At 36.3% G+C, this 72,089-nt stretch overlaps 2 protein-coding genes and 3 long non-coding RNA genes across 5 annotated transcripts; all 5 read left to right on the forward strand.

The window, feature by feature from the left end:
* Window positions 1-11,655: 11,655 nt before the first annotated feature.
* On the forward strand, window positions 11,656-12,514 carry LOC140759488 (uncharacterized). Its single transcript, XR_012104238.1, has 2 exons — window positions 11,656-11,960; window positions 12,289-12,514. It is a non-coding gene; the product is annotated as an uncharacterized lncRNA (long non-coding RNA).
* A 13,269-nt stretch (window positions 12,515-25,783) lies between these two features.
* LOC140759553 (uncharacterized) lies at window positions 25,784-26,929 on the forward strand. Its single transcript, XR_012104246.1, has 2 exons — window positions 25,784-26,167; window positions 26,761-26,929. It is a non-coding gene; the product is annotated as an uncharacterized lncRNA (long non-coding RNA).
* Window positions 26,930-29,199: 2,270 nt separating this feature from the next.
* On the forward strand, window positions 29,200-29,889 carry LOC140759139 (uncharacterized). The gene has a single exon (XM_073095624.1). The coding sequence runs from the start codon at window positions 29,200-29,202 to the stop codon at window positions 29,887-29,889; it is 690 nt and encodes a 229-aa protein (XP_072951725.1).
* A 978-nt stretch (window positions 29,890-30,867) lies between these two features.
* LOC140759140 (uncharacterized) lies at window positions 30,868-31,398 on the forward strand. Its single transcript, XM_073095625.1, has one exon. The coding sequence runs from the start codon at window positions 30,868-30,870 to the stop codon at window positions 31,396-31,398; it is 531 nt and encodes a 176-aa protein (XP_072951726.1).
* A 15,604-nt stretch (window positions 31,399-47,002) lies between these two features.
* Window positions 47,003-48,033, forward strand: LOC140759550 (uncharacterized). The gene is made up of 2 exons (XR_012104245.1): window positions 47,003-47,325; window positions 47,782-48,033. It is a non-coding gene; the product is annotated as an uncharacterized lncRNA (long non-coding RNA).
* Window positions 48,034-72,089: the final 24,056 nt, after the last annotated feature.

Genomic DNA, 72,089 nt, shown 5'->3' on the forward strand with positions numbered 1-72,089 from the left:
TTAGGGTTTGGAGAATGGAAGATGAAACACTTGGGTTCGGACGCAATATTTAAAGAACCCACGCGTGCGTTCGAACGCACCAGTCCGCGCGTGCGTTCCACATAAACATCTTCATTCAGGATACCATTTAAGAAAGCACTTTTAACATCCATTTGAAACAATTTAAATTTTAAATGACAAGTAATGACAAGCAGTATACGAATAGACTCTAATCTAGCAACAGGAGCAAATGTCTCATCAAAATCTATACCCTCAACCTGAGTGTATCCCTGTGCTACTAGTCTGGCTTTATTTCGAACTATATTGCCATGTTCATCACTTTTATTTTTGTAAATCCATTTTGTTCCAATAACGTTCACATTCTTAGGTCTAAGAACTAAATACCAAACATTATTCCTAGAAAATTGCTCTAATTCCTCATGCATAGCATTTACCCAAGAATCGTCTAACAATGCTTCCTTCACATTTTTAGGTTCAAAAGAAGATGTATAACAAGTAAATGATACCTCACTTTGGATTTGTCGTCTTGTCTTAATTGGTCCATTCACGTCTCCGATCACTTGTGACAGTGGATGATTTGATTTCACTCTAGCAGATGGTTCCGGTACGTTGCAGTCATTTTTGTTCATTTCAACTTTGTCATCGTCCTGATTCTCAATTTCCAGATCAAGCTCCTTTCCTATTTCTTCATAATATGTATCTGCAGAAACAGAAATAGAAGTAGCTTTAGTTAAGTCAGTCGAGGATTCATCTATCATAACATTAGCAAATTCCATAACAGTAGAAGTTTCAAGATTAAATACTCTGTAGGCTCTACTATTATTAGAGTACCCCAAGAAGATGCCTTCGCTACTTCTAGTGTCAAATTTAGTCAAATATTCTCGATCACGCAAGGTATAACATTTACTGCCAAAAACTCGAAAATATTTAACACTAGGTTTCTTACCTTTCCAGATTTCATAAGCAGTCATATTTGTACCTGGTCTTAGATAAACACGATTTATTACATGTACCGCTGTATTGACCGCCTCTGCCCAAAACCTTTGAGTAACCTTTTTAGCATGAAGCATAACCCTAGCCATTTCCTTCACAACTCGATTATTTCTTTCAACAATCCCGTTCTGTTGTGGAGTTATAGGAGCTGAAAACTCATGTTGAATACCAAGAGAATCGCAAAATATAGAAAAATTTTCATTTTCAAATTCTCTACCATGATCAGAACGAATCCTAACTAGGGTTGTAGATTTTTCATTCTGCAATTTTAAGCATAGTGATTTAAAAACTTCAAAGGTTTCAGACTTCTCACGTAAAAAGGCAACCCAGGTATATCTGGAGTAATCATCGACCATTAAGAATATATAGCGTTTACCTCCAAGACTTTCAGTTTTTGTTAGACCCATCAAGTCCATGTGAACTAATTGTAGCACACGGTCAGTGGTAGCTGTATTTACCTTCTTGTGTGAGATACGAATTTGTTTTCCAATTTGATACGAACCGCACACTCTTTTTGACATTTCTTTTATCTTAGGTATTCCTCTTACCACTTCATGTTTGGACAGAGTAAATAATTCCTTGTGATTCACATGTCCAAGACGTTGATGCCAAAGATCTGCAATGTCGAAAGACGCACTGTTACATTTCAGTTTATGTGAAGTTCCAACGACATAGCAATTATCAGATGTTCTAGATCCATAACATATAACATTACCATCATGATCTAGAACAGTACAATCATTTTTGGAGAATTTTACCTCATAATCTTCATCACAAAATTGACTGATGCTTAGTAGATTTGCTTTCAAGCCCTTAACATAAAGAACATTTTCGAGACTAGGAATCCCTAGAGTACTTACCTTTCCTTTACCTATTACCTTTGATGAATTACCATCTCCGAATGTCACAACTCCCCTTTCATGTTTTTCAAGATTAGAAAATAACGACTTGTCACCCGACATATGTCTTGAACAGCCACTGTCTAAATACCATAAATCAGAATTTAAAGCTTTCAAGGCTGTATGCACAACATAACATTTCAAATCACTTTTCTTGACCCATATGGTTTTTGTTTTCATCCCATAAATGAAAACAGTTCTAGGTTTTTGCAAAAATTTACAATGAGGTCGAATATGCCCTAGAATGCCGCAATGATAGCATGTCGGAACAAACCCTTTTCTACTCACCTTTTGTCGAGTGTGACTAAAGTTTACCTTTGGTGCCGTCAAAGATTCACCAGTTTGTAGATTCAACTTCAATTTTGAAGGATTCATCAAGGATTGCTTTGAAAATACGATTGATGGCTTCAGGTATTCTTTCTTTTGTATACCTGCAGAAACAAAAACAGTTTTATTATTATTTGAATTACCAGTATATCCAACACCATACCTGTCTTTTCCAGAGATCTGAGCTTTTAGAATCTCGTCCAGTTTGTTCTTCCCTTTTAGAAATGTAATTTCCTTATGCAATCGCTCTAGTTCAATTTCATCAGCCTTCATTTTATTTTTCGCATTGTCAAGTTGTTCAGAAAGGTCTTTGACACGTTCAAGCTCCAATTTGTACTTCTCCTCAAATTGAATTCTTTCTGGTTCAATTTCCTTGAGTCGTTGAAGTAGTCTAAGATTGCTTTTCTTGAGTTTAAACGACTCCAGGTACAAATCATTATATGTCTTTTGAATTTCAGATTCATCTTCCTCAGCCGGTAGCATATCAAGATCATTTGTACTATCAGTATCAACAATAGAGTCAGTATTAAACAGAGAAGAGGCAAAGGCTACAAAGTTTTCTTCGTCTTTTTCAGAATCATCATTAGATTCATCTGAATCATCCCAAGTAACTTTCATAGCTTTGCCCTTTCTCTTAAGACGATTAGGGCATTCTTGTGCGATTTGTCCAAAACCAGAACATTCAAAACATTGAACTTTATTTTCAGAACTCTTATTTTTCTATTTGACATTGTTGTTACTACCACCTGTATTCGAAGTCACAGTATTCTTCTTTTTCACAAAAGTTTGTTTTTTTCAAACTTTTCAATATTAAACTTGTTTGGCTTCCGAAAGAATTTATTGAACTTTTTGACAAACATAATTAACATCTCAACATCTAAATCAACTTCATCTTCAGACTTCTCTAAATTTTGTTCAACAGTAGATAGAGCTATCCTTTTGGACTTGCTCGGTTTCGAAAGACTGGACTCAAATGTTTGTAGATTTCCTACCAATTGTTCAACTTTTATAGAGTCAATGTCCTTACTTTCCTCAATAGCTGTAACTTTCGTCTGAAACCTTTCTGGAAGAGACCTAAGAATCTTACGGACAATTCTATTTTCAGGAATTTTCTCTCCTAGGTTGAAACTGGAGTTGACTATATCACTTAACTTTGCATAGAACTCATCAAATGTTTCATTCTCCTCCATACGTAGGGTTTCAAAATTAGTAGTCAACCTTTGAAGTTTCGAAAGTTTTACAGCCATAGTACCTTCATGAGTTGTTTCTAAGATCATCCAGGCTTGTTTTGCTATTTCACAAGTAGATATTCTTCTAAATTCTTCCGAGGAAACACAACTAAAAATTACATTTATTGCTTTGCTATTCCAGCCAACTTTTTCATAATCTGTTTTATCCCATGACTCAATCGATTTCTCAACTAACTCATCATTCACCATGTACATTGGTGGACTCCAACCATTCACAATGGCCATCCATACTCGCTCATCTATAGACTTCAAATAAGCTCTCATCCTAGCTTTCCAATATCCATAATTTGATCAATCTAGAATAGGAGGTCTAATAGATGAGGGTCCATCTCTATGAAAATCCATGCCTATTTGATCTCTCTCAAAGGGTGAAAGAATCCGCTCTGATACCAATTGAAAAACCCTTAGACACACGTATGTATCTAACCTCTAGGCAATGATATTTCTCGTTCGCTTAAGTAAAAGTCGGAAGAAATATTAAAAAATAAAAGTAGAGATGAACGCCAAGATTTTAACATGGAAAACCCAAACGGGAAAAAAACCACGGATCCAAACTCAGATCAAAACTAATCACTATGATAGTAGCAGTTACAAGACTGACTCACAAAACAACTCGTCGATCCAAACGACTTTGTTCCTCTCAGTCTTGATCGCTAGAACCCACGATTCACTCCTTCTTGTGATTGAAGTCCAATCTCAATAGCCCTCGAGATTGATCTTTCGTCTAGATAGCCCATAAGACGAAAGATTAAGATTTGTAGATGCGAAGGGCCTTGTTTGTTGAAGAACCGATGTAGCCTCCAAAAAGTCTCCTTGAATAATCTTCTTCCACTCCCCTAGGTTAGGGCAACACTATCTTTATATATGATCTCCAAGATAGAGCCAAATCCAAGTCATAATCGTACTCATGAAAATCCAATAAATTGCAAACTTCATAGGTGCGTTCGAACGCGGCCCGAGTGCGTTCGAACGGCCTAACTTAATCTCAGGTGCGTTCGAACGGGCCCAAGTGCGTTCGAACGCGACAGCTTGAATTCTTCAGGTTGCGTTCGAACGCGTTTGTGAATGCTGCTCTCGGTCTGTGTGAACGTAGTACCCGCGTTCGAACGCGTTTGTGAACGCGGCTCTCTGTCTGTGTGAACGCAGTGCCCGCGTTCGAACGCACTTGTGAACGCGGCTCTTTGTCTGTGTGAACGCAGTGCCCGCATTCGAACGCGTTTGTGAACGCGGTGAGAACGCGACGGCTTTTCTCCAATGATCTTGCAATTCTTCACACTAGTGATATTCTAGACTTGTGTAAAGCTCAAATACATGAAAAAAATACACTTAGAATATTTTGTACAAAATTACCAACAAATAAAAAACCTAACATTTGTTCCTCTCAGTCTTGATCGCTAGAACTTACGATTCACTGCTTCTCGTGATTAAAGTCCAATCTCAGTAGCCCTCGAGATTGATCTTTCGTCTAGATAGCCCTTAAGACGAAAGATTAAATTCTTATAGATGAGTGGAACCTTGTTCGTTGAAGAGCCGATGTAGCCTCCTGAAATCTCCTTCAATAATATTTCTTCAGCTCCCCTAAATATAGGGTTTCACAATCCTTATATATGATCTTCAAGACAGAACCAAATCCGAGTCTTATCCATACTCATGAAAGTCTAATATTTTCAAACTTTGTTGGTGCGTTCGAATGGCATGACTTGATCTCATTAACTTTTCTCTAATAATTTTCGTAATTCTTCAAATCAGAGATTTTCTAGACTTATGTAAAGCTCATATACATGTAAAAAATACACTTAGAATATTTTATACACAATTGCCAACAATTAAAAACCTAACATAAATATAACATGTGATCACATGAATAGAAATTTAAAAACTTTGGTATTCTAGAGTATAATTGAGACAAACCCTGGGGGCCAATAGGGGCAGGCCCTATTAGTGGGGCAAATTCAATGATACTCTAGTATTCTGGAGTAAAAAATGGAATAGTCTATCCTTGGTTTCTTAATTTTTATGTTATCTGAGTTGAAATATATATAACTGAGATGTTAAACATATTTGAGTTACATGATATGGGATGTGGTTTTAATATGCTACATGCATTTGGATTTGACATTGAAGCTTCATTTGCTATTGCAATTATTTACATACTCATATTTTTGCTATATTATGTTCGGCTTTTAAAACAATTTTACTCATTGAGCTGGACTGTGAGCTCATTTCAGATCTCTCAGCTAAATCATTCTGGGTAGCACATTAGTAGTTATCTCATTTTTGACTAGTGTATTATTTTGTATACGGCACTGTCAAATCTATTGGCATATGGCTTGTATTTGTATGTTAAAATCTGTACCAATGACATTATATAAAAGTAATGCCATTGTATTTGAAAAAATACAATGATCTACCAAAGTATAGCAGCGGCCTTGTTAATGATTTTATATTTAAAAAAATAATTTAGCTCTTCCACCATGCTCAACTCAAATTCAGGTTGTATTCAATTTGCAAATTCTTTGCACAAGCTTCTCTCAGTAGTATCAAATATAATATCATCAACATAAATTTAGACAATAAACATGTCATAAGTTTTTAATTTTATAAAAAAAGTAATATCTATTTTGTCTCTTATAAAATAATTATTAATAAGAAATTTACTTAATTTTATATACTACGCTTTGGTCTCTAGGTTTTTAATTTAAAAACATAATTTGAAAATCTAATAACCTAAAAAAACTGCTTTATACTCGAGAAAATATGTCTTATAATCCAAATAACTTAAATAAATTTGAATAATTTATGCCACCCAATAATCAATATATAACTCATGTAATATGTTTAATAAAAGAGTTATATTAGTGTTTAGAAAGTCTAACTCGTTTAAAAATTAGATCGTGTTCTTGTTTATATTATTCTGACCCAATCTAACCGGAACCGACTAACCTAACACATTTACTATCCGTTCGGGTCCCAAGTCACTAATTGTCTAGTAATACCTATAAGCTAACAACCTAGAGATGTCTACTAATTATTGTGACTGGTTGAACTTGGACAACTTCCAAGTCTTGGCTGCGGTCAATTGGTGCGCACACACTCGACCGTATCCAAACATAGATTTGATAGTAGAAAAAATGAGTGCTTTTATAGAAACTTGGGTTTGTGCTGTCTTGTTACGGTCATCGAAAATGACAAGCAAGAATATTTCTTTCAAGTCTTCACAGAAGAAAATCCATAAGCTAGCACTTATATATAAGATGAGGTTTTTAGACTAGTGTTGACCATTTATGAATGCTGACTGTCAGTATTTTCTTCTTTTCTTCTCTTGATCTGATGTGGATGTCCAGCTTCTTACTTGGGTTTTTAGACAAGCAATAGTATTTCTTTCAAGTCTCACACACTCCACCGTATCCAACCATAGATTTGATAGTAGTAAAAATTGACGTGCTTTCGTAGAAACTTGGGTTTGTGCTGCATATCGATCTTCTTAACAGCCATCGGAAATGACAAGCAATAATAGTTCTCTCAAAGTCTTCACAAAACAAAGTCTAGATAAGCTAGCACTTATAGCCATTCATGAACGCTGACTGTCAGTATTTTCTTCCTTTCTTCTATCTCTTTTCTCTTCTGATGTGGATGTGCAATCTCATTTACTACATAATGCTGCAATGCAGAAGTGCTATCAATAGGTGGTCTACGAGATAGAAGCAGAGGCTCTTGGTCTAATTCAAACAAACGTATATGTATATAGAAACGACAACTTATTGACTTGTGGTAGAAATCATTTGTGATCTCATTTGGCCACCCATCAAATGAATAAATATTGATTTCTTTTAGAAAATATTACAAAGGAGTCCTACCATTGCTGAAAATATTGCCAGTTAACGACGATCCCACTGAGTCAGTGGAGTCAGGACTTTAGGTAGAGAATTTTCTCACGACGACTATTCCTACGTAATTCTCCAGTGATATCACTGCAAGAGGTCAATTCTCCCTTGAAACAACTGGTGCAATTTTTGACAAAATCTTGCTAAATCGTATGTATAGAGAAAGAAAGTTAGTATCATAGTATATTTAAGTAAGTAGAGGTATTTCCTTCTGAGTTTTTTATACTGATACCTATTGCTTAGTTTTTACATAGACATCCTCGTCTAAGTTTTCGTTAAGAAAGAAGAAGTAGAATGGTTATTTGAAGTTTTCGTTAATGGGTAAGAAGTATTAGATACTTTAGATGTTGAAATAGCATAAAAATAAGTAAATAAATTAGCCTATGTGAAATGAGCTATGCTAATTCAGGTGTAATTAATCCCTTCCTTTTCACTATATTTACTTTAAAAAGTATTGCTATAGGTCCTTTATAAGGCCCTTTTGTAATGTTGCAATGCGGACGTGTAATGCATGGGTTGATGTTGGCTTTTATTATAATAAAGTTGTAGTATATGGGAATATGATAATTACTAATTATGTCCTTTTTTATAATTTCAATCTTACTAAGCTATTATAATAAAGTAACAGAAAAATATGAGAAAAATATCTTATCTTTTATGAAATTACAATAAATATTTTTTAATATATTGGATATAAAGTAAACTGATTAGATAGATATTAAGAGTAAATTAGTAATTTTATTAGTGTGTGATATAAAATATAATTTTAATTAATAGTATTTGTATTCTAAGATATTATGATATTTAATTGTTATTTTAAAATAAAAAATTGTATTCCAGCATAAGGACAAAGTTATTCTTGAAGTGAATAGAAGGTTGATAATTTTATTGGGATTTTTACAAATCACACCCTACATTTTGCCTATTTTATGATTCGCACCCCGTCTTTGGGGATTTTATAATGCGACCCCTCATTTTTCCTGTAATATTCATTTAACACCCTAACGTTACTTTAGCTAACTGACATTAACCATGTTATATGGTTTATATGACTCTAGTTCAAAAATTACTAAAATACCCTTAAGAAATCATCTTTAAACCCTAAAATCCCAAAATGGGGTTGAGTTGTCTTTAAACCCTAAAACCCCAAAATGGCATTCAACCAAAAATGATTACAGAAACTAACCCCAAAATCCCAACTTAGGAGGAGTGATGTAGGCTTGGAGAAGCTCTTGTCGTTTGGGCAACTTCGGAAGGCAACCTCTTTCAACCTTCGACTGCTTGGTGTTTTGGTGATGTAGGCTTTGGGAAGCTCTAATTCCAAACTGCAACCTTCCGACTACAAGCTCCTTCAACTCCGATGGCTTAGTGTTTGGGGAGCTACTGCTTGGGGTTTAGAAGCTTTGAGGTCAGCTTGGCATTTAGGGATGTTCTTCATAGTTTGGGGAGCTATGAGATAATAAATTATAGAGGTTTAAGTTATGAATAAAATTAGAGATGAGTACAAAGGTAATTTAGGAATATTATAAATTATATAATAGATTATAATAGAATATTCTCTTTCTGGTATCGTTCTGTTTGATTATAGTTAGGTTAAGTTAACTCAGGGTGTTAAATGAACATTACTATAAAAAAGAAGGGTCGCGTTATAAAATCCCCAAAGACGGGGTGCGAAACATAAAATAGACAAAATGTAGGGTGTGATTTATAAAAATCCCAATTTTATTTAGACCCTCCAAACTATAAACGCATGTCCTATCAACTTTTTTTTATCAACATAGACCAATTAAATTTTTTTACTCCAATAGGTCTAAGTATCATTAACGATTATGTTTATTGCAACTCAAAAATACCTTGAGCTAACTTTAACCTAACAATAACTAATAGAATAAAGAATATTATTCTATTATTTTAAATATAAATAATAATATAATATAATTTACTCTTCCTTTGACTGCCTTGTTCAGTTTTGGGATAATGTCTATTCTAGAACAATTATTCTAATTTATAATACTAGAAGAATAGAGCTAATACTAGTATAAGCTATTCTAATGTTTAGTTCAATTCTAGTATAAAAAGTAATAATTATATTTAATGTGATATAAAGTTGATACTGAAACACAAAAGATCATAGATTTGTATTGAGAATTAGTATGATTTATACGAAATAACAAAAATACTATTGATTAGATGTAAAGTAGTTTGTAGTAATTTATGTTTATCTAAAATTATAATATTTTTTATTACAACTATAGACTTAAAATACTTTATATACATGCACTATGAGAAAATAACAATGCGTTATACTAGTATTAGCTCAATACTACAATAAAACATAAAGCTAGATGAGGGGGAGAAAGGGGATCATAGGACGAGAGGGGACAATTTGACGTAAGGGAAGGGCGGTGATGACATTAACCACAGCCGAGGATGAAGCTCAGCGAGAGAGAGATGTCGCATAAGAGGGAGAGCGAGGAAGAAGAGTGTTTCGACAAATCCAAGGTTTCAATATTCATTCCATAATAAAAAATGTGGTGAGCACCTAAATATTTATAGGTGGCCACCGTACATTCGATTAAGCTAGTCCGACCGCTTAGACTTAACCCGAGTTAAAGAACTGAAAGCATATGCGCCTAACATCCTTCTATGTGCACCACAAGTTGGTGGCTACCTAACTCGACTACTAGCTAGCTTAAAGACCTCGACCCGACTAACTTGACTCAAGACTAAATTGCAAAAAAAGTATCTATATATATATATATATATATATATATATATATATATATATATAAAATTAAACTAAGGGGTTTCAGCCTTTATCTAATTAACTCGAGACGACTGGTTTCCCTTATTCTTATTCTTTCTTACTTTTTATATTTTAAAAATTATTACAAGTGCAATATTTTTGTAACGGCATATTCGTGAACAAAATCACATGTCATTGGGTTTTAAAAACTAGATTTAAGTATATGGTCTAAGAAAGTGATAGTAATTTAACGATTATGATTAAAAGATAAAGACAAGATAACAATAATAAAGATATGGAGTTTTGCCTTAAGTTAGCTTACAGTTCTATCATGATTCAACAGTCTTCAGACTAAAATTTGAAAAATCCAAGATCACTATCCTAACGGATGAGAACAAAAAATAAGAAGTTAAAACCATTAACGCTAAATAGTATAGACTCTGTGTAGTCGTATATACGTTACAACTTTCTTCTTCAGAATATCATTATCATCATCACTAGTAATAGTACATGCAACCATAAGTTAATAGCCTAGTTTCAGATTCCAACTCACTAGTAATAACCATAGAAAAAGATGTGAGACAAATTGGATCAAGATTTGGTAGTACAAAAAACGATGTGCTTTTGAAGAAACTTGTGTTTGTATGCAGAACGATCTTCTAACGGTCATGGAAAATGACAAATAATAATATTACTCTCAGGATTCACAAAAGAAGAGACGAGCACTTATAAGGATGAGATTCTTAGAGTAGTCCTGGCCATTCATGAATGGAGACTGTCAGTAAAATCTCTTAATTTCTTCTCTTTTGATGTGGATGTGCAATCTTTTATATATATATATATAGAGAGAGAGAGAGAGAGAAAGAGAGAGAGAGTTTGGATGAAGAATAGCGGAAAAATAAACAAAAGAGAGAGTAGAACGGTGAAGGCAGAGAAAAGGTTTACCGGGGAGCACAGAATTTGATTACTACAGTATGTTTTACTCTTGTGGACTGAATTTAAATTATCTAACTCCAGAGTAATATATAAAACTGGATTTATTTGCAAAGTTGATCATTGAAAAATAAGGTTTTAAGGATACCCACATAAAAACCGAAATGATTTGAGAATTTGAGGGTATACACGTAATTAAGGGATTTTGTAAGGGTATTTGAGTAGGTGGTGTTCTAATTATTTTTTTGACGATTGTATGTTAAAATCTGAACCATTTAATGCTTGACAAGACATATTTAGTAATGCAAACATTAATATGTAACTAAACAAAGATAAGAGTTTTAATTTTAATGAGATAAAATCCAAAGTGTTTTAATTGAGGGAATGATAATATACACGTAAATAAGAGATTTGAGAAGGGCATGAACGGGGAAAAAGACTAAAAAATAATGAGAACATTGAAGGCCTTAGTGTCCAAGTTCTTCGTGTGGATATTTTTCCACGAGCAAAGCAAGAGTCAACATTGATAAAGACATAGAACCTCTACTTAGTGTCCAAGTTCTTGATGTTCAATAAGCCTCATGTGCTTATAAATAGTAGTGATGCACTCAAGCATGCTATTTATCACCATCGCCTCTCTCTCTCCCCAATAGAACTAATATAATGGCTCCCAAAAATATCCTTTTTGCTTTTACAATCTTTCTCCTTTTCATCACTGGAGATCTCATCCTTCCTGTGAGAGCTGCAAGTGCTATTAATTCTCCTGGAGCCTTGAACCCAAATAGGCCAGCCTGCGGATCCAAGTGCCCACTCGGAGGACATCCGTACACTCGTCCTGGAGGCCCATACCGCTCTTCTCCTCCTTCTCCTCCCGTTAAGAAGACTCCTACTGCAACAACCAAGGAAAAGAAGAAAAGCTCTACGATCGGTTAGTCATAATAGCTAGATTAGAGGTTTTGTGTTTATATTCTTCTAAAATTTCTCTATTAAATTAAAGGTAAAACAGGCAAATATAAAGTCTAGAAGGGTATGCACCAAGTAAAAAACTTTTAAAATTATTTACACACAAAAAACCAAATATTTAAGTAGGCCCAATTTAATGATTTTAATTTGCTGGACAAAGGTTTTTAGATGACCTAACATTAATTAAAACCTAGGACCTACTGATTTAAATAATATTAGTTTAATAGCTCAGTTCTTGATCTTTAAAATGTTCTAATATTTATGATCATATTCTTTATAATTCTAATTTTCAGGTAGCACTCCATAGTGGTCAAGATCGAAAGTCCGTTGCGCATCTGCATCCAATTGTTGTCCTTGTTGTTCTCATGTGCTAGCCTTTCGTAGAATAAAAGAGCATATTTTGGAGGAATATGTCTGCCTCCTAGTTATAGTAATACCTTTATAATTAGATTGCTCTTTGTGGTGTTCTTCTTACGTGTGTTATATTGTGCCCTAATAAATATTTATTCTGGATCTTAAGTTGTCTCTCATAATTTACTCCCATTGATATTCTTTTGATTTAACATCGTAAAAGTCGCTTTTACTACGTAAAACCTATAATCAGCAATGTATTATTTCGTTTTCCTCCTCTCCCACTACTATAAAACATGTAATCTTTACATTCGCCATAAATCCCTTCTTATTATGCACATTTATTAATTTTTTGAGAGAAATTTTATGCACTAGTATTAATTACTATATTTGTCAAAGTTTAATTCCTTTTGAGAGGCTCTTTCTACGATTGAAACATTTATATATACTTATATATATATAGAGAGAGAGAGAGAGAAGATAATTGTGCAGTTATTTGTCTAGTCAAATTAGGTAGGCCGAACAAAAGTAATATGAAGACATAAAATTTTTGTTCTCTAGTGGTTTAAAGTCTTAAGTCTTAAAGACAATTAAAAAAACCATGAACAGAAAAAAAAATTCATTAAATTTAAATGCATTTGACATGCAGTGTGGACATAAAAAAGTTATCAAAAAATGAGGACATGCAATAAAAAATTCTAGGGCAAACTCTAATCTCAACTATATGACCTTTAATGAGTAGACTTGACGATAAATAATGAAAGCTAAACAATAAGTAGCGTAAACACGCATGATTTATGTGGAAAACTCCAAATTAGGATAAAAGCAATAGATCATTTTCGTCGGGATCAAATTTACCACTAATCAAAAGCAAGTATAAGAGCCGCTTACAGATTACTCGCTGAAACCCATAGCTATATCTTAAGATCTCTTGTTCACTAGACTCTACAATGAGTTACTTCTAGTGGTTAATTGCACCGATCTCTTTGTCCCTTGAGATCGAAATGAATCTTGTCTCAATAATGCTCAAGACAAGTTGCACAACGCTGCAACAATCAAGAACAATCTTCAAACGCTCAAAACCTGTAGCTTTTTGATCAATGAATAACTTCCACTCAAATCTTTTATGAAATTACAATAAATATTTTTTAATATATTGGATATAAAGTAAACTGATTAGATAGATATTAAAAGTAAATTAGTAATTTAATTAGTGTGTGATATAAAATATAATTTTAATTAATAGTATTTGTATTCTAAGATATTATGATGTTTAATTGTTATTTTAAAATAAAAGGTTGTATTCTAGTATAAGGACAAAGTTATTCTTGAAGTGAATAGAAGGTTGATAATTCTATTTAGAACCCTCCAAACTATAAACGCATGTCCTATCAACTTTTTTTTTATCAACATAGACCAATTAAATTTTCTTACTCCAATAGGTCTAAGTGTCATTAACGATTATGTTTATTGCGACTCAAAAATACCTTGAGCTAACTTTAACCTAACAATAACTAATAGAATAAAGAATATTATTCTATTATTTTAAATATAAATAATAATATAATATAATTTACTCTTCCTTTGACTGCATTGTTCAGTTGTGTGGGATAATATCTATTCTAGAACAATTATTTTAATTTATAATACTGAAAGAATAGAGCTAATACTAGTATAAGCTATTCTAATGTTTAGTTCAATTCTAGTATAAAAAGTAATAATTATATTTAATGTGATATAAAGTTGATACTGAAATACAAAAGATTATAGATTTGTATTGAGAATTAGTATGATTTATACCAAATAACAAAAATACTATTGATCGGATGTAGAGGAGTTTGTAGTAATTTATGTTTATCTAAAATTATAATATTTTTTATTATAATTATGGACTTAAAATACTTTATATACATACACTATAAGAAAATAACAATGCATTATAGAGTAATATAGAGTTATAAGTCTACATTGTAGAAAAATAACTCCGCACTCTATATAAAATAATTATATAATGGGAGGGTTATAATTTAGTTTATATCATAATAATGAGGTTTATTCTAAAATAAGATTATTTCTATTCTAGAAGTAAACGGGAGGCTAAATTTCGCTCTCCTTCAATTTCTATCTTAACTTAAAACTTTTTTTCAATTTCCAAAAGAAGAAAATTACCTAAAGGTATGAAAGTTATTTTACATGTATAGTTAAATTAGCTAATAGATACGATAACTAACGGTTAAGAAAACCAACGATAATATATGGTGTGAATAGAAAGAAAAGCAAAATTAATGGTGTTTTTCATTAATTTTTCTAATAAAATATTATCAATTTATAGCACTGCTGTTTTCACAAAGTTGTTGGTGTATAAAATTTCTTACGGTAAAACATAAATCTAACTTCCTCTCGCCACCTTTTTGTATATTAATTTATAGTGCTTTTTCTAAATCACATCTTACATTTAATCTAAATTGTGATTCAAATCTCGTCTTTAAGGATTTTATAATCCGACCCTTAATTTTTTTCTATAATTCTCATTTAACACCCTGAGTTAACTTAGATGGTATTAGAAAAGAAATATTCATTTATAATATATAAAATAATTTATAAATATATAAATTATTCTTGTCTTCTTTATCCTTTTTCTTCTTCCCAAAAAAGAAGGAAAAAAAAAAGAAGAGAAGAAGAAAAGGAGAAAGGGGAGAAGGGGAGGAGAGAAGATGAGGAAAGGGGGCGCTAAGACTACGATAGCAACGGTGGAGGAGTAAGGTGGGAAATATGGTAGAGGGATATAGAAAATAAAAAGGAACGGTGGAAATATTTTAGTAACTTGGTTGATGTTAGTTTGTAAAAATAACGACAAAATGTTAAATGAGAATTATAAAGGAAATTGAAGGGTCGGATTGTAAATTTCTCAAAGGTCGGATATGAATTATAAAATAAGTAAATTGTAGGATGTGATTTGTAAAAATCCTAAGGACATATCTAAGTCAAGATGATTATCTTTTTAAATCTGATTAAGATGGATATGACCTTAAATGGTAACATTTTTTTGGTATTAATAATGGAGTACATATAGTACATATGATCTGGCATACCTAAATCCACATGTAGATGTACATGATTATGTAATCACGGCAAAATCTTCATTCAAAATAAGAAATATCTTTAATTCAGATTTGATCGGACTCAAATCTGAAATGATCACAAACTTAAATGCATATCAACTTTCCAATATGGTTCTAATTGCGAAGAAAATTAAACATATATATACTTAATTTCACTGCATATCTCAAACCCAATAATGGTAAGTCATTTTATAAAAAGGAGATGAAATATATTAGATAATTGAGGATATCAAAGGGTATTAAATTTGATGTTCAAGTTTTTTCCGATATGAGGTTTAGATTTTTCTATCCATTTTGATATCTAAATTTGTATCTGCATGATTGTATCCATATGGTCTGTAGATATCACAAGAGTTGGAAGAATAATATTCGAATCTAAGATTCACGTATTGTTAAGTTTGACATATTATGAAAATAGTGATATAAAGAGTTTTTTAATATTTTTATATAAATCTCTAATATAGTTTTCACATATACAGTAACTATATCACAGAAACTTATACATCCAGAAGATAAATACAAATATATCCAATATTTAACTGATATAATAATCAAGTGATACGATTTGGGTCTGATCGGATCGAATCACGAAGAAATTAGACTCAATAGATTGAGTCTATTTATCTTTTAATTAATTCATGCTTATGTAAGTTCTTAAAGCAAGTCTAGTTAAATCATGTAAGCCACGAAGATAAATCCAATTAAGTCATATAAGCTTTTAACAAGTCCTAGTTTGAGTTATATAAGCTTTTAAGGCTAGTCCGAGTAAGACTTATTATACTCAATCTCTATATATAGACGGGTTGAGCTTCTTTATTTATGAATCCAAACATTGAGAAATAATTGAATTTAATTATTTTATTACTAATGCATTTACTATTTTATTGTAGTTGTTAGATCGCCTTTATCTTCATAGGAATATATCGTAACTGTATAACCCTTCCAAGCACTCAAATCTTAGCCACCTCCATCACAATCCACCCTACTTTACGGCCATCCGCCACTCTCCGACGACTGCTGCAACATCAAATATTTACCAATATATCCATTATGATATTTCTTAACTATTTTATTTATATCATTTTATCCAAACCTTTGATTTAGATGAAACTAAAACTATTAGAATCCTAAGTTTTGAGGCTGCTACTATATAAATTCTCATAATTTTCTTACAACTAGATCATTCCAAATCTGCTTCATAATATTAATATTAGAGCCGATGTCCCTTAGACAATGGTTATCACACAATCCAAGACGAATAAGGAAGGAGCGACCAAAGAGGACCAAGAACTTATTTCCATTCCTATGAGAGTTTCTTCAGCCGCCCATGTGGGCGAAGATATCATTCAAAGAACTTTCGGCCAAATTGAAAGAGAACTTAAAGGAGATCCAAACCGCCATCAAGGACTTAATCTAGGCCTTGACGGCAATTCTCCTGGCCCAGCATGACCAACCCATGCCACCATCATTGTTGACCATGCTGAAACTAGCCCCCCCTAGGGCGAGGCAACTTCAAACAGTGAGGGAGGCGGAGAGAAGACCTAATCAATGGCCAAAACCCCGTATAAATTTTCATAACTTTTTAGAAGCCTAATTTTCATAACTCTAATTTAGGTGAAACAAAACCATTAGAAGCCTAACTTTGGAAGCTATCACCGTATAAATTTTCATAACTTTTTACTATGGAATCATTCCAAATTTGGTTCCTTAAAAAAGAATATAAATGTCATTTCCCTACTGAAAGGACATATTTTCCACAACTAATCCCACTTTCCACATTATGCGGACCCACATCACGGCACTACTCCTATTCCCTCCCTACGATTTGATGGCCACCTCCCATATATATACGCAGCATATGAAAGGACATTTATAAAGGATGTGAAGCATTTATTTAATTTAAGCGGAATTTTGAAGCTTATTCCACTAAATAATATCTACTAAGACCTGAATCGAGTCCTCTCTCATTCGAATTCTCCTTCAATTTGATTAAAAATTCTTTAAATATCATTGTCACCCACGCTAGTAGCTCATCGTCAGCAATTGCTGGTGGTGGTGGCGCCGCCAAAGAAGACCCTTTCGGTGTGGAGATTAGTTTTTGGTCCTCCAACAACAATCTCCCTCAGATTTGTCTAGGATTTCGATATCAATTTTATGGATCAGATCTGCACCAATATATGTATGTATAAAAATTATAAAAATTTACATGGTTGTAGCTTCGTGAGATAAGGTTTCAATGGTTCTAGTTTTAAATGAATCGGACATTGGGATGAAAGTTAAAAGTAAAAGAGTAGCGAAAGGTCACAGTGGGGTAAATCGATAGATGTCCGATGTTGTAGCTATCGTCGGAGAGTATGGCAGATGGCTAATGATGGTGGTGGACAGCTGTAGAGTAGGGCAGCTACTAGAGGGAAGTGATAGCTAGGGTTTGAAAGATCAAAAGGCTTTTACGATTACGATCTACTCCTAGAAAGATAAGAACAATCTAATGATTGTATGAAAAGATAAAGAGGAGATAATAAAAATAACTTAACTCAATTCTCATTCCACCTATTATTATCAACATATGACTATTCTTAGAGGATAGGATCCACATGCAGATTATCTGATTTATTTAAAATTTAAATAATAAGATAAATCTAACTAAGTAACTCAAGTTGACTTGACTTGACTCGAGTAACCTAACCCACATTATCGGATCGTAACATAATGCGGGCTATTAATCGGACATTATAACCCCATATACTCGCGCAGTACGGGATTACAACCCCGCGCACCCGCGTACCCGCATAATGCAGGGAAAGTTTTGAAGCATTATTTTCCACCAGTTGTAGGATATCTTAGTCATTTGGTTTTAAACATCATCGATTCCTAATACAATTTTATTATTCTCTAATACTTTAATATCAGCTTAATGTCACGTCAAATATAATTATTACTCCTTATACTAGTATTGAACTAAATATGATAATAGCTTATATTACCATTAGCTCTCTCCTTCTAGTATTAAAAATTAGAATAGTTATATCTATTCCAGCCTTATTTCATAAAAGTGAACAGAGCTTAAATGTGTTCACATGTAGAATATGGGTGGAATAGGCATAAGTATTCTAATTTTTAATACCAGAAAAAGAAGGCTAATACTAGTATAAGCTGTTGCAATATTTAGTTCAATACTAGTATAAGGTGTAATAATTACATTAATGTAATATAAAGTTAATATTAAAATAATAAAATTGTATTGGGAATTGGTGATGTTTAAACCCAATAACATCGGGTGTTCATTGATGCTACTTACTTGGCGATGGCTTCAAAGCGATCGAAGGCGAGGGCTGAGATGTTGCCTCACCATAGGGAGACGTAGTCGAGGAGGGACGAGGAGGCATGATAGAGGAGGAGGGGAGGGAGGAGAGAAAGTAGAGTGCCGTGGCGGAGACCTTGGGGTTGGGGGAAGAGAGATCAGATCGAAGGCCGAAGATGAGCACGTCGTAGAGATCAAGAGTAAGGTTGAGCGAGCAGAGGAGGTCGAACGTGAGCTTCTTGCAGACGGCGGAGGAGGGGGAGCCGATGATCTCATCGCAAGTTGTCTTGGCGATTGCAGGTATACGATGTTGTCTTTGGAGATGAGAGAAAGAGAAGATAGCAACTATAGGTAATATGACTAGTGTGTTGTTATCTCAATGGGATAAAATTAGATTATTAATAAATATGTTTTAGAAAGTTATATGGAATAAGATGAAAGAAAATATTGAAATAGTATACTAGAATAAAGTAAAATATTGTTTGATTACTATACGTGAAGTGAACAGGGCTTAAAGTTATTCCTCACTGTAGAGTGAAGATTCCATTACCTCCTTGCCAATAATAACTTATAAAATTGAGGTTTTAAAAAAAAAAACATAAAGTCATGCATCTTCCGGTGAATATTTATTAGATCTATTTTTTTATTTAAATCAGCGTAATATATGAATTTAGCTAGCATGATTCGTTAAAAACTTATGTAATGCATAAAATTATTTAGCTTGATCAATAAAAGAAATTCATGTAATATTTAAATTTAGTTAGCCTGAATCATAAAAAAAAATGTAGTATATAAATTTAGTTAGCTTGATCCATTTACAAAATCATGGAGTACGTAAATTCAGATTGTCTGATTCATATAAAAATCACGAAATACGTAAATTCAGTTAGCATGACCCGTAACGTAATACATTGAAAAAAATAGCACCTTTCTTCTTTGAATATCATTATCATCATATCACTTATAATAGTATATGCACTCACAGAACTAATATCGACCCGATTTGAAAGAGTTTGAATTTAGTCTAATCAGATTCGGGTTATAAATGGATCAACCTATCTGATCTAATTATTAAATAAAACGTGTTCGTATTTATTATCTCAACTCAATTAACACGTATATGACTCAACCGCCAACTTGTTTATGATACAATGATTCGTTTATGTCACAACAATCCATTTATGACCCGTCGAACTCGTCTATAACACGAAAAAATCTCTTTGTACTAAAAAAAATATGTTTATAGCCCGAGTAACTTAAATAAATTTAAATAATTTGTACTATCTAATAACTCATTTATGACCTTTATAACTTATTTAATAAGTGGGTCGTGTTAGTATTTAAAAATTCTAATCCATTTAATAAATAAGTGGGTCGTGTTAGCATTATCCTAATCTTAACTGAAGTCAACTAATTTGACTTGATTTCCACCGTTGGTTTTGTTCCAAGTCTGTTATGGACCAGATTTGGATCCGCACGTAAGAAAATTATAAAAATTTTGGTGGAGGTAGCCTCGTGCGATAGGATTCTAATGGCTCTAGTTTCACATAAATCAAAAGCCAAAATGAAAAGTTAAAAATAAAATTATGGAGATAGGTCAGAATAGGGCGAAACGGCAATTATTCGACATTGCAGCGGTCGTCGGAGGGTGGCAGACGGCCAAAGGTAGTGGTGGATGGCAGTATTGTAGAGTGGCTGTTGGAGGTAGAAGGTGGCTAGGGTTTAAAAAGTTGGAATGTTTCTACAACTATGATATACTCTTAGAAAGATAAAGCAATATGACAGCTAGATAAAAGATAAGGACGAAAATAATAACTTACTAAACTTAGATTTTCTCCAATCAATTCTATAATTATTATCAACACATGTCCACCCCTATTTATATGAATAAAACTTCTAGTGGATCGGATCCATATGCAGATTATCCGATTTATTTAAAATTAAGATAAAGCTAAGTAACTAACTTAACTCGACCCGACTTCACTCGACTTAACCCATGTAGTTGGATCATAACAAGCCACCAAGCTTCCGACACTTTGTCCTCAAGGTGAGTAGTATGTGAGCTAGATCTTCTGATTTACGTCATGCTCGTAGGCCTACGGGTCTGCATGTAGATACGACTTAGTCCGATAGTGCGGGCCTACCGGTTCATTCCACTAATTGTCCTTGAGCTCTAAGTCATGCTCATGGCCTCCCAACTGGTTCGTGCAAGTTGATCTAATCAAATCGTAAAAATTTAGCATGCCTCGAGATACATGCACTTCATCTCTCCCACTCAATACCCAAAAATTTAACCCTAGGGCTAAAATTAGATTTTGGCCTAGGGGAGCTATTGTGGGCCTCGAGATACATGCACCATTGACGGCTGGACAAGGTTGTGGGCTACTGATAGTCGACCTCTAGGTGATCTTTGTGGCGGCGAAGCGGCGATAAGTAGTGGTGGAAGCCAAATATCGAGCTCGGACTCGGGTGGCTGTAGCGGTAGCCGTGGCACCTCGCCGATGAGTTCCCTAGCCCCCGACGGCTATGGTTGATGGCCGTAGACCCACTGCCGTGGAGCCCCTGTGGTGGTGAGGCCTACGGAGCCACCTCGACATGGCTTGTCTTGGACAATATCGCTGCAAGTGTGGCCATCAGGTTCGTCCATGCGATGGTCGCTCACGACTATAGTGGCCACCACAGTATTGTAGTCAGCTAGCGAGAGCCAACCATGCCCGTCGGTGGTCGCTAGAATGCCGGACACGCGGCCACCTATCGCAGTTTTGCTACAGCGAGGGGGTCATCAACGGCGCTGTTCTGGCCTTCTGCTGTGTGATACGATTCGGGCTTCATCGATGTCGTCTCGAGCATGGATACACTTTAAGGATGTCATTTATTCTTGTTTTACTGTTTAATTTAGAAAAATAAGTTTTCTATATGTCGCGTTTGAATGTGGGTGGAGTGCGTTCGAATGCACTTGTGAACGCTTGCATCACGTTCGCACATACAGAGAGTATGAAATGTGCGTTCGGACGCCGCGTTCGAATGCACCTGCGAACGCCTACATCGCGTTCGCGCATTAAAAAAACGCAAAATATGTGTTTGAATGCAATCGGCTAAAATCTACGGTTTTAGGGTTAATAATTATCATTTTTGAATTGTTTGGTTAGCCTCTAAAGGTGTGGGTGGCAACCATGGAATCATTATTGAATGAATTGAGTTTTTCCTTGTCTCCTTCATCTTCTTCTCTCCCGTTCTCTCATTTCCCGACATTGCCGCTTCTAGCCTCTCTTGATCGGCCAATCACCCTAGTCCCTTAGGGGCGGCCCACTTCTCCCCCTTCTTCCAATCTATCTATCACCTTGCCCTAACCCCTTCCAACATCTATAACCCTTCCACCACCACTTACTCACCGGTGCCACCCCGTTAACGCCGGTCCACCACCATCCACCATCATCTAGGATCTCATGCCTCCATCCACGGATCCTAAGACAGACTCCCTAATATTCGTCCACTGATCGGATGATATATTGAGATCCCACTACTCGATTTGTCTGAAACTTGATTTGTTGGAAAGATCTTTTTTGGGGCTACAACATATCAAACTTTTACATCGATCCGACGGCTGATTCTTTCAGGATCTATTTTCAAAGTTCTATGTCAGATCTTGCCCAGATCTAAAAATCAGAATAGATCGAGCCTTGGCCAAAAGGGGAGATTGTATCAAGCTGGTATTAGAGCCACCGTTTCTTAGACACACGCTTCCTATGACAACAACCAGAGCTATGGCTGCATGGCGAGATGAGAAAGAAGAGATTCTCCCAATAGAGGAGGGGGAAACGGTTTCAGGGACTTCCACCCGCAGAACTGTCGGACCAAATCGGAATACGAAAGAGCCTAGCGTTTAAGCCATGTTTGGGTCTCTTTCCGAACAAATGGCCATCAACAACCAGATGATGATGGAGGTGATGCGGGAATTACGAGCGACAAGGAAAGCCATGGTGAACGGGAATACACCATCGACCCCACGACGCGAGTCCACCCCCATGAACCCGCCGCCATCAGTTCAAAATTTGCATCCACAACAGCCTTTGCTACCATCACCCTATGGGCAGAGACAAGCAAGGATGGTTCCACCAGGCCCAGTTGTAGGTGAGCCCATCCGATGAGCGAACCACTATAAAGATCGCCTTGGAGATCTAGATCCATGGGCGGGGCAATATGAACCGGAACCGTGAAGGAGGGATCATCAACCATTCATGGTACATCCTCCTCCGATTAGACAAGGACTGGGATATGATCCAGATCAAGACAATGGTATCCGTGGGCAAATCATGCGTCTCAAATTCCCAAAGTTCAAAGGTGGTGATCTGATCGATTAGCTGTATAGGGCGAAACAATTCTTTGCTTACCAGGGTACAACAGAAGAATATAAAGTGACGCTTGCGAGCTTCAACCTTGAAAATGCGATGCTTCATTGGTTTCGAGTAGCCAATGCCCATGAGACGATTAAAACTTGGGCCGACTTTTGCGCTGATATCACGCGGCGATTTGGAGCGTCAAGGTATAAAGATTTCGATGCTCTCCTCTCAAAGACGGTGCAAAGGACCATGGTTGCAGCATACCAAGAAGAATTTGAGAGGATAAGTAGCCAATGCCAACCCCCATGGACGGATCAGCAACTTCGCAGCAACTTCATCTCCGAGCTACGGGGAGACATACAAGCCGACATGAGGGCTTTAAGGCCTAGAACCTTAAAGGAGGCCTTCGAAGATGCGGTGCTCATGGAAGACAAACATCGAGCCATGAAGTTACAACTAAAACAGAATTGGACAAGCCAAGGAAGCCGCAATCCGGTTCAACCAACCATAGCGGCAGGAAATATTATCAGCGTACCAAGAACCGTTGCTGTAATAGTGCCTCCTTGAGTGCCCCTAAAGCCATTCCAAGATGTGAAGTACGCACCTAGAGGTTCGGGATGGGCACTCACACCTGCTCAAGTGGAGGAACGAAGAGCCAAAATCCTATGCTTTCGTGTGATGAGAAATTTGTACCCGAACATCGCTGCACTAAATCGCTGGGATTAGTGATCCTAATCGACGGATTGGAGGAGGCTGAGGATGAGATTGCAGACGAAGAGGGAATGGCTAGACAACAAGGAGGAGTAGCTGAGGAGCCACCGGTGGATGACATGATAGCCGAAATCTCCCTCCACACCTATTTTGGGACAGCCGTGCCAAAAACTTTGCGAGTGAATGGTATAGTCAAGAAAACCACAGTAAGAATCTTGATTGACACCAGGTCCACCCACAACTTTATTGGCAAGAGGCTCCTTAGAAATATTAGGCTCGAGTCGGAACCCACAGAAGGGTTCGATGTGATGATTGGAGATGGCACCATATTGCGGGCAGATTTCATTTGTGGAGGTATGGAGTTGAAGGTGCAAGGCCAAATTTTCACATTGGATCTTTATCCGTTGGCCTTGCGAGGTACCGATATTATTTTGGAGACTCAATGGCTTCGAAGCTTAGGGCGCGTGATATTTGACTTTACAAACCTCACATTGACATTTTGAAGAAATGACCGAAGAGTGCTGCTAGATGAAAGTCAACCGCTGTTTGAATGATATACTTAGTTAGGATCTTTTCATATTGCATTAGGTGTTTATTTTCATTAAAAAAAAATTTCTGTAGGTCGCATTCGAACGCAGGTGGAGTCGTGTCCGAATGCCCTTGTGAATGCTTACATCAGGTTTGCAAATACAGAGAACGCATATTGTGCGTTCGAACGCAGTTGGGTGAGTTCGAACGCCCGCGTTCGAATGCCTGTGTCGCATTCGTAAATCTAGAGAAGGGGCTTTTTGAGTGTGTTCGAACGCGATTGGGCGCGTTCGAACGTGATCAACGAGAATCCTCTAGAATTAGGGTTTCATATTATTTTAGGACTTCTTAGCTAGCCTCAATAAATATGTGGAAGGCAGCCAACTTCATTATGCTATTGGATTATTGATTTCTTGCCTCCTATCTTCTCTCTAGACTTCTCCCTCCCTCTTCACCATTCTTTCGCATCTACCGTTGGTAAGGTTTCTCCTCACTTCTAATCTCTCTCGTCTATCGAGTCACCCCTCTTCTTTAGGATCTTGACCACTTCGTTCTCTTCGTCTACTTCCCTTAATCACTTCCACAATCCACCCTCATCTCCATTCCACTAAATAAATAGTTTGATCTAATAACCCTCCAGTATGATTATGTTAACTTAGGGCTAAGATTAAATTTTGAATATCAGAATAATCGGACTGAAAAATAAGTCATATGACAATTTACGAAATAAAAATATAATAAAAAATTATTGAAATAAGAATTTGAGAGTTTTTTTTAATAATTTATGAGATCTATATGTACCAAGAAAAAAATCCAAAAGATTTATGTGAACATAACCGTTAGTCAGTAGGTCTCTCAATTTTTCTCCCGGCCTTAAGATGCCTTTTTACTAGCCATGCAGATCGCTCCCCATTAAACCTTCTCACTGCCTTCACCGTTCCACCTTCTCTTTTTTCCAAACTCTCTCTCTCTCTCTCTCTCTCTCTCTATATATATATATATATATATAATTTGATTTCATACCTAAAAGAAAGAAAGAAAGAAAAAGGATATCTGGTTTTGCAACAAGATCTATCCAAATTCTAGATTTTGTGAAAAAAAAATTAATATTTATCTAATTTTTTGTGAAAAAAATTGTGCATCCAAGCACATAATTATATAAGATTACTACAGTACTGAGATGACAAATTTATCTACAAAGCTGACGATTCAAAAATAAGGTTTTAAGGAGTACCAATAAAAAAACCGGAATGAGTTGGTATGAGAATATACACGAAAGGTACGCATAAAAAAAGACTAGAAGATAATGAGACGTGATTGGACGTGTCGATATTTTCCAACGAGAAAAGACTTGAGGTCTTGGTGTGCACCAAACCTGTGTGCTTATAAATAGCAGTGATGCACTCAAAAGAATGCAACTTTTTTATCACCACAACCTCTCTCTTTCTCTTTGTCTCTCTCTCCCTAATAGAAGTAATTTGTAATTTAATGGCTGCCAAAAATATCTTTCTTGCTTTTGTAATCCTTTTCTTGGCTATTAGCGGAGATCTCATCCCTCATATGAGAGTTGTTGCTACCTTTGATCCCCAAAACCCTGGCAAGCCGGCCTGCAGATACAACTGTCCAATTAGAGGAGGCCCATACACTGGTCGTGGAGTCCCATACACTCGTCCTGGAGGCCCATACATTGGTCCTAGAGTCCCATACACTCGTCCTAGAGGCCAATACAGGCCCATGCGCTCTCCTCCTCCTCCTCCTCCTCCCGTTAAGGAGACTCATGCCACAACCATCAAGGAAAAGAAGAAAAGCTATACTATCGGTTAGTCATACTGGTTGGACGGATTCAGAGTTATTTTAGAGGTTTATATATATGTTCTTCTAAATTCTTTCTCTTAAATTAAAGATGAAACAAGGTCATGCACGCAAGCAAAGAAATTTTTAAATATTTTCACACAAAAAGCCAAATATGTTAGTAGACCCAATTTAATGATTTAAATTAGTTGGATATAAGGGTGTGAACGAGTTGAGCCTGACCCTACCAATTCTAACTTGAACTCTAGTTCTAGCCCATGTATGAAACTAGGCTATTTTCAAGTCAAGCTGAACCAAGCTTATTATTCAAGCTAAACTGAACTGAGCCTAAGCCGCCAAGCCTTAAAACAAACCAAAAAACTATTTCATATATATATATATATAATATTAATAGCTATTATATTTGAGCTGAGCCTATCGAGCCGAGTCAATCCAGAGCTATTGAGTCAAGCTTGAGCTGTTTGTTTATTTTGATACCATGGCCTAGTTGGAATTAAACGTAGGACTTTTATATTCAAATTATGCTAATATAATAGCTCAGCCCTTGACCTTAAATATTCCAATATTTCTAATCATATTCTTTATAATTCTATTTTTCAGGTAGCACTCCTTGATGTTTAAGATCAAAATTCCGTTATGCATCCAATTGCTGTCTCTGTGGTACTTCTGGTAGCCTGCTTTTCATAGAATAAAAGAGCAAATTGTGGAGGAATATGTTTACCTCCTACTCAATAGTAAAAGTTTATAATGAAATTGCTCTTTGTACTCAGTGTTATTCCTCTTTGTGCCCGTACGCATATGTATGTGTCCTTAGTATCTTATAAATGTCTATTCTCGATCCTAAACTTGGTTCGCATAATTTATTCTCATTGAAATATTTTGATTTAATAGTATAAAGTTAGTTTTTTTCTAAAATATAAAGTTAGTTTTACTACGTATAACCTATAATCAACAATATTTTTGAGGGAGTAGTATGCACTGGTATTAATTAATACAGTTGTTTAATTCCATCGGACCAGAGAGGCTCTTGATATAATTGAAATATATATATATATATAGAGAGAGAAGATAATTAGGTTGGTTTGTCAAAACTAATATGAATACCTAAAATTGTCATTCTTTACCATGAAAGAAAATTACTCATTCATTAAATTTAAATACATGTGAAATGCATCGAGGATCAGAAACAAAACAATAAAAGAGAATGAGACATAAAACTAAATTAATAAAATAATAACTAAAAATTTTAATTTTCAATCCCTCGTCTTATTTGGTCACCAGAGCAAATATGTGGTGATTTATAGAAAACAGTGCAAGGTAGCCTTATCACTGTTGAAAATATTGCCAGTAATTACACGGGGAAAATATAATTTTCTATACCATGTGACAGACCAAAATTTAGAGTGTTTTTTTTAACTTTAATTTGTGCCAAATATATACGCAACAGCCTAGTAGATGTTAATTTTTAAGGTTTTAGGGTAGATTAATGCATTTTACCCCATTTAGTTGTTTGGCATAAAATCATTTAACTCTTCTTTACGTACTTCGTATCACTTATTTTTTTAAACTCACGACTTAAGTAAAACTATTAAAATTTATGTCTCAATTTATTGACATGATGTGATGTGGGTCCGATTGGATCACATCACAGAGACATTTGACTCACTGTGTTGAGCTAATTTATCTTAGCCTACTTATTTTTTATTTTGCCTACTATTTTAGTGAGTCCTAGACTTAGGTACTTACTAATTATCGACTCATGTGATTAGATGTTTTTTTTTCTTTCTTGACAAACAAGCCAAAACACACATTTCATTAAAACTTAAAAATGGTTAATCTACAAAGAGAGTAACGCTAAGTTCATCAGACTCCACATACTGCATAGAAAATCTAACCAAAGAGAGAAGACAAACCAACAAAGCATCAATAGTTCTACCAACCACCAAAAGATTAAACTCCTCCCTAGTATCTCTGAAAATAAACCACCACACTATCAACCATAATAAAAAAGACAAGTTCCCCCCGCACAAGAGCTAATTCACCGAGACAATTACCAACATCTACATAATTGTAGTTAGAAATGTCAAGCAAACAAGACCCAACAACAGCAACTATCTCTTACGAATCAAATTTGGACTAATCCGAATGTAAAAAAATTATAACAATTTAGGTGGAGGTAGACTTGGAAGTTAGGATTCTAATGATTTTAATTTCATATAAATTGGAGGTCAAGATGAAAAGATATAAATAATTTAGTAGAGGAAAGTCAGAACGGGACATATTGATAATATCCGATGTTGCGGTGGTCATTAGAGGGTGGCGGACGGCTAAGGGTGGTGGTGTTATGATTCAATCATCTGAGTTAGGTTAGCCAAGTCAACTTAAGTTAGTTAGTTTTATCCTACTGTTTTGAATTTTAAATAAATTGAATAATTCGCATGTGAATCCAATCCACTAAGATTTTTACTCCTATAAATAGGAGTAGACATGTGTTGATAATTATCATTGATTAAATCTAAGTTTAGCAATCGAGTGCGGGGCTGGTCGGATTCTCAACTCAAGAGCACCTTCATTAGTGGCCTTCGACGCGACATTCAAGCGGAAGTAAAGGCCGCCCAACCAACCACGTTGTTGGAGGCTTTTGTAACAGTTCAGTTGATGGAAAAGAAGCTTCAAGAGCTGGGAATAGTGGCAAAAGGGGGCTGGAGCACCACGGAGTCTAGAGGAGTGCCTTGGCAAATATCAGCCACGCATTATGTGTTGGCGCCTCCACCGAGAGCAATAGGTGCAAGAATACCTCCACGGCCACAACCAGAAGTGAGGGGACCTTTCCAAACTGCCATGAGGAGACTTACTCCAGCCCAAGTCAAAGAGAGAAAAGCAAAAGGACTATGTTTTTATTGTGATGAGTGATTCACCCCCGGGCACAAATGTGTCCCACTGGCGACTACGGTGATGGTGTTGGACGAAACAGAGGATGTGGAGGAAGAGAAGGTAATGGAAGCTGAACTAGACGGTGCGGCGGAAGACTAACAAGCAATGGAGGGCAACGAGGAGATCCACGCCGAGATATCCATGCATGCCTACACCGGCGCCAATGCACCTTGGATATTGCGAGTCGATGGCATAGTGAAGAATCAAATGGTGAGGATCCTCATCAACACCGGGAGCACCCACAACTTCATGGACAAGCGTATGGTCAAGAAGATAGGGATAGCTATAGACGCTACTTCGAGATTTAATGTAGCATTGAGAGATGGCACGACACTCCGGGCAAACAATATATGCCAAGGGGTTCTTTTGAAGTTTCAAGGCAATTCCTTCACCTTAGATCTTCAACCATTAGCTTTACGAGGGGTTGACATCGTATTAGGGATGGAATGGATGCAAAGTTTGGGCCCGATGACCTTTGGCTTCTCGGAAATGTGGATGGACTTCAAACGAAGTGGCAAGCGAGTGCAGTTAGACGAAATTCGACCGCGACTCGGAGCGCAACTTCAGCTAATGGTGGGACTGCCAAAGACCGAATGCCATGGATTTTTAATGCAATTAATCCAGAGTCAAGTAGGCCATGCAAAGGAAGAAGAAGTACCCACCGATTTGTTCGCCTTACTGAAGGAATTTAACGAGATGTTTGAGGAGCCACGCGGCATGCCGCCGGCTCAACCCCAAGACGACCGCATTGAAATTACTTTCAGAGCGGAACCGGCTAATGTGTGGCCCTATTAGTACCCATTTGTGCAAAAGGAAGAGATCACAAGACTTGTCAAGGAGATGCTAGACAACGGAATCATCCAACCGAGCTGAAGCTCATACTCCTCACCGGTGCTCCTAGTGCGGAAGAAGGACAGGACACGACATTTTTGCATGGATTACCGTGCACTCAATGCCATCACGGTGAAGGATAGGCATCCCATACTGGTCATTGAAGAACTCTTGGATGAGCCCTCGGGAGCCTCTTACTATAGCAACTTAGATTTGCAAGCCGACTACCGCCAAATCCGCATGAGGCCTGAGGATGTGCACAAGATCGCATTTCGCACCCATGATGGGTATTATGAGCTCAAGGTCATGCCTTTTGGACTCACTAATGCCCCCTCCACCTTTCAAGGTTTGATGAATAACGTCTTTAGGGTGTTATTGAGGCAGTTTGTGCTAGTCTTCTTTGACAACATCCTTGTGTATAGCCGCTCATGGAAGGAGCACCTTGCTCACCTTCGCGAAGTATTACAAATTTTGAAGGACAATGAGTTGAAAGTGAAGGAGTCCAAATATTTATAGGGCCAGCCGAGAGTGGAGTATCTCGGCCATATTATTTCAGTGGTAGGAGTGGAAGCCTATCCACCCAAGGTGCAAAACATGGTGCAATGCAAATTTCGAAGACACCAAAAGAAATACGGGGATTCCTTGGATTGACGGGCTACTACCGTCGATTCGTTGCCAACTACGGCAAGATTGCCGCTCCCTTGACATCACTATTGAAGAAGGGAGAGTTTCACTGAAGCGTTGAAGAAGGCCATGACCACTGCTCCAGTATTGGCATTACCCGATTTCACCAAACCTTTGTGGTGGAATGCGATGCGTCAAGAATTGGAATTGGAACTGTCCTCATGCAAGAAGGAAGGACGGTGGCGTACATGAGCAAGGCATTGTCAGTAAAAAACCAGATGAAGTTTATCTATGAGCGAGAGATGCTAGCCATTATCTATGCTGTCACCAAATGGAGACCATACCATATCGGTCGGCAATTCGTGGTGCGTATTGACCAGTGAAGTCTTCCTTGGGCAACGGATCCACACTCTGGCACAACAGTGGTGGGTGACAAAGTTGTTGGGGTACGACTATGAATTGGTGTACAAGAAGGGAACTGAAAATCAGGTCACTGATGCACTATCGCGGCAACTCAAACTAGCTGACTTAGTCATGATTTCTATTCCGGTATTTCCCTTCCTTTCGAAGATTAGAGTTGCAAGTGTGGAAGATCCAGAGATGAGGGAGCTCATGAAGAAGGTCAAGGAAGAACCATCTAGCTATCCCGAGTTAGAAGTGAAGGATGGTCTACTGCTAGACCAAGGGCGAGTACGAGTACCGGCCAAACCCAAACTACAGGTGACTTTGATTCACCCCTTCCATGATACTCCTTTGGCGGGGCATGAGGGAACCTTTAGAACCTATAAGAGGTTAACACAAAATTGTGTATGGGTAGGGGCGAAAAAGGAGGTGATGTCCTTTGTTTGAACATGTAAAGTGTGTCAACGCGCCAAGGCGGACTCGACCAAACCAATGGGATTACTGCAACCCCTACCCATTCTGGAGCAAATTTGAGAAGATGTGTCAATGGACTTCATTGAAGGACTACCCATGGTTAGAGGACATACGGTGTAGAGGTGTTCATGCGAACGCAGTTGTAGAGGTGCACCCATATTTGGCGAACGTAGTTGTAGAGATGTTCGTGCATGACGTGGCCAAGCTTCATGGCATGCCGCGCTCGACCAAGTCCGACTGCGATAGAGTCTTCACTAGCGACTTCTGGACGGAGTATTTCAAACTTCAGGAGACCTGGTTAAATCTTAGTTCGATTAACCACCCTTAGACGAATGGCCAGACCGAGGTGGTTAACTAGGGCATTGAGAAATATTTGCGGTGCTTCATTGGAGAGCGTCTAGGGAGATGGCGCGATTACCTTCTTTGGGCGGAGTAGTCATACAACACTGCGTTTCACACCAGCATAGGGATGACATCCTTTAAAGTAGTGTTTGGTAGACCCCCACTCTCTTTACGGACGTATGACCCAAAGGCGACAATTGTATGGACGGAGGCCGATCTAGAGTTGATGGATCAAGACGTGACCTTACAGAGGCTTAGGACCCACATGGTAGCGGCACAAAACCACATGAAGCAAATCTACAACCGCCAACATCGTGAGTTGGAGTTCGAGGTCAGAGATCTTGTGTTTGTGCGCGTTCAACCTTATCGGCAAGTGAAGCTGAGATCGGTCCGTAATCAAAAGTTGGCGCACCGCTACTTTGGGCCCTTTCGTGTATTGGAGTGAGTTGGCCCCGTTGCATATAAATTGAAGCTTCCTGAGGGATCACGAGGGCATTTGTTATGATCTGATGTAATGGTGTTCCAACAATATGAAGATCAACTCAATTCTACCTAGGGCGGAACTTTTGAGGAGAACTATGGAAGATCTAGCCATCCAACAGACAAAGGGGAAGAGGGTGAACTGACCCTTGAGAGGCAAGGGGGCACGATCAGATTGAAGGAGGAAGGAGACGACATCTAATGTTAGATGTTGTTGGAGGAAAGAGAGAAGATTGGGAAGAACTTCAATAATTCATCAATAATGTTCCATTAAGTTGCCTTCAACATATTTAGAGGCTAACCTAACAAGCAAAATAATCAAAAGATAACCCTAGGAATATGTAGTTCGCCGATTGCGTTCAAACACGTTTGAAAACACTTAATGCATTTTCTATCTTTGCGAACATGTGCGGGCATTCGAATGGCGTGTTCAAACGTGGTTGAACGCTCTAAACACATTCTCTATTTTTGCGAACGTATGTAGGCGTTTGATAGTCGTGTTTGAACATGACTTCTTGGCCTTCGAATGCGACTGCCAGAATTCTCATTCTTTCAAAACAAAAGTTATTTCTAAAATAAAAGTCAAGCCTAAGCCATATCTAGCTAAATCGTAATAATCCCATATTCCACATGTCCTTGCTCCGAGCTCAAGTAGGCTTCAGCTAGATGGTGGGGTTGGATATACCAGAGCTAATTGAAGAGATGAGAGATCTAAAGCCAGTTCGTGTACTAGCTAAGCGTAGGAGATGAGGAGCAGGATGACTAGAGATAGAGTTCTTGGTGGAGTGGCTTGGTAAGCCATCTGACAAGTCTACATGGGAGCTTGAGTCAGACATCATTGATCGTTTCCCTCATTTCACACCTTGAGGACAAGGTGGCGGAAGCATAGTGGATTGGTATGACTGGGATTGGACCTAGTTATCTCGGGCTGAGTTTCTTTTGTTTTCTTTCGGGAATAAATTTTTTGTCGCGTTCGAACGGAAGGAAGTCACGTTCGAGTGCCCTCGTTCAAATGCAAAGAAGTCACGTTCGAACGCCCCTGATCAAATGCCTGCATACGTTCGCAAATATAGTGAACGTATTTAGCGCGTTCAAACGCGCTCGACAGTGTTTGAATGCGATTAGGGAATTTGCACTCTTTGTAGGGCTTTCTTTTGACTATTTTGCTTGTTAGGTTAGCCTCTAAATATGTGAAAGGCAACCTAATAATCATTATTGAATGAGTTGAGTTCTTCTTCAAATCTTCTCTTCTTCTCTCTCGTTCTCTTCCACCAGGGCTACGTCGTCTCTAATCTCCTCAACTGATCTATCCCCCTAGACCCTTAGGAAAAGCCCCCTTCTTCCTCTTCTTCTACTCTCTTTATACCCAAATATTTCCCATTGAATCAAGATCACATCAAAATTCTGCCCATCTTAAACATCTTGCACCATCACATTCTCATCCCAAGTGATATAAAAAAGACAGGAAAAACACTTCGTCAAAGAAGAGTCCCAAATCCAAATATCAATAAAAAACTTAACTCTTTTTCGTTCATTTACTTTCCACTATAAACCCGAAATTTATCCCTGCTGCATGACTCCGCTCGAAAAGGAGAAATTATGGTGGATCTCACTAGCTTAAAAGATTTCATACTGACTTTTTTGTAGTATCATTGCATCACAATTGAAGATCACAAGACGATTATCCAAGTTAAATAATCTCAACCATCATTTTGCAAGTAAAAATTTATTTAACTCCATTAGATTGAGTATGCCCATACTCCCATATTCTTTCCTCGTACACACTTTATCCCACTTGACCAATGCATAGCCTTTTTTTCTCTAACTGAGTATCACGCCAAAAAAAAAAAAATCCTTTTCAGCTTATCTATTCTCTTCCTCAACCAAACTGGCATATTAAAAAAGGGCAAGTAGTACAAAGAAACAGCAGTCAGAATAGAATCCCATCCAAAGACAACAGCTTACCCTTCCAATCAATTAGTCTTTTCTCAACTTTTTCAATAATAGGCATCCAATCCTGCTTCCTTAGTTTACTACTCAAAGCCATATAGTAATAATTTTAATACAGTAACTTCTCTTCCCTCAGCTTGCACAAACAATAAAGTATCACCTGCATACTAGAGATTTATCACTCTATTTATTATCACATCATAACCCAAACCCCAAATTAAACCTTCTTGTTTAGCCGTCTATAACATTCTATATAAACCATCAGCCTCCAAGATAAAAAGATAAGGATATAACAGGTCCCCTTGTTTGAGACATTTTTTGCATTTAAAATAATTGCCAAACCCCCAATTATAAATGACAGTCGATGACCCAATAGTTACCAATTGCTTAACCCATCGAGTCCACTACACTAGAAAAGCTCTCCACTTCAAAATATTTGCCAATAGATCCCATCTAATCTTATCATTTGCTTTCTCAATGTCAAGTTTTAACATAATACCCTTTCCTTTTAGCTTATTAATCCAATGATGATTTCATGAATACTGATCATGCTATCAAGAATATATCTCCCTTTTAAAGGCATTCTAATAATCGTCAATCAGATTATCCATCACTATGCACAACCGAGTAGTCAAAACTTTGTAATCATCTTATAACTACAATTCAATAGACTAATTGGTCAAAATTCTTCAATTCTTTCAGCTTTACTTGTCTTTGGGATAAAACAAATCATAGCATAGTTAAGTCTTCTAATACTACACTTTCTAGTATGAAAATAAACAATGTCAGGACCTCCTTCTTGATCATTGACCAAAAGTGATGAAAAAATCTCATGCAAAAACCATCAAGGCCAAGAGCTTTATTCTCAGCCATGCATTGAAAAAACAATCTTGCAGATTTCCTCTTCTTTAAAAGGCATAATTAGCCAAAAATCTTATTCTTCAAAAAAAAAGTTATTTCTAATATAAAAGTTATTTCTAAAATAAAAGTCAGGCCCAAGCCATATCTAGCTGAATCATAATAACCCACCTCACTTCCCTCACTTTGCCCTCAAGGTGTGAAGTCGGGGAATCGATCGACGATCTCAGACTCGAGCTCCTATAACGCCTCGTTGGATGGTTTGCCCAACTATTCAACAAAGATCTCATTGTCTAGCCTTGAGCCATGTCGCCTTCGTCATTGTGGTAGTACTCGTATTGGCTCGACATGATGCAAATCCTCCTCGAGTTCGGGTAGAACTGACCCATCCACTTGATCTGGCCCAATCCTCGCTTTCAGCAATGAAATATGGAACACTGGGTGTACTTTAGAGTCCTCTGGTAGCTCAAGCTTGTAGGCAATTGATCCAACATGCTCACAAACTCGAAATGAACTGAAAAACTTGAATGCCAATTTTTTGTTCTAAATAGGACGCAAGGTGATTTGACAATAGGGCTGGGCTCGTACAAACACCATATCGTCCACACTAAACTCCTCACGATGATGTTGATCATAAATTTGTTTCATCGATTTTGGGCTGCTCTCATATGCATCTGCAACCTCCTAAGAATAGCATCGCGATCCATCAATGCCATATCAACCTCAGTCCGCTCCGACAAAGCCACCAAATCATACCTGCATAACGCTGGTACTGCCTGTCCATATACTACCTCGAATGGGGTCATGCCAGTGTTGTTGTGATGAGAAGTGTTATACGACCACTCAACCCATAGAAGATACTCCAACCAGCATTTAGGACGATCACCAACAAAACACCAAAGGTATTGCTCAATTCCCCGATTAACAACCTCCGTTTTCCCGCCGGTTTGCGGGTGGTATGCTGAGCTCAAGTTCATTTTTGTGCCTTGCAACCTGAAATATCCAATCTAAAACTCACTAATAAATATATGATCATGATCCGAAATAATTGAGCGTGGCATTCCATGAAGTTTGGCGACATTTTGTATGAAACATCCAACTATCGATTTAGCAAAAAAGGGTGCACCAAGACTGAGAAATGAGCGTATTTACTCAACTTGTTCACCACCACAAAGATAACCAAATATCCACGTACCAGTGGTATTCCCTCTATGAAATTCATAGAGATGTCCTCCCAAATATGATCCGGTACCGACAAAGGTTGTAAAAGTCCAGCAGGCTTCAAGGTCTCCGTCTTCGCTCGTTGACATGTCTCACATGCCCTAATGTGTGCCTTGACGTCCTTCTTCATTTCGGCCCACATACAATTGTAAGATAGCCTTTTGTAAGTCCTTAAAACACATTCATGACCCGCTTCTGGAGTGTTGTGGAAGTGTTCCAGCAGTTTGGACCGTAACGACGCATTTGCGGGCACTCGGATGCACCTGTGGTCAAGCAATAACCCATCTTTATCCTCCATCTCGGGATGATTCTCCGGATCAGCTCTAATCTCCTGCAATAACCCTCTTATGCGTGGGTCAGTGGCACTTGCGCTCCTCAACTCCTCAAGAAAGGGAAAAGAAGGCATAAAAAAAGCCACCAATTCAACTCCAATAAATTGGCATGAAATCCGCCGCTCAATTCTCCATTCCCTTTTTGTATTGCATCTCATAGTCATACCCCAAAAACTTTATCACCCACCGCTGCTATGCCGATATGTGTATCAGCTGACCCATAAAATATGGCAAACTCCTCTAGTCAGTGCGGATGATGAAGTGGCATCCCACCAAATACAGCCTCCACTTTGTCACGGCGTGAAGAATTGTCAATATGTCTCTCTCATAAGTTGAGTGCTGTTGTGATCTACCGAACAAAGATTTACTCAAGAATGCTATAGGTCTGCTCTTTTGCATTAGGATAGCACCTATTCCCACTCTGGATGGCATCACATTCAACAACAAACTCCCTTTGAAAATCTAGCAATGCCAAAACTGGGGCTGAAATCATAGTAGATTTTAATTCTTCAAAGGCCGTTGTTGCTTTGTCACTCCACACAAAGGAATCCTTCCTCAAAAGGGCTGTAAGTGGTGCTACAATTTTGTCATATCCAATAAATCTACCGTAGTAGCCTATTAACCCAAGAAACCCACGACCATGCTCTTCACCTTGCTTGGATCGGCCGCTAAACCTTCTGCTGAAATGATATGCCCCAAATATTCCACCTTTCTCTCACACCACAAACATTTAGACATCTTGACTTTCAAAGAATTTTCTTTAAACAGTTTTAGCATTTCATGTAAATGTTTTAAATGATCTTCAAAATTTCTACTATATACCAAAATATCATCAAAGAACACCAATACATACCTACGCAAAAGTGGCCCAAATATGTCATTCATTAAGCTTTGAAATGTTGCCAAAGCGTTGGTCAATCCCAAGGGTATGACTCGGAACTCATAATGGCCATTATGAGTTCAAAAAGTGGTCTTGTGCATGTTTTTGAGGTGAACTCGGATTTAGTGATATCCTACTCTAAGGTCCAATTTGCTAAAATAAGAAGCCCTTGTTAATTCATCCAACAACTCTTCTATCACCAGTATTAGGTACTGGTGCTTGGCGGTTATGGTGTTGAGTGCTCGGTAGTCGATACAAAAATGCCACGAACCATCCTTCTTATGCACAAGCAAAACCAGTGAGGAATTAGCAATATTGCTTGGTTGAATGATTCCTTATCCAAGCATCTCGATAACCAAATTTGTTATCTCTTCCTCCTGGATATGAGGATACCGATAGGGATGCACATTAGCCAGTTCAACTCCCAATATGATGGCTATCTTATGGTCTGAATTTCTACACGGCGGTAGTCCTTGTGGCGCTTCAAACAACACAGAGAATTTAGATAATTATTACAACAATTCTTGTGGTTTACCCGAGCTTAAGGGAGGCTTCATTTCTATTGGAGACATCTGAAAAAGATAGGTCAATTCCCTTGGTCGTGGCAGCCCCGCCAAAGGTTGCAAGGTAGGGTTAGATTGTGTTTTCACCCCCATTTAGCCGCACCACTTTGCCATTTCGCCGAAATATCATCCACATGTCGCAAAAGTCGAACGTCACCGGTCTCCTAGGCTTTGTAATCACTAAGTACCTAGGAAAAGATCAGCACCACGCAAGGCAAGTGGATATAAATCAACAATTAATTTGTGTCGTAAGACCCAAATTTTTACTCAGCGACACAAACTGTCAGCTTTCAACTTTGTTCCATCGCTAATTGCTGCATCAAATGCATTGGTCGGTTTAGCTTCCAACCCAATCCTCCTCAACAAAAGCTCATCTAAGAAGTTGTGCGTGCTCCCCAAATTAATGAGGGTGTGCACGCATGCTTCTTAACTAATCTGTCTACCTGAAGCGTCTTCGGTGCAATGGTTCCGAAGTAGGTGTGCATTGAAATTTCGGCTTGCATATCCTTCTTTTCAGACACCTCCAGGGCCTCCTCAAGAAGCTCTTCATTAACCTCTTCCTTGGCCAATTCCTCCTCTGGATCATCTTGCCCATCAATTAACATGACGCTCCCCATCGCTTTTGCACACCGATGACTAGGTGTGAAATGTTTATCCCATCTAAAGCATAGGCCTTTTGCCCTCCACTCCTCCACCTAGGCAGGTGTGAGAGTTCGGACAGGGGCTCTATGGTCCCCCTTCACATCAGCGGAGGGTCAGAGTAGAGCTCTCGTCCTGAATTTCCAGCAGTCGTCCTTGGAGTCGCTACTGCAGTACCAATTGCTTTAGCTGGCCAATAAGGCTGTCATGGTTCTCAGATGGACCATGAGTTTTTGCTTTAGTTCCTCAAGCCTTGGTGCTTCTTCTCCATAATAATGGCGTCCTCATATGCTTCCTCTAAAGTTCTTAAGTGCAAGGCCTCAATACCTGCCTGCAATTCACTCCACAACCTAGCTAGGACGTTAGATTTCAGCAAGGCGTCCGGCCATGGTGGATCACAACATGCACTAATCCAATCGAAAATGGCTATAGTTCATTGTACCATCTTGGTAAGAAGAGTATCAAAATCTTCATATCTAGCAGCCTCAAACCTTTTCACAATGCCTCTTGTAAGGTCTACCCATGTCCTAAGCTGCCCGTTACTTACGGTGCCCTGGTACCAATGAAGGGCTGGCCCTTCAAAATAGAAGCTTGCTAGCATCACCTTGGAGTCTTCCAGCATTCTTTGACACTCAAAAAATTGCTCGCCCTGTATATCTAATCAATAGGATCGTCACTTTGAAATTTTGAAAAACCAAGACATACCGATCGACCCCGTACATCGAAATCATTGTTAGGGTCGTAGCCTTGACCCAGCAGAGTTGCAGAAGGGTGTTGTTGCTGTCGATATGCATCCCTTCTCTGCTGCATGAAATCACGTTGGTGTTCCATCTCGTCATACTCCACCCACTCCTCATCATCTTCATGTAAAGTTCGCACCCAGGCCCTAGGGTTCTCCTCGGGTTGCACCGGTCTAGGGTTAGTCGGTGCCTCTCACGCCATGGGGTTTGGAAGAATCCGCTCTTTGGTGTAAATGACATGTCCGATAGTAGGGCTAGTCGGACCCAATGGTTGATGCTGATGGTTGATGCCAATGTATTGAAGTCTCCCCGCGTTCCAACATCAATCCACGAATCACTTCACGAGTGGCGCGGTGGTCTTCCCTTGTTCTCATCACCAGCCTTCACTAACCTTTCTATGCAGACACGAGGCCTTGCGCAGTTATTGGACTTTCCGAGGAAAGATCTGCTCTTCGTGCTTCATGCCTTGGGGTTTCAATGTTTGCGCCCTCCTTCGTTACGTTTAGATCTTGTGTTTTCCTTCTAGAAGCCATCGCTCGAGTTGTCATCATTAATGATACGTCCGAGGTCAGCCTGGCTCTGATACCACTTGTTACGATCTGGTGTAGTGGTGTTGCAACAATCTGAAGATTAGCCCAATTCTACTTAGGGCAAAACTTTTGAGGAGAACTGTAGAAGATCTAGCAGTCCAATAGATCTGTAACTTTGTCAAGTAGTTCCTCTTGAAGTAAGGGATCCAATGCAATCAAAATCATGTTGATCGGATATGTAGATCAAAAGTTATAGGGAAAATACTGACCATTGGTCAGGTGGTGGCGTGGAGGACGTGATTAATGGAGTAGGAAAGTAATGGTTTGGTATTGGAGAAGATGATGGTAGCGATGGTGGGGTATTAAGCTAGACGAAAGAGATGAGGGTTGACTGATCCTTGAGAGGTAAGGGGGTATGGTCAGATTGAAGGAGGAAGGAGTCAACGTCCAATGTTGGATGCCCTTCGAGGAAAGAGAGAGGGTTTGGAAGGAGAACTTCAATAATTCATCAATAATGCTCCATTAGGTTGCCTTCTACATATTTAGAGGCTAACCTAATAAGCATAATAATCAAAAGATAACTCTAGGACCATGCAGTTCGCCGATTGTGTTCGAACGTGAGTCAAACTCGTTTGAACATACTTAATGCGTTCTCTATCTTTGCGAACGTGCGCAGGTATTCGAGTAGCACGTTCGAATGCGATAGAATGCACTAAACACATTCTCTATTTTTGCAAACATATGCAGGCATTTGACAGTCGCGTTCAAACGCGACTTCCAGTGTTCGAACGCGCCAAAAATATTATTCTCCCGAAACAAAATTATTTTTAAAATAAAAGTCAGGCCCAAGCCATATCTCATGTGTCCTTGCTACGAACTCGAGTAGGCATCGGCCAGATGGTGGGGTCGGATATACTAGAGCCGATTAAGAGATTAGAGCTCTAGAGCCAATTTGTGTACTGGCTAAGCGTTGGAGATGACGAGCAGGATGACTAGAGATAGTAATCATGGTGGAGTGGCTTGGCAAGCCATCTAACGAGTTTAAATGGGAGCTTGAGTCAGACATCATTAATCGTTTCCCTCATTTCACACCTTGAGGATAAGGTGGCATAAGCATGGTGGATTGATATGACTAGGATTGGAGTTAATTAACTCGGGTTGAGTTTATTTTGTTTTCTTTCTAGAATAAATTATTTTCTATGATCGCGTTCGAATACAAGAAAGTCGCATTCGAACGCCTTTGTTTGAATGCAAGGAAATCACGTTCAAACACCCTCGTTCAAACGTCTACATATGTTCACAAATATAGAGGACGTGTTTAGCACATTTGATGTTGCGTTCAAATGCCCTTTTCGATTGAATGCTTGCATACGTTAGCAGATATAGTGAACATATTTATCGCGTTCAAATACGTTCGAACGCAATCGGTGAATCTGCACTCTTTCTAGGGCTTTCTTTTGACTGTTTTGCTTGTTAGATTAGTCTCTAAATATACAGAAGGTAACCTTACGATCAATTATTGAATGAATTGAGTTCTTCTCTAAATCTTCTCTCCTTTTGTCTCATTCTCTCCCACCATTGGCTACACCGTTTCTAATCTCCTCGACTGGCCTATCCCCCTAGACCCTTAGGAAAGACCCTCTTCTTCCACTTCTTCTACTCTCTTTATACCCAAATATTTCCATTGAATCAAGATCACATCAAAATTCTGCCCATCCTAAACATCTTGCACCATCACATTCTCATCCCAAGTGATATAAAAAGGGCAGGAAAAACACTCCGCCAAAGAGGAGTCCCAAATCCAAATATCAATCAAAAACTTAACTCTCTTTCGTTCATTTACTCTCCACTGTAAACCCAAAATTGATCCCTGCTGCATGACTCCCCTCGAAAAGGAGAAAATTATGGTGGAGCTCACTAGCTTAAAAGATTTCATACCGACTCTTTTGTAGTATCTTTGCATCAATTAAAGATCACATACTATTATTCGAGTTAAATAATCTCTACCACCATTTTGCAAGTAAAAATTTATTTAACTCCTTTAGATTGAGTATGCCCATACTCCCATATTCTTTCCTCGTACACACTTTATCCCAATTGACCAATGCAGAGCCTTTCTTTCTCTGACTGAGTATCATGCCATAAGAAATTCCTTGTTGGCTTATCTATTCTCTTCCTCAACCAAATCGGCATATTAAAAAAGGCCAAGTAGTACAAAGGAATAGCACTCAAAATAGAACCCCATCCAGAGACAACAGCTTACCCTTCCAATCAGTTAGTCTTTTCTCAATTTTTTCAATAATATGCATCCAATCCTACTTCCTCTGTTTACTACTCAAAGCAATAAAATAAGAATTTTAATACATTAACTTCTCTTTCCTCAGCTTGCACAAACAATAAAGTATCATCTGCATACTAGAGATTTATCACTCTATTTATTATCATATCACAACCCCAACCCCGAAATAATTAGCCCTATGTAACATTCTATATAAACCATCAGCCTCCAATAAAAAGATAAGGAGATAACGGGTCCTTTGTTTGAGACATTTCTGCGAATCGGGTCAAATTGGATCGTATCAAGAGGAGATTGTGTTTAATGGATTAAGTATAGTTATCTTATCTATTTATTTGCTTTAATTAGAGTCTTATTAGATTAAAATTTGTTAGTTAACTAATTCAGCTCTGCGTAGTTTTAGAAAAATATTCGAAGGATATTTCACGGACGACCAAATATTATGAAACCACTTGGAGAAGATCGAAGACGTCTTGATCTACAAACTTTTATATTCAAGGTTTCTGAAGATTCGTACTCTATTTATGACAGAACGAAGAATCAAATTGAGAAGGATAATAAGGGTGATTTAGCTAAGTCATGTTTATCTCTTAAGTAAGCTCTTAAGGCAAGTCAAATTAAGTCATGTAAGGTACTAAGGCAAGTTTAATTAAGTTATGTAACCCTCTATGGCAAGTCGTAGTTTGAGTCGTATAAGCCTTCAGGGTTAGTCTAAGGCAAATCCTAATTCGAGTCGTATAAGCCTTCAGGACTAATCCGAGTAAGACTTATTGTACCCCACCTCTATATTTAGAAGGCTGGGCTTCCTTGTTTATTTATCCAAGCATTGAGAATTAATTGAGTTTAGTTTCCTTATGATCGTATTTACCATTTTATTGTAACCATTAGATCGTATTTATTTTTCTAAGAGTAGATCTAAGTTAGAAACCATAATTCTACATCCAACTCATAGCCACCATCACCTCCGGTAGCCACCCTATCCTACGGCCGTCCACCACCACCCTTGGCCATCCGCCACCCTCCGACGACCGCCGCAACATCAGATATTTACTATTCTGCCTTGTTCTAACCTTGCTCCACTATTTTAATTATATCTTTCCATCTAGACATCCAATTGACGTGAAACTAAAGCCATTAGAACCCTATCTAGGCTACCATCACCTAAATTTTCATAATTTTTTTACGTCCATATCAGTCCATATAACAAACATTTTCTGCATTTAAAATAACTACCAAACCCCTAATTATAAATGATAGTCGATGATTCAGTAATTACCGATGACCTAACCCATTCAGTCCACTACACTAGAAAAGCTCTCCACGTCAAAATATTTGCCAAAAGATCCCATCTAATCTTTTCATTAGCTTTCTCAAAGTCAAGTTTTAACATAATACCCTTTCCTTTTAGCTTTTTAATCCAAAGATGATTTCATGAGTACACCATGCCATCAAGAATATATCTCTCTTTTAAAAAGGCACTTTGAGATTATCCATCACTGTGCACAACCAAGTAGTCACAACTTTTATAATCATCTTATAACTACAATTCAATAGACTAATTGGTCAAAATTCTTCAATTCTTTCAGCTTTACTTATCTTTGGGATAAAACAAATCATAGCATAAAAAAGTCTTCGAATACTACACTTTCTAGTATGAAAATAAACAATGTCAGGACCTCCTTCTTGATCATTGATAAATAGTGATGAAAAAATCTCATGCTAAAACCATCCAGGCCCAGAGCTTTATTCTCAGCCATGCATTGAAAAAACAGTCTTGTGGACTTTTTTCTTCCTTAAAAGGCATAATTAGCTCCTCACTTTGCTCAGAGTTTAACTTATTCTTAAGCCAAATTTCCTCGGTCATTCTTAATCTCCAGTCAACCACAGAACCAAAACTGTTTTATAAAAATCTGTGATGTGACTGTATATGTCGTAGTTGTATATACGTACTTAGCACGTAGAACCTTTCTTCTTCAATTATCATTGTCATCTTGCTAGTAATAGATATATGCAAAGATAAGTTAATGGCCTAGCTTCGGGTTTCAAGTCAATAATAAATAACCATAAGTTAACAACATCAGATCGCTGTTTACCTCATAGGAGAGATGTATACATATTATTGTGACTTGTTGGACAAGAACTACTTCCAAGTCTTCGCGCCGGTCATATTCGGACTCACACACTTGTATCCAACGTAAGATTTAATAGTAGAAAAGACGACGTGCTTTCGTGGAAACGTGAGGTTTTTTTTTTCTACCAGTCGTGGAACGAAGATGACAAATGATAATGTTTCTCTCAAGCTTCACAACAGAAGTGATAAGCACTTATAAGGATGAGGTTCTTGGAGTAATCTTGGCCATTCATGAATGCAGACTGTCAGTATTTTCTTAATTTCTTCTCTTTTGATTGGATGTGCAATCTCATGTACTATATCTTTTCATAAATACTCAAGTTTAAAGTGATTCGTTACTATGGAGTGAAGGTTCCATGACCACGCATGCTGATCAATTTTCACCAAAGTGTATCTTCAGATGCTTTTCACAAGAATAGAGACCTACATATCTCAAGCGTTTTTCTTCTTCTTTTTCTTTCACTAGATTTACTTCAAAGATAGTGTTATAGGTCCTTTATTTAGCCCCTTTATAATGCTGCAATGCAAAAGTTGGCAATCAATAGTTGGCCGATTCCAATCCTAATGTGCAAGTCTTTTTAATTATTATGCGTTGTTATTACTTACTATGCATGCCCATATAATAATCCGAATTCTAAGGAGAGGCTCCTTCTCCTCCTACCATTAGAGAGGCTCTATAATTCAAACAAACATATAGAGAAGATAACTTATTGACTTGTGGTAGAAATCATTTGCCTCATTTTGTCACCCACCAAATAAATGGTGACTTGTAGCAGAAAACAGTACAAGAGAGCCTTATCACTGCAGAAAATTTGCTAGTAACAACAATCTAGCTAAATCATATGTATACCGAAAGATAATACCATAGTACATTTAGGAAATCCAAAGCTTTAGACTCTGTAGGTAGAATTGACAAACAAATGAAAGATATTTTCTTTGAGTTAATTAACTTACAGCTATTGCCTATTTTCACATTGAGACCTTAGCCGTGGACAATCTCTCAAATGCATCTTCCGTTATTACTCTTTAATCTTTAAGTTAATAAGAAAGAAAGAAAGAAAAGTTAAAGGTAGAATGGTTATTTGACATTTTTCGTTAAGAATAACAGAGCAAGAAATAAGTGCTAAGTTAAAATTTGTAGATTAGAGTAACAGTAGGGAGTTATTTAAATATCTCAAGATATTGAAAGTATGAATTCGGAAGCAGTGCGACAAGAACAAATTAATGTATAATTCGAGGTTTGAAATGAAAATTTTCCTAAAATTTAGGTACGCGTTTCCTTCTAAAATTTCTTATTTGTGTGTATACCCTCCTAAAGTTGATATTCTTTTAAAATCATAATGGAGTTGTTTCTAACTGTCAAAATGAAAGACTAATTTCACTACCTTAATTTAATTCTATTTTTAAACGTTAGTTTCTGTATTTGATACTTCTTCATTTTCTTAACGAATCTTATTTGGAGTTGATCCCTAATTAATTCTTCTCAAAATAATACCGAGATAGCTTTTTCTCATCTTATTATTTTTCCTGTATATCCTTCTAAATTTAGTATTTGTACCTTTCAAAACCTATTGTTTGCATCGATAGCATATCTACCCTACTACTACTACTTTTAATTATTATTATTATTATTGTTAATAATAATAATATTATTATTGATGACTGTATGTTAAAATCTAAACCATTTAATAGGTTAAATGACAAATATGCACTTAAAATGTATTACAAACTAGATCTAGAACGATTTGAACATAAAAAAAATTATGAAAATTTACATAGTGGTAACTTCAAAGTTAGGGTTTTAATGGTTTTATTTTCACCTAAATTAGATATCAAGATGAAAAGATATAAATAAAATAGTAAAATAAGGTCAGGATGGGACAGATTGGTAAATATCTAATATTATAATAGTCGTCAAAGGATAGCTGATGGCCAAGGATGGTAGTGGATGGCCATAAAGTAAGGTGGATCGTGGTGGAGGATAGTAGTTAAGATTTGAGTGCTTGGAAGGGTTCTACGATTATGATCTACTTCTATAAAAATAAATGTGATCTAACGATTACGATAAAATGGTAAACACGTTAATAATAAAATAACTAAACTCAATTATTTTTTAATGCTTAGATTATTAAATAAAAAAAACTTAACCCCTCTATATATAGTTAACTTAACCTATATTTTTGTTTAGATTTAATTAACAGATCTAACAACAAAGTACTTTTTGTAAGTATTCGCTAAATTATAAGACTTGATTTATAACTAATAGCAATATAAGGTGTAAACCATAATTTTATTAAAAAGGGAGAGTGTCGTATACAAATTTTCCTAAAATTTAATTGCTCTGTTAATGATTAGTTGTGTATGGTTTTTGGGTAACCATGCGAAAACAAGGACTTTTAAGGAGAATTGAAGTAAAAACCTAATGTGTTTTTAAGTATGCACGTAAGATAAGGAATTTTATTAAAATTAATGAGACAGGATTTGCCTTGTAGATATTTTTCTAGGAGCAAAGAAACAGTCTAACACTCATAGAGCTAGCTACCTAGAGAAGGAATTTGTGCTTATAAATAGTGGTGCCAGTACTCAAGCATGCAATATTTATTACCACAGCCTGATCTCTCTCCCATAGAATTAATGGCTCCTAAGAAGATTTTCCTTGCTTTTGTAATCCTTCTCTTGGCTGTCATTGGAGATGTCATCTCTCATGTGAGGACTGCAGATGGTCTTAATATCCATAATACCCTAGTCCCAGATATGCCGGTTTGCGGATCCCACTGCCCACCCAGAGGACAACCATACACTCATTCTGGAAGACACTATAGGGGTGGATATGGCGTACCAAACACTAGGGGAGGAAACCCAAACAGGCCTACACATCCTAGTCCGCCTCCTCCCCCTGCTACAACCACCAACGAAAAGAAGAAAAGTTCTACCATAGGTCAGTTTTATTGGATCATTTCTTCTCTAACACTACTCCTTAATATCCTCGAAATATTGTAGAGGTTTTGTGTGTATATTCTTTTAGTCTCTCCAAGGATTATCCTAAATTTGATTCATTTGACAGAAAGAAATTTTATAAATATATATATAGCATAGTCTCCTCTCGGTTAAATTAAAGATTATTCATGGGTTATTGAGCATACACACGTAAATATAAAGACTAGAAGGGATACACTAAGTAAAAAGCATTTTAAATATTTACACAGAAAAAGCCAAATATTTTAGTAGGCCTAATTTAATAATTGTAATTAGATGGATGAAGGTTTTCAGATGGCCTAACACTAATTAAGCCTAGGACTTTCTGATTTAAACAGTGTTAATTTAATATCTCAGTTCTTTATCTTTATAATGTTCTTACAATTCTAACCATATTCTTTGTAATTTAAATTTTCAGGTAGCACTCCTTAGTGTTCAAGATCAAAAGTTTGTTACGCATCAGCCTCCCATCTCGTCCCTGCAGTGGTTCTCTTAGAATAAAAGTGAAATTACATCAATATTGTGGAATAAATATGTCTACCTCTTAATTATAGTAATACTTTATAACTAGGTTGCTCTTTGTACTTAATTTGGTGTTATTCCTATGTATGCTTGTACTCATATGTATGTGTCCTTACCATCTAATAAATGTCTACTCTAGATTATAAAATGGCTCTGATAATTTACTTCTTTTTTTTTGAAGAAAGTCCACGGACTTGATCATGTAATTCATTTCAAATAATCGATTACAACATGATACAATAGCAAAAATAGAGAATAGGGTAAGAGTCGTAAGAACAAGTCTTATACTTCCCAGTATTATAGACGAAACAATAATAAAAGTAGGTATCAAGCACTCAAGCACAATAATAACAGAGGAGATAGAATAGCATAAATCTTGAAAAGCTGAACACTCAACTAAGGAGCAATCCTAGGCAAAAAAATAGGCTCACTAGTGACAAAGTCCAATGAATTTAACAAACACATGAGGACCCCATTTGTGAAGACCCGTGAATCCAAGAGTAAAACTAAGAACAATCAAAGAAGAAAAAGAAAACAAATGAGGAGGGGCAGAGAGCAAAAGATCTGCCTATTATATCCTATTATATCCACAGAGGACATTCATTATTACAAAAATGAAGACCTAAACAGGGCAAAGCCATGGCAGATCCTAGCAATTGGCAAGGCTGAAAGCAAGGCGAGGCGCGATGAAGCATGGAGTGATGTGAGGACGAGTCGAGATCGAGACTAGCAGCTATTGTGCGTGGGTAGAGACAGAGACTAATGAGATCCATAGTACCTAGCTCAAACCATGGTAACACGGAAGGTCAAGGAGGGGATCGGGGCGAGATCCACGATACTCGACTCCAACAACTGCGACATGGATGGCCGCGACACAGATGAGAGAGGAGATGTGAGACGGATGGTAATAGGGAAAAGAGGAGAGAAGACAGCAAAACCAATAGGGGGAGAAAACTATTGTCCCCTCCACTTAGCCCTTGGCTAGGCAGAGGGGAGAGGAGAGAATGTAACAACCCAACTTTATATTTATATATATATATATATATATATATATATATATATAACTAGATACATGGCACGACATGCCCGGCCACAGTGTAGCCGGCCTCGTGCCATGCAGTGGCAGGAAGGGGGCATGCCACGCATCCCCTCGCATCGCCGCAGCCAACTGGCTGCAGCCAGCTGGCCGCGGCGGGCCCCGGCGCCGCCGCAGCCACCGCCAAGACCCCTCCCCCACCGCCTTCCCTCCCTCTCTTTAAATCTCTCTCTCTCTATCTCTCTCTCGGTCACTCTACTCTCTCTCTACTCTCTCTTGCACTCCTTCCTCTTCTCGTTGCCAACGTCGGCCCGCCACCGCCGGTGAGAAGCTCTTCCTCTCTCTCTCTCTCTCTCTCTCTCTCTCTCTCTCTCTCTCTCTCTCTCTCTCTCTCATGCCCGAGCTTGGGCTCGTCGGAGCCGAGTTGCCGGTGAGAGGCCGGCCGCTGGCTAGCCAGCAGCGGCCGGTGCCCTCCCCGCCGGCCCGGGTCCGCAACCTCCTCCCTCACCTTATCTCTTTCTTCTCTTCCTTATCTCCTCTTCTTCTTCTTCTTCTTTTTCTCTCTTTCTTTCTTTCTTTTTCTCCTCCTCCCTCAGCTCCTTCTCCTTCTTTCTGCACAGTGCTAGGCCGAGCCCAGCACTGATGGCAGAATTTATTTATTTAATTTATTTATTTATTTATTTATGTTATTTATTTAGGTTTTTTTCTTCTTAATTAGTACAAGTAGATTATTTAGACATTAACTATTGTAATAATATTATATATCCTTCAATATAATGATAATTTTTATAATTTATGATTAATTAGGTATAAATATAAGTAATACTCATATTTATTTATTTATATCTCTATTAGATTAATATATAGATTTGTAAATTATAATTATCAAATTTATATACTAATATTTTTATGAGATACATTTTAAATAATTATAATAATTTATTATACATTATTATTTTGTAACAAATAGGATAATCGGCTTATGTATTTATTTATTATTTTATAAAGTAATGACTACATAGTCCCTAATTAATCAAGATATAATTTAATTATAACTAGGTTTTTATCTATATTTATATTTTATTTATAATTAAAAATCTAATTAGGTTTTACTCTACATTTATATTTTATTTATATTTAAAAATCTAGCCAGTTATAAAAATAAGTAGAAATTCTAAAATCTAATAAATCATCATATTTTACTCGAACGGATTATAATGGGATAAACAACTAACTTTATGTTACTTAAACATTTTCAGATCCGGAACCCCTTATTTGAGACCCCGTGGACCTTGCTAACGATAAGTGTCCCTCGGCTAATTGACGGACGTGAGAGATGCGTGGTTTGTATCTTCTGATCAAACGGTGAGTAGTCTTATCCCCTAGATCCCTTTCTCAAATTAGGTTATATTATATATTATGTACATGTATGTTTTGGCCTCCAGCATGATTATATGACTTTATCTAGAGATGATTACAGTCGAGCATATTTTTATCATGCGTATAATTAGACTGATCTTGGATATGAGTACGATGATGATAAATAGAGATGATGAGAGATGATTATACTGCTGTAAGGTTATGTCCAGTTGATCTGTAGCATGGGTATGCATGTAATAGGTTAGCATGAGTATGCATGTGTTGACTATATAGTTGGAGACTACATTGCATCATTTTTCTCTTAATTCTTATTCCACCTAAATTCCTATTATGCATTGACTTGTATCATACTGGATATATGCATATGATATGTCATTTAGAAGGAAAGTATGAAATGTGATTTATAGGATAGTTGATAGAAAGCGTGAGGATACTCGAGTGGGCGTGAGGGTTAGGACGCGCTTGGTGGATGATTGATCGCTCGACATAGTTGCGATCCTATTGGCCTTACGTCCGAGGTCGTTAGTCTGTGTGCGCAGCAGACATTCGGGCACATGCCGTTCGCCAGGGCATATGTGGCGAGTTATCCTCACGAGATTTCTATCAGCTAAAAGGGTGCCCAGTCTGGATGGATGTTGATACCCTTAGCGGATGGCAGGGTATGGTTATATTTGAGATACTCCTTGCGGATGGCAGAGTATGCTCTGAGCCTTCGGGCATGATGTTGAGACCGGGTACCGGGTGTTGACTATGCACAGTGGTCTAGTATGATGATGACATATAGAGATGACATTGATGACTGAGATGTTGAGAAATACATATAATTTTATTATCATCTGATTACCTGATTATCGAGTTGTCAATATACATCATATATGGTTGCATTTGATATCATAGCATGGTCATGGTCGGCATGCATCATGTGTCATATTTGATAGAGAGTTATGATGATCATATAACATAGAGATTTATTTATTCATTGTCGAGGATTATATACTTTTATCAGTATGACATGTTATCTATTTTTTATTTATGTATTATTGAGAATACATTCATATAATTGTTCATGACATGATGCTCTTTCTGATTCATATTATTTAGTACATGATTTACTCTCTGTTTGGCATCACTGATTCGGGGTAAGGTCTATTCACTGAGCCTTTTGCTCATGACTCTCTTTATTTCTTTTCTAACCCTCCAGATATTGTGATACGTGATAGCGACTTAAGATATTATGATGAGATATTTTAAAGCAAAGATGAGGTGAGCTATAGACGTGAAGTGGTATAAAAGATAGTTTAACCAGACTTTGAGTTGTATCGTTGTTTGCTATATTTGTACCTTATTGTATCAGATGATGATTTGTATAGTACATGTCAGATTATAGAGCACTTGTGTATCAGTTGTTTAGTTGTATCTTGATAATTTGTTGTGGCCTGTGTGGGCCCTACTAGATTATGTAGTGGTCTAGTGTATATTATTATGGATTTGGATATTCATATGTTAATAAGTTTATTTGGCTGATAGTATGATGTATTTGGTGATGGATTATGTGATCTGGATAGGTTAACAGGTTTTATTTTATGATGTCATGATTATATGTGCATAGGAGAGTATCTGTACGTGATAGGCCCCGCCTGTCCTGTCACGTGTGCCGCGCGTGCCGTGTGGGCGCATGGGCGTGTACGTGCCCGTGCCAGGCGGGGGCGTTACAGAGAAGCTGCCGAAGTTAGTGGGGAAGACCCTCTTGACGAGGGGAGGAAAACCCCACTAGGGGAGAAAACCGTTCTTCCTTCCACCGAGCTCTTGGTTAGGCGGTAAGGAGAGGAATAAAGCCGCTGGAGGTGGCAGAGAAGACCCTCTTAGTGAGATTTACTCTCTTGTCTCTCTTGTCTGGCTATGTTATTGTTGAAGGACCATTTGCACCAAAAAGAAATATCCATTTTTTAATTGGATAATGACATTAAACTATATTGATTTAATAATATAAAGTTAATTTTACTAGGTAAAACCTATATTTTCTTCTTTCACCTCTCCCACCTCAAGACCTGCAATCTCCACCTCGATCATAAATCCCTTTATGTTATGCATCATTATTAATATTTTGAGAGAAGTATTATGCACTAATATTAATTACTATATTGGTTAAGGTTTGATTTTCTTTAAAACGCTCTTACTTGTTTGAACTTAATGTGATCTGATGACGAGTATACATGATCAGGGAGAAGTTAACCCCATTGCAGTTGAAACATATTAACCCCATTGCCTCACCCGAGATTGATCCTTTACTTTTCAAAGCGACAAGAGATGGCTTGCCGTGAAGCTAGTGATGAAAATCATGGCATGAAATTGCCAAGGTTGTGGAAGCGCCTTAACAATCCGTAGCCTCTCTAGCCTCATAAAGTGCTCTAGTTCTTGTGTTGCTTTCATTTCGAAAATGAAATCTAGATCAGATAAAGCAAAAAAAATAAAAAAAATCATTCAGTCTCTTCCCCTCAAAGACTATTTTGGCATTAGCTCTCTTGATCTCTTTGAAGGTCTTTGGCTACTTTGGGATGAGCACGTCCACTTAGAAATTTTGAAGTCCTCTAGTAGATATATTTTCGCTCTCATCTAGGGATGCTCGTCGGATTCTAATTGGATTATTAGTGGAATCTATGGTGACCCCTACCATGAGGATGATTCGAAGCTCTAGAATATCATAAGCGACTTTGCTCTCGGTCCAACCCTGCTCTGCTGCATTGGAGATTTCAACAATATAGCTTATTCTGCTGACAAGTTGGGGGTATGGCAACAAATTATCACCGACTCAAAAGTTTCAACTCCAAAATTAATGCTGTAGGGCTGATGGACTTGGGTTATGTTGGTTCGTCTTACACTTGGTCTTATAGGCACTCGGAGAACAGCTTGGACCGGGCACGCCTTGATCCTACACTAGTCTCACCATCATGGAACTGCCTCCTCCCTTCTGCTAGAGTTCTCCACTTGCTCACTATCTCCTCACATCATAACCCTCTTCTTTTGGACTCTACTATGGTCAGAAGAAACAAGCCTCATTGCTTCAGGGCGAAAAACTGGTGGTTCAACATCAAGGGTTATTATGAGTTCTGTCAAAGCTGCTGCCACATGCAGGTCGGCTAACTTTGACCAAATTAGTTCTTAGCTCGATATTGGTATTCTTCATGGGTACCACTATCTTTCTCAAGTCTCTTCTCAATAAGATCAAAGGCTTAATGCATGACTTCTGGTGGGGCTTTCAATCGAGCAGCTCACAAATCTACTTCAAGAGTTAGGATCTAATTTGTTGCTCGCTTAACACTGGAAGGACTGGGTGTTTGCTCACCTGAGCTTATCAACAGTCTAGTGCTAAAAATTGTTTGGAGATTAGTGGCAACCCCACCAGGCCATCCTTTCCAAAGCTAGATACTTTCCTAATTCTTCTTTCTGGGCTGTAAAGATGGAAAGTAGATCGTCTTGGACCTAGGCTACAATTATAAAACTAAGGGATAACCTTAAGGAGAATATCACTTGGTCTATAGGAAATAGTTCCAAGGTTAATATTTTGAAAGACCCTTGGCACACTCACACTGAGCTATCGGATATCTCTCTTTCGAACCATATTAAAACTATCCAAGACCTGATAGAGAGTTCAGCTTGAAATATAAAAATTTTCAGGAGTTTGTTCCAGCGTGACGTGCTAGGCATATTCTCTCTATGTGTGTTTGCTTCATGGGTAGGTGTAACAACACCGAAGCCTATTGTCTAGCTAGATTCACCATTCGAGAGCGTGCCTCTAAGGAAAGGTTGGACCCACCACATATTTGGATTGTACCTTAGTTATCTAATGAATTTTGGCCTTTTCGACTTTAAAAGAAAAGTCAAGTTATGAGATATTTAATAAAGAATATTAAAATGAAAGATTAATTTTGATATCAAAGTGTTTAAAACTATTTTAAAGTCATCATTAAAGTGTTCAAATGGTATCATGAAGGTTTGGTAATTTGAAAAAAATACCCAATGACACGATCTAAATTCAACTATCTGCTCTGCCGTCCAAAGTATGTTTGATTGCACTCTAGGGTCGTTTGAATGCACCTAGAAAATGTTCAAAGTCATTCAAAGTCATTTGAAGATACAAAGACTAAAAATTAGGCCGTTTGAACACGGTGAACTTGCATTTGAATGGGATCGCAGAATCTTCATAAAATATACTACTTCGTGAAATCTATTTAGAAATCTTTTTGCCTTATCTTTCTAAGCAATATTTACCTTATTTCTAATAAGTGACTTATCCTATCTCTAAGAGGTACTTATCTTATCTTTAAAAAATATTTATCTTATTCTAAGATGTATTTATCTTATCTATAAGAGGTATTGCTTTTATCTCTAAGAGGTATATAAAGGGGCTTAATCTAACACTAGAGGAGGCCATCGATCATTATTTGGAGATCATTTTTTAGAAACCTTTGGAGATCACTTTTTAGCTTTAGATGGAACATGCTGAATCACTCTCAACTCTACACATCTATTTTAAATTTGGAAAACTATGTCTCGAGGGTTACTAAGACGGAAGAATCAATCTCGAGTATTATTGAGGTTTGGAAAGCTATCACAAAAAGCAGTGTATCACGGGGTCTAACGAACAAGATTACTACAGATTGAGTTGTGGAGATCGACAGGTGATCCGTAAACTTCTTGTTAACTACTACAAGGTTTTATTAATTGGTTTCTGTCCGAGTTTGAATCCGTGATTTTTTTTACCTAATTTAGAGTTTTTCCACATAAAAGGTTTTGTGTTTGTGATTTTCTTTTTCACGCTTTATTTTTCATATGTTATTACTGATGGTGTGTGATTGATCCTATCTTATAGGGTATTTATTATGTTTTTCAATTGATATCATATCATGCCTAAGGATTTACATAAGTTAATTCTTTTTAGATACAACTTTGATAGTAGCAAAAATTATTTGAACACTAAATGGCACACAGTTTGTAGTTGTATTTCTGTAGCGCCTTTCTTTTTCCAAATATCATTTTCGTCACTAGTAATCATGAATTAATAGCCAAGTTTTGGGCTTCAGGTCACTAGTTATAACCAAAAGTTAACAATCTAAGACCGGTGTTGACCATCAAATCGTAGATGCCTACATATTATTGTGACTTGTTGGACTTGGACTACTTCCAAGTCTTCGCGCTGGTCAAGGTCGGGCTCACACACTTATATGCAACCATAGAAAAAGTTGTGAAACAAATTAGGTCAAGATTTGATCGCAGAAAAAATGACATACTTTTGTAGAAACTTGTGTTTGTACGCACAACGATCTTCTTACAGTAATCGAAAATGACAAACAATGATATTTCTCTCAAGCTTCACAAAAGAAGAGATAAGTACTTATAAGGATAAGGTTCTTGGAGTAGTCTAGGCCATTCATGAATGAAGACTGTCAGTATCTACTTAATATCTATATTTCTTCTATTTTGATGTCGATGTGCAATCTATGTACTATATCTTTTCTTAAATGCTTAAGTTAAAGATAGGATTACGGCTAGGTCGTTTATAAGCCCATTTATAATGTTGGAATGCAAAAGTGTGATTCATGGGTAGGTGTTGTGTGTTGCTAGAAAAAAATTGTAATACGTGCATGGGAAGATGGTAGCAGTTATTTAGATTATTTTTGCTATGCCATTAAATGAGAATAATGGAAGCAAAACAAAATAAAAGTACTTTTGTCTTTTTACTGTTAAACAGATCATATTATTTAATTGCTCAGTTAACTTTTAATCATTTATGATATATGGGCAATCATGCAAAAACAAGGATTTTAAGTAGTATTCACATAAAATCCAAGTATTTTAAGGTATACACCTAAACAAGGAATGAGTGACTTATATCAAAAAGCAATATTAATTATCTTTTTTCACTCCTACCCATTTTAATTTATCTTTACAGTTTTACGCAATTTTATTTTCAAATACTAATATTACCCTTTCACCATTTTTGAGAATATCTCTATACATTAAATGCTTGTAGATTTCATAAAATTTTACTGGGATATGAGATTAAAATAAATAATATTTTTGGTGCTCTTACTAGAAATATGATAAAATTTTTGAAAAAATAAATATTTCTTTTCAACACTCTCCTTGCACTTGCCTAAACTACGGTCTTCTTTGTTGTCCTAACTCTTTTCCTCTCCTTTTATTCTAACTATGTTTTTCTCTTATCTTGCATCTCTTCACTCTTGCTCTAACTGTCTCCTTATTTCTTGCATTTCCTTGTTGTTAAACCCTAGTGAAATTAGTAGGAACTAGATTTGGAATAATCCGTTCATATGAAAATATTGGAAACTTTATAGTGGTAGCCTCGGAAGTTACGGATCTAATGGCTTTAAAATGAAGTATTCTGATGTCGGTGGGAAGAAAATATAAATTAAATAGTAGAGGTAGGTCAAAACTGGACATATATGAGAATACTAACATTGCGGCGATCATCAGAGAGTGACGGACGATCGTGGGACGGTGAAAGTCAGCCATATGAGTGGGTGGCTTGCAGAGGAAAAGAGTGGCTAGTGTTGAATTATAAAATATATCCCATACAACATATTTGCCATAGGATTAGAAGATCCATGATTTCCAAATCAAATTTTGAGCTAATCTCAGCCGTTCCTTTGATTTAGGAATCAATGAGCACCCTTTGATCGAGATCATAACTAATCTTCCCCAATTCCTCTTCTCCAATTCGGTGGCAACCTATCCCAAATTGCTTATTCCAAATTGATCATTAGTCATAGCCCATCGTCGGTCGTAGTTCGTTGGTCACACCTCATCGTTGGTTGTCACAACCTATCGTCGATCGTTGTTTATCATCCTCTTGCATCACCCCCTCTCGTGTCTTCCCATTGCGGATTCTTGATCTGGTGGTGCAGAAATCCCCTTGCGGATTCTTGATCTGGTGGTGTAGAAATCCGAGGCAACGGCGTAGGAGGAGAATCGTGCCGAGATCCGCCACATTAAGGAAATGTTGATGGAGGAAGTGCCCAAGCTCCATAGATTATTGCCTAAGAAGAAGGTTCGCCTCTTTTTTTTTCCCTAGCTTTGTCCATGGAACAATCCATCCGTAGGATGATTATAAAAATTTAGGTAGAGATAGCATCGTGAGTTAGGGTTCTAATGGCTCTAGTTTCACGTAAATCGAAGGTCGGGATGTAAGATAAAAATAAAATAGTGGAGATATGTCAGGGAGGGCAAAACAGTAACATCCGACATTGTCGCGATCGTCGGAGGGTTGGTGGACGGCCAAGGGTAGTGGTGAACGGCCGTGTAGTAGGGTGGCTCCTGGATGTAGGAGGTGGTTAGGGTTTGGATGCTTGAAGGGGATCTACGGTTATGATCTACTCCTATGAAGATAAAGACAATCTAACGGCTATGTAAAAAAAAGATAAGGATGAGAATAATAACTAGCTAAACTCAGATTTCTCTCGATGATAATTCTTATCAACTCATGCCCACCCCTATTTATAAGAGTAAAATCCCTAACAGATCAGATTCACATGCGGATTATCCGATTTATTTAAAATTTAAAACAGAAAGATAAAACTAAGTAACTAATCTCTAACAGATCGGATCTACAAGCGGATTATCCAATTTATTTGGAATTCAAAATAGAAAGATAAAGCTAAGTAACTAATTTGTCTCGACTCGGCTTGACTCAACTTAACCCATGTGGTCGGATCGTAATAACATCCCTCCCTTCTCCTTCTCCTTTCACTATCCTCTTCCTTCTGTTCACGTTTGCTCTCGCGAATCTCTTCTAGTCTACCTTTTTCTCCTTCTTTGCCTTATGCCCTCGGAAGAGGATGAAACCTTCCTTCAATAATTTGCTGCCTTTCTATCCAAGACAGACATGGAGGAAACAATTCCCCTCAATGATGAGAATATTGTTCCACGAAGGAACCCAAGCTTTTGCCTCATTAGGAAGCTGATATGAGATAGGATATACAACCCTCTTGGTCTTAAGTTAGCCATGATCAAAGCCTAGAAGCTCAATGAGCCGATAGAGTTCATCGAAGTAGAGAAGTTGGCTTATCACCTGGTCTTTCCCAAAGAAAGTGATAGGTGGAGAATGTGGCTGGGTACTCCTTGGTCATTCAACTGGGACCTCTTCGTCCTTAACCATTTCCTCCCAAACTCTATTACAGACTAGATCTGGATTGATTCGGATGTAAAGAAATTATGAAAATTTAGGTTGTGATAGCCTCACGAGATATGATTCTAATGGCTATTATTTCATGTCAATTAGATATCTAGATAAAAATATATAATTAAAATAGTGAAGCAAGGTCAGAACAAGGTAGAACGATAAATATCTGACGTTGCGGCGGTCGTTGGAGGATGGCGGACGGCCAAGGGTGGCAGTGGATGGTCGTATAGTAGGGTGGTTGTTGGAGGAAGGTGGTGGCTATAGGTTGGAGTTAGAATTTGGTTTCTAACTTAGATATATTCCTAGGAAAATAAAGATTATCTAATGACTATGATAAAAATAGTAAATACGAGAATAAAAAAATAATGAAGCTCAATTAATTCTCAATGCTTGGATGCTTGGATACTTAAAACCCAACACCTCTATATATAGAGGTCGGGTAGGCTCGATCCATTGAGCCAAATGTCCTCATGATGCGATCCAATCTAACTCGATTCGCATCAATCCACCACTCTGTCCTCAAGGTGTCTATGGTAGTTTTAATACCTCGATCTCCCTATGGGTCTCGCTTGCCACGAGGAGGAAGGCCCCATGGTAGGTTTTATTATAGGGCTCAGTTATTCGAGTCATAGTCTGCCCTAGCCACGAGTGACTTGGGACAAATCCTAGCCATGAGAGGTTTGAGCCAAGGTCTTAGTGCATGAGGTTTAGGCCATGGCTCGGGTGCGGATGGTCTAAGGTAGGTGTCGATGATGGTGGCTTGGATCACTGCCAATGGAAAGGTAGGGTTTTCGAGCCTAGCTTCCATCATGGGTGGGGAAGATGGTGTTAGGGCCGTTGTTGTAGGCTTCTCCGATGGGGTAGGGGCAGCTTGAAGGGTCTGCGGTCGTGGAGGGACCTCCACCGCGGCCAGAGGAGGAGTGGTTGTGGCAATTTGGAGCTCTCCTCCATCTCCTTCAAGGGTAGAGTTCATCTCGCCATGGGTGGTTGGTTCTAGCTGCATAAGGAGGTGGTGTCGAGCTAGAATAATTGCCGTCAAGACTTGGACATCCATCTCAATCCTCTTGGAGCTCTCCATTGCTCTCTTCGATGATTCTCGCAATGAGTCCATGGACTCTACCAATGCCTTCGCCCATGCTAGTGGCTCATTGTTGGTGGCTGTTGGTGGTACTAGGGGAACCTCCACAAGCATTGAGATGAGTTCTTGGTCTTCCATGACCGTGATCTCCCCTGGTTTAGATTTGGATCACATGTTCACTATCGTTCGAAGAACGTCGGCTCTGATACCAATTTGATACGAACTAGCTTTGACCCAACTCAAATCAATTTTTGGACAGAATTTTATCTGAAATATTTAAGAGAGTCTTCAATAGATCTGGTAATTAGATCGATATGAAATTTTGATAAGTTGTAGCTCTTGAAAATATCTTTATAATGAATCTAATTTCTCGTAGATCGAATGACTAGATTAGAAGATATCTTCAGAAAAGTGGATGAAGATCAGAGAGGCAGCTCTGATACCAATATTACGAACTAGATCTGGACCGATTCGGATATCATAAAATTATAAAAATTTCGATGATGGTAACCTCATGAGTTAGAGTTCTAAAGGGTCTAGTTTAACATCAATCGGATGTCTTAGTGAAAAGATATAAATAAAAGAGTAGAGTAAGATCAAAATGAAGCAGAACAGTAAATATTCGATGTTGCAGCTATCTTCAGAGGGTGGCAGACGGCCAATGGTGGTGGTGGATGGCCATATAGTAGGGTGGCTCATGAAGGTGATGGTAGCTATGGGTTGTAGGTAGAATTATAATTTTTAACTTAGATCTACTCCTAAGAAAATAAATGACTATGATTAACTTACTTCTACTCCTAGATTATCTTACTCTTACTCCTGAGATAAACTCAAGACTAAAATACTTTCTCAATGCTTGGATTATTAAACTAAGAAACTCATGATACGATCCACGTTTAATCAGATTGAATTTGAGGACATTGGGCTCGATAGATCAAATTTGTTTATCTTTTAATTAATTCATGTTTATCTTATGTAAGCCCTTAAGGTAAGTCTAGTTAAGTCATGTAAGCCACTAAGGCAAGTTTAATTTAATTATGTAAGCCTTTAAGATAAGTAAATTAAGTCATGTAAGTCTCCAAGGTAAGTCATAGTACGAGTCATATAAGCCTTTAGGGCTAAGTCCGAGTAGAACTTATTTTTAATTAATTCGTATTTATGTAAGCCCATAAGACAAGTTTAGTTAAGTCATGTAGGCCATTAAGGTAAATTCAATTAAGTCATATAAGCTACTAAGGCAAATTCAATTAAGTCATATAAGTCTCTAAGGTAAGTCATAGTTCGAGTTGCATAAGTCTTTATGGGTAAGTCTGAGTATGACTTATTATATCCGACCTCTATATATAAAGGGGCTGGGCTTTTTAGTTCAATAATCCAAGCATCCAAGCATTGAAAAATTATTTTAGTCTTGAGTTTATCTTAGGAGTAAGAGTAAGATAATCTAGGGATAAAAGTAAGTTAATCATAGCCGTTTATTTTCTTAAGAATAGATCTAAGTTTAAAACTTTAATTCTATCTCCAACCCATAGTCACCATCATCTCCACGAGCCACCCTACTATACGACCATCCACCACCACACTTGGCCGTCCACCACCCTATGACAACCGCCGTAACATCGAATATGTACCATTCTGACCTTGCTCTATTATTTTATTTATATTTTTTCATCCAGACATCTGATTGATGTGAAACTAGACCCATTAGAACCTTAACTCACACTACTACCTAAATTTTCATAATTTTATTACATTCAGATCAGTCTAGATCTGGTTCGTAATATGAAATTCATTAGAACCCTATCTAGTGTGGTTACCACCATGTAATTTTTCATAATTTTCTTATATTTGAATTGGTCCAGATCTGGTGCGTAACAAATTTGTTTTAGTATTGTCAAAAAAATATAGCTAATTAATTTGTTTGTTACCATAAAAATCAAATAGTAAACTATTGAAACTATATGGCTAACATTTTACAAATAATGTAGCGAACTCATTTATTTTATCATCATCAAAATGAAATTGTAAACTATTGAAACCTTATGGTTAATAATCTCTCCTATTTTTTAATGATGACAAACAATAGATGCAAACTGATATTTTATTTTCAAATAGTATCTATTTGCATGAATCATATATTTCTCCCCTTTGAGAATCAGCAAAATGAAATAATAAATTAAAAAAGAATATTGATATAATACTAAAGTAAATCGAATTATTGTTCGTGATATGTAATAATACTTGCTTTCCCCCTAAATAATTGCATGTAACAGTTGAAGAACATTATCCAATTTCTTAGAGAGATTGATAAAATTAAAATTCATGCAGTATATCTCGGTCTATTTATTTGCACAAAATCAATACATAATATATATTCATAAGATATTTTAAAATTATACTTCAAAAGGATTAAACATACCACGTTCTCTTCTAATATAGTAGAATATCCCCACAAAGAGAATTTTTAAAAAATATCTACTAATTCTGAATTGATAATAAATTTCTTTTAAGATATCATAATCCTAAGTTGAGTGCCCAATATACATAGAAAAATAGGTTTAATACTAATATATGAAATTATTTTGGATACGGGTAAAATCTAGCACACATATAAATACTAAACATAATATTCGACCTACTGGCCATTAATTAAGTACAGTAAAGAGCTCACCATATATTGATACTTTCTTTTATTTACTAGTTTATTATTTTCATCTTAATTTGTCTATCTTCGTTAATAGACTTATCGCAATTCCAATTAGTTGTGCATTTTCTATCTCAAACATTTTAAGCAAATTCTTCGTATATTTGGTTTGATTAGAAAAAATGGCATCCTTTAATTATTTGATTTGTAGTTTGAAAAAATATTATAAATCTTCCAATAAGCTCATCTTAATTTACTTTGCATACGCTTAGTAAATTCTTTTGCACAAGCTTTCATCAGTAGGATCAAATATAATATCTTTGACATAAATTTAGAAAATAAGTATGTCATAATTTTTTAAATAGAGTAATATCTACTTTCTATATTATGAAATAATTATCAATAATAAATTTACTTAATCTTATATATATCATGCTCTAGCCTCTAGATGCTTGTTTTAATTATACAATGCTTTTCTAAGTCTGAAAAAGTGATTTAAAATTTTATTATTTAAAAATACTAAAAGATTATTTTACATAACTATTTTTGAAATATAATTATTTAAAAAAAGCACTTTTACCATTTATTTATTATATATCTTAGAGTGTCTTGTCGAGATAAAAGCAACCGGTTGGTACAAAACCCACACTATAATTTAAAAAAGAACAATGAATTTGACTCTAAATACAAAGATAACAAAAGGTGGACTTAGATTTGTGGAATCGAAAAAGCATTATATATATATATATATTTATTTATTTTTATTTTTTTTGTGTGCAAATTATCCAAACAAATTAGATACAACTTTGATAGTGGCAAAAACCATTTGAACGCTACGTAATAGACACTATGTAGTAGTGCATAGCACGTAGCACCTTTATTGTTCCAAATATCATTATCATCGTGACTAGTAAGAGTATATGTGCAATCTGAAGTCAATACTAAAGACCATAATAAGTCAACAACTTAAGACCAATCTTGACCTCATTGGAGAGATGTGTTCATATTATTGTGACTTGTTAGACTTGGACTACGTACTTCCAAGTCTTGGTGCCAGTCAAATTCGGACTCACATACCTGTATCCAACCATAGATTTGATAGTAGAAAAGACAGGCGTGCTTTCGTAGATTATTTCTTCTCAAAATAATACCTAGATAACTTTTTCTCATCTTTTTAATTTTCTTGTATATCCTTCTAAATTTAGCATTTGCATACAAACCATTCAAAACCTATTATTTTTGCATGGATACTCTTCTAACTTTTCTTTATGATTGTATGTTAAAATCTAACCCATTTAACACGTAGAAAGACAAAGATGCCCTTAAATGAGAGTAACGTGAGAAAAACAAAATAAAATTTATTTGCTAAGTTAATGTTTAGTCGTTTATGGTTTTATGGATAACCATGCAAAACCAAGTGTTTTAAGATATACGCGTCGATGAGGAATTTTCTAAAAATTAATGTGGCCGGTTTGAACGTGTAGATATTTTTCTAAGAGCAGTCAAACGTGTAGATATAGCTAGCTAGAGACGGAACTTGTGCTTATAAATAGTGGTAGCACTCAAGCATGCATTAATTATTTATCACCACAGCCTGACCTCTCTCCTCCCATAGAATTGATTTAATGGCTCCCAAAAAGAGTCTCCTTGCTTTTGTAATGCTCTTGGCTATCATTGGACATCTCGTCCCTCATGCGAGGGCTTCATATCCTGGAGAAGGACCACACTTTAGGGGACGAGATGCAGACAGACCTGCAGATCCATACAACCGTGGAGGAAACCCATATAGGCCTGGAAATCCATACAGAAACCGAGACAGGCCTGGAGATCCATATAATAGGGGAGGAAACCCATACACTAGTCATCATCATCATCATCCTCCTCCTCCTCCTCCTCCTCCTCCTCCTCCCCCTGCTACAACCACCAAGGAAACGAAGAAAAGTTCTACAATAGGTCAGTCGTAACGTTTCATTGGATCATTTCTTCTGTAACACTCCCCTAAACTATTTATAGCTAGACTCGATATATTTTAGAGGTTTTGTGTGTATATTCTTCTAATATCTCAAGGATTATCCTAAATTTGATTCTTTTTTTTTTTGAAAATTGAAGATATATTATTCATGGGCTTTCGAGCACACACACCTAAATATAAAGTCTAGAAGGTTATACAAGCAAGTAAAGAATTTTGAAATATCTACACACAAAAAGCCAAATGTTTTAGTAGGCCCGATTTAATAATTTTAATTAGATGGACAAAGGTTTTCAGATGGGCTAACACTGATTTAAATAATGTTAATTTAATAGCTCACTTCTTGATCTTTAATGCTAGCTCTAATATTTCTAAACATATTCTTTATCATTTTAATTTTCAGGTAGCACTCCTTAGTGTTCAAGATCAAAAGTCCGTCATGCATCGGCATCCGATTGTCGTTTCTACAGTGGTTCTCATTGAATAAAAGGGCGATTACATCAATATTGTGGAGGAATATGTCTACCTCCTAGTGATAGTAATACTTTATAATTAGGTTGCTCTTTGTACTTAATTTGGTGTTATTCCAGTGTATACCCTTAGGTATATGTTATGTGTCCTTAGTATCTAATAAATGTCTATTCTGGATCGTAATATTGGCTCTCATAGTTTACTCTCATGTCTAGGTGTGTTATTGTGGAAGGACCATTTGCAGTGAAAAAAATTGGTCCATTCTTTAATTGGGATCATGACATTAAATTATTTTGATTTAACAATACAAAGTAAGTTTTATTATGTAAAACTCTTAATTGACAATATCTATATATTCTTTCATCTTCCTCCTCCCCCACCGTAAGACCAGCAATCTCAACCTCGACCATAAATCCTCTTTTATTATGCACAGTTATTACTTTTTTGAGAGAAGTATTATGCATTGATATTAATAACTTTATTGGTTAATGTTTGATTTTCTCGTAAACTCTCTCAATTGTAGATATGATCATTAGCCTGACCCGCCTAAACCTGGCCTGAGCTCGATTTAGACTCGGCCCCACCCGAGCTCGAGATAGTAGTGGATAGCTGGGCTAAGCCTTTGCCTGCCCAGTCCAACCCAAAAGCTCGATCTACTACTCTCATCTATGGCTCAACCCATAACGCAAGTATATTCCTATAACTTTTTAGTCCCACATTGGATATTTAGTAAATTATATATCAATATATAAGTATGTTCTTATAAAAGATAACTAAAATATGTTCATATAAGCCTATTAAACTCGGTCTAATAAAATATAATATTTTTTTTATATTTAACTCATTATGTTAGAGCTATTATACTCAACTTAAGCCCAATATCTAATGGGCTAGTGGGCGGTAATGAGCTAGAATATTCTAGCCTAGCCCGAGTGATCAGTAGGTCGGGCCGTGAACAAATACTTAAACCTAATTGGCCCAAAAAGGTCGGCCCGAACCTAGCCCGGCCCACCCGATGATCACGTCTACTCATTTGTTAAAAATTAATGTGATCCATTATACGTGATGCAGTTGTCAATATGTTATGTACTCCCTCAATGAGTAACATAATCTGTAATTCATTGCATAATTCATAATTGATTTGTAATCCTTAATTGATCATGTAATCCGCAATTGATAACTGATTGCATAATCCATAATTTATTGCATAATCTAAAATTAATTATATAATCCGTCCTATTAATGAATTATATAAGATATAATCTTCTTCTCCGGTGACTGAGAGGCTTTTGGTACAATTGAAACATATATTACATATGTAAGATAATTGTGCAACCGTTTGGCTAGCCAAGTTAGATAGCTCCTACAAAAGTAATATGAAAACTTAAAATAGTGTCATTTTCTTTCAAGTCTAAAAGGCGATAGAGAAAAACACAGAAAAGAAAATATATTCATATATTTAATTTAAATACAAATGATTTGCACCGTGGATCACAAACAGAATAATCGAAAAGATATAGACATACACTATATTAATACAAATTATAATTAAAAATTATAGTAATCAATCATTCGTCAAGCTTGGTCATCACCAATCAAATAGATAGTGATTTGGTGTCGAAAATATTGCTAGGGAGCCCAATCATTATAGAAAAATATTGAAAGGAGTAACAAGGAGAAAATATAAGATTATTTTGCTTGATAAACTCAAGATACAATCCCTTTCATAATGGCAAATGATCCAATAATAACTATTAATTTCTCTCTTCTAATTCAAATCGTTGTGATTAAATGGTACTATCATATCAAAAGTACTGGCCACATTTCTAAATTGTAAAGATAAATTAGTCACATTTTATTTTTCTCTTAGCTATCTATTTTTTTATAAAAAATAAAAATAATAATAAATTAGTAGAAGTTGACAATCCTATTATTAAAGAACAGTTATAAGATTAAGCAATAAGAAAATACTTAAATAATAATATTTTTTACCGATTAATCTAGTCACATATGTAAAATATCTTATATACCTATTAATTTATCAACATATAAAAATTATTTTTAATAACTAATTGGCTAGTATCGGAACATTGTTCTTTCATAGTTTTATTACAAAATCACCTATTTTTATTATTTTCTGACTAATTTTTTCCTTGTCTTACAAAAAAGTTCTGAGAATTATATATGCAAGAGTCAAATAACTAAATTATCCCAATTCACTAGGTGTTTCTTTATAAATGTTATATAGAATAGAAAAAGATTAGTCTAAAAATACATGTCCTTTAATCTCACTTGACACGTAATAATAAATATTTTGCTTGAATAAACAGATATGGGCTATAACGCTACATACTACATATATACGTAATGTATCATATCCAATCCGTTAAGGATTAGATTCGATAAATTTTAACATAAAAAAATTATAAAAGTTTAGATGGTGTAGTCTCACTAAATAGAATTCTAATGGCTCTAGTTTTACATCAATCGGATATCTAGATAAAAGGTATAATTAAATTAGTGGAGCAACATTAGAATAAGGTAAAATAGTAAATATTCGACGTTGCGGCGGTCGTCGGAAAGTAGCGAACGACCAAGAGCTGTGATGGACGGCCAATGGCTGTAGTAGACTGTCGTATAGTAGGGTGGTTGTTGGAGGTGATGGTGGCTATGAGTTGGAGATAGAATTTGAGTTTCTATCTTAGATCTATTCCCCCAAAAATAAAGATAATCTAACAGCTATCATAAAAATGATAAATACAAGAATAAGAAAATAACTAAATTTAATTAATTTCAATGCTTGGAGGCTTAGATGAATAAAGCCCAGCTCCTTTATATATAGATGTCGAGCACAATGAGTCCTACTCGAACTAAGTCCTAAAGGCTTATACGACTCATATTATGATTTATCTCAGAGACATACATGACTTAATTGAGCTGACCTTATATGACTTAATTGAATTTGCCTTACATAATTTAATTGAACTTGCCTTAGCGGCTTACATGATTTAACTAGGCTTGCTTTAAGGATTTATATTAAAAATAAACATGTCTTAGAGATAAACATGACTTAACTAAATCAGTATTCTTTATCTTTCTCGGAATATTTCTTTATTATGCCACAAATTGAGTCCTAATATAAAGAAACCTTAAATATAAAAGTTGTAGATTAGGACATTTTCGATCTTCTCCAAGTGGTTCCACAATATTCGGTCAGTTGATAAAATCTGCTTTTCCTAAAACTGCGTAGAAGTTAATGAACGTAGCTAATTAAATAAATTCTAACATACTTAGATTCTAACTAAACTACATAAGCAAAATAAATAAGATAACTATACTCGATCCATCGATCTAATATCCTCGTGATGCGATCCGACGTGACTCGATTTGCATCACGATTATATTCCTCCTTAGCATTGCAATTATCCATCTCCATACTCTCTTGTGGTTTGAACTAAGACTTTGTCCCTTTCGGTCTATTTGAGGAGTGGTTTGAACTCTTTCCTTAATTAATGGAATACATAAATTAAATTAGTCTAATTAATATAAAAATCACGAAATGCACAAATTCAGATAACATGATCCATAAATAATTACATAATACATTGAAAAAAAGAGTTTAAGTCATCTTCTAGGGTGAGGATAGCTAATAGTTATCATCCTACTATGTATTCTCAAGACAAGAGCACCATGTTGAGTACAAACCTTCTTTTATTTTCTAAAGAAAGTCTGCTCTAATACCGATCAACAAGCACTCAAGTACAATAATATAGAAAAGATAGCAGATGCTCTAGAAACAAACCTTCGTTATAATAAATACATAGTAGAAATTTCTCAACAAAAATAAGGGTTAAGTTAGAATTAAAATTAAATAGCAAAGATAACAAAAGGTGGACTTGATCTATCAAATTGAAAATGCTTCTTGTTGTAAATTACGCAAACAAATAGATACAGCTTTGATAGTGGCAAAAACCATTTGAACACTAAATAGTAGAGTTTGTAGTTGTGTATACGTAGCACCTTTCTTCTTCCAAGTTGCTTAGTTGTGGACTTATAAGTCATCAGTAATGACCAAAAGTTAACAATCTAAAACCGGTGTTGACCATCGAATCATAGATGCCTACATATTATTGTGACTCGTTGGACTTGGACTACTTCCTAGTCTTCTCACCGGTCAAAGTGGGGCTCACACACTTGTGTGCAACCATAGAAAATGTTCCTAAACAAATTAGATCAAGATTTAATCATAGAAAAAACAAGTGTTTGTACGCATAATGATCTTCTAACAGTCATCGAAAATGACAAACAATGACATTTCTCTCAAGCTTCACAAAAGAAAAGATAAGAACTTATAAGGATGAGGTTCTTGGAGTAGTCTTGGCCATTCATGAATGAAGACTGTCAGTATTTACTTAATTTCTATGTTTTTTCTATTTTGATATGGATGTGCAATCTCATGTAATATGTCTTTTCTTAATTATTATAATAAACTTGTAATATATGCGAATATGGTAATTATTAACTGTCATTTCTACAGTTCAATCTTACTGTATGGGACATTCTAGCCACAGTTCAATCTTACAGCATCTGAAAGGACATTTATAAAGCTAGGATGTGAAGCATTATTCAAGTACTTTGATCTAATAACATTTCAATATGATTACGTTAACTATATTAAAAAATTATAAAAATATTTTTAACTAAGTCTAACTAAGAGCATTTTAGTCATTCTAGAAATAAGAATATTTTAGTTATTTTATAAATAATATATTTCTATTTAATGAAATATTCTCACTGTGTTAGTTTAAATCTAATACAGAATTTTTTCTATACATATTCAATAAGATTCGATTTATAAATAATAAAAATAGAACATATACATCACAATTATATTATAAAGCAAAGCGTTATATGTAATTTTTTTTAAAAAAAATCAAATAGTTTAGCTGGTCTCTCAATATATCTCTCAGCCTCAAAAATGCTTTGAAGCGGAGAGAAAAGTATATATAAAAATGCTCTGCAGATTGCTTCCATCAAAAGGCGAAATTGTTCTACTTTTTCTTTTGTTTATTTTTCCACTGCTCTTCTTCCAAACTCTCTCTCTCTCTCTCTCTCTCTCTCTCTCTCTCTCTCTCTCTCTCTCTATATATATATATATATATACATATATGTATATATATACACATATATGTATATATATACACACACACACACACACACATATATATATATATATATATATAATTTGATTTCATCCCTAATAGAAAGGAAAAAAAATTGATATCTGGTTTTGCAAGAATGATTTATCCTAAATCTAGATTTGTTTTTCAAATAAAGTATCTTTATTTATTTTAATAAGCTCATAATATTTAAATTATCTAATTTTTGTGAAAAAAAGTTGGGCATCCGAGCACTTATATATACATAACACTCAGTTTATTTACAAAGTAGAATGCGCAAAAATAAGATTCTAATGAGTATCCATGTAAAAAACCAAGGTGATCTGAGAATTTGATGGTATACACATAGATAAGGTATTTCATAGGGTTATGCATAAAGAAAAAAAAACCCTTGAAGATAATGAGATGGGATTGGACGTGTCGATATTTTTCTAAGAGCAAAGCAAGAGTCAACACTGATAAAGAAAGAGAACGTCAATCTTAGAGTTCAAGTTCTTGATGTTCGCCAAACCTCATGTACTTATAAATAGTAGTGATGCACTGTGAGTGCATGCAATTTATCACCACAATCTCTCTCTCTCTCTCTCTCTCTCAATATATATATATATATATCTCATAGAAGCAATTTAATGGCTGTCAAAAATATCCTCCTTGCTTTTGTAATCCTTCTCTTGGCTTCTAATGGAGATCTCATCCCTTATGTGAGAGCTGCAAATGCTACGATTAATCCTAAAACCATAAACCCAAAGAGGGAGACCTGTAGATCTAGCTGCGCATCCAGAGGAGGCACATACATGCCCAGACAGTCTCCTCCTCCTCCTCCTCCTCCTCCCATTAAGGAGACTGCTACTACAACCACAAAGGAAAAGAAGAAAAGCTCTACTATCGGTTAGTCATAGTAGCCGGACATACTCAATTATTTTAGAGGTTTTGTGTTGATATTCTTCTAAAATCTCTCCATAGAATTAAAAAAGAAACCCGCAAATATTAAGTCTAGAAGGGCATACGCCAAATCAAAAACTTCTTAAATATTTACACACAAAAGCCAAATATTGTAGTAGGCCCATTTTAATGATTTTAATTAGCCGGACAAAGGTTTTTCGATGGCCTAAAATTAAATAAACCTAGGACTTTTTGATGTAAATAATATCAATTTAATATCTCAGTTCTTATATATTCTTTAATATTCTAATATTTATAATCATATTCTTTATAATTTTTAATTTTCAGGTAGCACTCCTTAGTGGTTTGGATCAAAAGTCTATTATGCATCAGCATCCAATTGTTCTCACTGGTTCTCGTGGTAGCTAGCGTCTCTCATAGATTAAAAGAGCACGTTTTGGAGGAATATGTTTAACTCCTAATAATTGTAATATTTTATAATTTGGTTGCCCTTTGTGTTTAATTCGGTGTTATTCACGTGGATGTCTCTACTCACATGTATGTCTCCTTACTATCTAATAGATGTCTATTCTGCATCTTAAGCATCTTAAAATTGGCTCTCACAATTTACTCTTATAATTTACCCCCATTGAAATATTTTGATTTAACAACATAAAGTCAGTTTTACTATGTAAATGCTATAATCCACATCGTATCACTTCTTATAGGGCTATCAAAATAATCATGCCGCCCAAGATCGGTCGAGCTTGGCTTGATTAAACTCAATTAAGCTCAGCTCGAAAATGAGTTGAGCCGACCTTGATCTTTAAAATAGTCTTGAAAATAATTCCGAGCTAGCCAAGCTTGTTCATGAACCAGCTCAATCAAGTAGGCTCGATAAGATTTGAAATAATTATTATATGTATATAAAATATAAGTAGTACTTTTTATATTATACTTCTGTTATATTCTAAAATTTCTTTAAATGAATTGTTATGTACTTTAATTTTGTAGAATTTAGTTTTGAATTCTGATTCTATCATATCTTTCTTAAAAATGTCGACATTTTTGTTAGTTTGCATTGTTAAAGTAAGTTTTATTTTAAGTTTGATTCAAATTTCATTCAAGTTTGAACATGTTCAAAATTTGGTTTGAATCGATTAAGGCTTAAAATTGATTACTTAAAATTAGTTTAAAATTGACTCGAATTAAAATAATTTTAATTCGAGTTTGATCATAAATTTAGGCACATTTATTAATTATTTTTGGAGAAGTATTAATTACTATATTTGTTAAGGTTTGATTCCATCAAAACTTATTGAAGTTGAGAAAAAATCGACAAAGTCATCTTTTTATCTTAGCAGGGA

Source organism: Typha angustifolia, chromosome 4 (assembly GCF_048772165.1).
Source record: "Typha angustifolia cultivar Huaian chromosome 4, ASM4877216v1, whole genome shotgun sequence".
NCBI classification, from domain to species: domain Eukaryota; kingdom Viridiplantae; phylum Streptophyta; class Magnoliopsida; order Poales; family Typhaceae; genus Typha; species Typha angustifolia.

Coding starts and splice junctions, on each gene's coding strand:
- LOC140759139 (XM_073095624.1), top strand. CDS start 29,200: ATGGAGGGCAACGAGGAGATCCACGCCGAGATATCCATGCATGCCTAC.
- LOC140759140 (XM_073095625.1), top strand. CDS start 30,868: ATGCTGTCACCAAATGGAGACCATACCATATCGGTCGGCAATTCGTGG.